This window comes from Rhipicephalus microplus, chromosome 1, assembly GCF_043290135.1.
Source record: "Rhipicephalus microplus isolate Deutch F79 chromosome 1, USDA_Rmic, whole genome shotgun sequence".
In the NCBI taxonomy this organism is placed as follows: domain Eukaryota; kingdom Metazoa; phylum Arthropoda; class Arachnida; order Ixodida; family Ixodidae; genus Rhipicephalus; species Rhipicephalus microplus.
The window spans coordinates 30603806-30675894 of record NC_134700.1 but is presented as its reverse complement, the minus strand read 5'-3'; the positions used below and the strand labels follow the sequence as shown (position 1 = coordinate 30675894).

The 72089-nt window shown below is 46.3% G+C and overlaps 2 protein-coding genes across 5 annotated transcripts; both read left to right on the top strand.

Annotated features, from left to right (window-relative positions):
- The first annotated feature begins 16756 nt into the window (after window positions 1-16756).
- On the top strand, window positions 16757-43788 carry LOC142812975 (uncharacterized). 3 transcript variants are annotated; one of them, XM_075891667.1, is made up of 2 exons: window positions 16757-17126; window positions 43658-43788. In XM_075891667.1, exons 1-2 carry the CDS (start codon window positions 16815-16817, stop codon window positions 43694-43696), a joined length of 351 nt encoding a protein of 116 aa, XP_075747782.1. In that variant the 5' UTR covers window positions 16757-16814; the 3' UTR covers window positions 43697-43788. The 3 variants fall into 3 exon arrangements, with proteins under 3 accessions (XP_075747782.1, XP_075747773.1, XP_075747779.1); XM_075891658.1 differs by lacking the exon at window positions 43658-43788 and adding an exon at window positions 21044-21428; XM_075891664.1 differs by lacking the exon at window positions 43658-43788 and adding an exon at window positions 21074-21427.
- On the top strand, window positions 21445-27651 carry LOC142813328 (uncharacterized). Of its 2 annotated transcripts, XR_012894683.1 has the most exons (6): window positions 21445-22627; window positions 22757-22932; window positions 23385-23574; window positions 23639-23743; window positions 23799-23912; window positions 24209-27651. XR_012894683.1 is itself a non-coding variant. In XM_075891675.1 (4 exons), exons 1-4 carry the CDS (start codon window positions 22512-22514, stop codon window positions 23960-23962), a joined length of 561 nt encoding a protein of 186 aa, XP_075747790.1. In that variant the 5' UTR covers window positions 21445-22511; the 3' UTR covers window positions 23963-24118. The 2 variants fall into 2 exon arrangements, 1 of the variants encoding a protein (XP_075747790.1); XM_075891675.1 differs by lacking the exons at window positions 23385-23574; window positions 24209-27651 and having other exon boundaries at window positions 23799-24118.
- Window positions 43789-72089: the final 28301 nt, after the last annotated feature.

Below are 72089 nucleotides of genomic sequence, written 5' to 3'. Positions count from 1 at the left end.
TCATGGAGAAGGCTCACTTGAATTTCTTTGCGCTCATCGGAATGCTTCCACTGTTTGTATTGCACCTTCAGTTCTGGAGTACATCATAGTAGTGCCAGAGAAATGTCAAAATGGCACCCGTTTATCGTTTTGCTTTCATGACCAGTCAGCATTTTAGGAACTGACTGCACGCAGTTTGCAGCACTAGAGTCTCACTCTGTGTCCAACCATGGTATATCATCTGTGCTGTATTGAGCTAACTGCAATATTTTGGGAAATGAATTACTCAGCCCAAAAAATTTGACCCAATGATTTTCCCGAATAATCTGATCCGTTAAGTCAACAAAATCATTGTTTTACACTTGCTTCATTCCCAGTCAGTTTGCATTGTAAATATTGTACATCATGCTTCTAATTTCCTAGATTATTGCAGTGCCTTGCTGTCATGTATTGGAAGTGGTGCTGTACACATTGCTCAATATTCGATGAATTTCAGCTGCACTGCACTGCTCAGCACCCTGATACTGAATTCTAGCTCAAACTTCACACTTACCCGAGGCATGCTTACATGGGTGCTTTGCGTCAAGAACTGAATGCTGTGACCTCATAAGTTAGACAGGCACACTAAAGAAGTCGTACAACACATATGCGTTGCATCATGAAATTTTAATTGCCTTTTATTCGGGGGCCAGTTTGACTTTGAAAAATATAGGCATTGTATTTTATGAGCTGAAATGTATCTCCGGAGTGTCAACATGCCAAAGCAAGCTTCTCAAGTTATACTCATGCTGACTGTATGTTTGTTACGTTCATGAAGCAGTTAATTTTGTAATAGTTTGCATAAATTCTTGTGACTAAATCACGCATAAACATCAGTCTGCAAATATGATGTGCAACTATTGCATAGTTATAAATTAAGAAGCACATGCACCTGTTGCGGTAAGCAACACAGCAGACAGTATGATATTCAAGTGAATATTCATGGCTACCTATGAAGTAATAAATGAATTATTAAGGTAGTTACTGCAACCTTAGTCTTGAGGTACGTGTTACTGGAAAGTACAGACTTCGTAGTATGTTGTGTTTATCAAAAAATTCTCAGCAAGTGCTCCTGGAGAGTGAATGATAATTCGACAAGGTTTGAAGAGTAGGCCCTTGCTCAGTCATCGGTCAATATTTAACGTGGAAGTGGAAGAATCACTGAGAATAAAAAATGCACATCTGTGCGTCTACTTAAGAACTTTCTTGAATGCCCATGCATACACGGCTTTATTTCGCATTCACTTGGCAAATAGAAGCACTGAAGATGGTGGTAGAGGAGAAGAGGCTACTTATTTAGCATTTCTTGAAGAAAGTAGGGACGTGCTTGCTCTGTTAGGAGTGCTTACTCTGGATTTTATGGCATTTAGAGCGTCTCTACTGAGTGGTAATGTTTTAGGTTTATATATACACTCCCAACACCCCCCACCCCACCCCTCCAAAAAAAAAGTCGCAGAAGGCAGCGATTCAAGAAAAAAAAAGAGCCCTGTAGGATGGCTCTGGCAATTAGAAGCTTGTTTGATTGAGCCTCCTCCAAAAAGAGAAATTTTTTACAATGTAACAAGTGGATTGAGCAACAAATAGAGGCTTTGGAGGAAAGGAATGGCAGACTTCAGAACCCCTCTTAGCCATAGGTCGGCAAACTCTCTCACAAGCCGAGTCACTCAAACTCGGATTGGGCCATAAATTGCTCCCATTTGCTTTAACCAGCGTTTTGTTTTGTAGAGTTAAGTGAGATTGAATCCAAAAGAGGTAACTGCTAATCTCGACTCTCAATTGCTATTATTCTTGAACAAGGGTGCCAATAGTTGCCATTTGCACCCTGGTTCGAGGAATATTGACATGACACATCCATGCATAGCAAAACAAAGGCAAAGCCTTGAAATAAATAAGTTTCTTGCATGCTTTTCTCATAGCACTGTAGCGGCTTCTACATGACATTGTGTCCTGAGTTCTTATTTTTTGGAGGGGCTTTTGCACCAGCATTTGGTGTGAAGCATGCTGGCCATTGCGCGGTGCCTTCTTTCAGAGGAGGGTGCAGGAGCATGCATGCTTCAGCGAAACAGCTGTTGATAGCTCGTGTAGCTGCAAAGGGCTCATTAGGGGCTGTGCTTGGGGGCTTCTTTTTTAATGCTGTTTAAGTGTTCATTTGTGTCAGCTGTGGTTGCATGCTTGTGTGGAATCACCTTATTTAAGACTGACTTACCTATCTAATTTTTTTGCTTTTTGGGGGGCAGCACTCAGTGGGGGGACTGTCGCTTACAGTTCTGGCCCTCATAAATAACAAAGTGGGCAGCTTTGCTTTTTTAAAAAATTTTTCTTTGCTGTATGCATTAATACTTATCGCTACCAAATCCACGACATTCCTCATACAGCCTAAATATGCCATTTACACTCCTGCAGCTTGCACTTATTTTTTTTATATCCATGTACTGTATTTGCTCACATAATTAGTGCATTTTCTTCATTTTTGGATAATTTACTGATATAAAAGTGTGGTTTGTACAGTGGGTAAAGTTTAGAACAGGTCGACTAAATTTAAAACTGGAAGCTGGAATTGTAATGACTACGTTGTGCCATAACAAAACCATATCAGGTTGAAGAGTTCCTACCTTCATGTTACAGGCACATGTTCGCATTGCCTTGTAATGAAGAAGCCCTGAAAAGCCTTTCCAAGTAACCATCAAATGTCTTCATTAGAGAAACCTAATTCATCCCAAATCGACTGTTGCAAAAAATTTTGCAATCTGCGCAGTACTAGCAGAGCTACAGGAATTCGTCACATACGTTACGTGCTTTCTTTCACCTTTCGTTCGAGTGAGCTCACTCAAAGCCACGCAGGAGGGGATGACTGTGGGACAAGAAGCTATGTCTATTCATCAACGTGCGTCCTGAACTTGAACTCTTTTATTCCCCCCCCCCCTTTTGTTTTCTTCTAACATGGGGCTTCTTTTCAGTGTAATCACGAACAGGTGCACGGGCATGTGGCGGCCTCCGGTTGCGGTTGTACACATTGCACTTGAAGCGCAGTCAGTTGAATTTGGAGCCTTATTTGTTCAGGGGAAACAGCGTTTTTCAGGTGACTGATAATAAATTATGAATAACAGGCTGCGTGTTGCCCTATTATGTTTGTCTCACATGCTCTCAGGTGCCTCGACTACCCTCGGCAGCATTTTCTGACTATGCTCGAAAAGGGTTGCTGGGCCACTTAAATTGCTTCATGGAGAGTGTTGTGTATACTATGCTGAATTTGTGAAAGAAATGCCCATTTTAGCATGCCTAATTCCTGTATATCTGCCATCTGCTACACTTTAAAAGAACAATTTGAAAACGATTTAAGTGATTACAAAAGATGATCGAGGCCCTTAAATTGCTGGACATTATATGTTACCGTCAAGGCACTCGAAGAACAGGAGGAAAAGGTCGCTGTGGTGCAAGTGTGCCCCCAATTGGCTATACTTTATATGGTTTTGCCTGCTTCAACATCATCAAAGGGCTTCAAGAACAAGAAGAATAATTCTCTGTGGCACGAGTGTGCGATAAAATGCTCAACTATTTCTGGTTATCCCACTTCTCTTAAACTTTATTGTTATAGTATGTGTGCCAAAGTGAATTCTCATATTGAAGTGTGTGTGCAAATTGAATATTTTTCTGAAATTTCTCGAATACTTCTAGAATTTTTTTCAAATACTTCATGTGAAATTCTAGAAAAATTTGGAGAGGCTTCCAAAGTTTATTCTTATGAGATGAAAGTCTTCCTTTTGGCAAAATTGATAAGTGTTGGTAGGGTAGCGTTTCGTAGTTGCCTTATAAAGAATAAGGCAATGCACAATTGAATTTATATATGCACGAATGTGTTTATATGCACGATTTCACGCAGCCAAAGAGTTGATCAAATTTCAGGTCAAAAACCACTCTAAATAAGCCCTTGTCTCTGCCACACCTATCATCTCCTTGTTAGAATCAGCCTTTTCTAGAGTCAGTACATTTGCGACCGTAGCAGAGCCAGAAAGGCAGCTTTCACGCAATACGAGTGTGATGAGGTGAAACATATTAAAAATTTGGAGGGTCCCTTTCAGTCAGACATTGACCCAATTTTTTGTCTCTGGTAAGTTAAAATAGTTCAAATAGCAAAATTTGCCGTACGAATTGAACCGAATAGTAAATATTATTCAAAAGACATTCAAAAATATGAATATTTGGGTACCCCTACTTATTGTTTACTTCACATTTTTAATCCATTTTTTTGTTCTCAGTAGAAAAGACATGTGCCCTTTTAAGTGCTGTGCTAAGGCCACAGATCACAACTCGTGCACGCGCCTAGAGCTCCACGCATATTCTTCTGTGAGACCTTCTATTTACCTGTTTGAATTCAAAATTGTGGAACCTCTTCGATCAATTTTTACTAGTGAAACTTTATTTTTTGAAGTAGTTATGCTAGTAAGATTTAAGTGTCAAAGCAACAATTTGAGAGTGAGTGTAACGATGTTAACTCCCACACACAAGAAAAAAGGATCACAGAGACATTTTCCCCCTGCAGGTTCATTTGAGAGGCAGAAGAAGGAGCAGTGGGCTTGGCTGCGGTCGTAATGCAAGGAGGCCACAAAGCTCCTGTGGAGTGTCCTTCAGCTTCAGAACAAGAGCCTCATAGTAGCCCCGCGTTGGAGTATTTGTGCATGAAGAGGACAAACAAGTGCCCCTGAACGGGGCCCTGACAGCGAGAAATTTGGAGGTTGTGGCTAGTGATTATTGCTTGAAGAGGTACTGACGCAAATTTTTGTCTTGCAATATTAACATTGTTGACAGCCTATTAGTCACAGTGTGGTGGATTGCTTGCTGCAGCATGAGACAGATGGGTAATTGCTGTCTGCTTATTACAGACTAGTTTTAGTTTGGCACAGGTCTAAGAACACGAGCCACGGAATGCAACAAATGCCAACTAGTGTGCTAAATGGTACACAAAAAACGGGGCTTCCAGGTGTAAGTAGCACTTGCACAGCAGGTCTATCAATAGTGAAAGTGGGCGGTGACAACCGACACAGTAATCAAGGCGCTGGGACAAACAGCTCCCGCTTGGCGCTTCTGGCTTAAGAGATGGCTCACCATGGCGTATTGTTCTTCTTCCTCCTTACACACAGAATACTGACGCACTTACGTGCTGCCGCAGCATAACGCAGGCAGCACGGAAAATACACATCACAGTTCCGCTTAGGATTGTGTCTACATTGCGATCTATGGTGGTAAAGGTGGTAAAGAGGGGCATCGCTTTCTCCTGCCCTAAATCCGCTCTAGAAAAATCGTGCAGGCATGTGTTGGGTTCGGTTTTTGCTAAGCAAGTTGCAAGACTAGAGGAAGCAGGATTGCCCCCTAACATAATTGTGGCTGTTTGCGATAAGTTATTTGGTGGTTTAAAAGGACGTGCAGCTAGGAAAACCAATCGGGAAAAAATAAAGTTCGCAGCAATTCCCTATATGCATAAACTGGCACATGGGTTAAAAATTGTTGGTTCCTGCTACGGAGTTGATGTGGTTTTTAGGGCACCCACTAAATTGGGAAAGATATGTGCATTGGTGGCAAATCAGCTAGACAAGAAGGACAAGCCAGATGTAAAGAAATGTGCCGTAAACCATGGAAATAAGTATGTTCCTTGTGCTGTGGGGGTGGTGTACCGCATTCCTTTATCTTGTGGTCTTCATTATGTGCGACAGACGGGCCGCTGTGTTAATAAAAGGTTGCGGGAGCACTATCTCTCTTTGCATAACGGCACGCCTTCCCATTTGGCTTTGCATTGTGCCACGTGTGGGTGCACACCTGATCTGTCTAACACTGTTATTATTTTTAAGCACCACAATCAATTCACCCGTGAGGTGTCTGAAGCCTATCATATTAACAAGTCACGTGATGATTGCGTAAGCCAGACCTCGATTACATTGCACAAAAAAGAGTTCACTTTTATTGATGAGCGTATCATTTAATCTCGTTGTACCTCACTTGTCATGCGCGGCTTTTACTTTTTAAATTCTTGTTGCTCGGATTAAACTTTCAGTTGTGAGTGCAGCGCTGTGTGTGGTTCTCTTCTTTGTCTCCGTCTTTTTGTGCGCCGCTTTTCTTTTTTTCCATGGTAAGCTGCACACCACACCAAGAGAACGTTCGGCGAATTGGTGGCACCAGACAACTCTTCCGTTTCGAGGCCAAGGCCCAGATGTGCGCTGCTTCGTGTTCGTCGTCTGTCGAACCTTCCGTCCCCGTGAGAATGTTGGCTTGTGCCCTGCTTGCTGTTCCTTGCTCGTGAGGACCGCGGCTTCGGCATTTCCTCGCAAGGTGACCGCGTCCTCCACAGCGATAACAGCGAGCGTTAGACCAGGTGCAACCGCTCTCATTGTGCTTTGCACTACCGCACCTTGAGCATTCTTGACGTGTAGCCCTCCATCTCTCGTCTTGCGGTGTTTTCTGCTGATACGCTTGTACTTTTAACACTGGTGTCAATCCAGATCCGTTCATGTTTTTCACGCCACTATCTGCAGCTTCAGCAGAAAGGACCATCGCTTCAGCGTCTTCTAATGTTAATTCCCGCTTCGCAAGTAGCTGCTTCTGTAGTGCACTTGACCGGACACCACACAATGCGATCTCGTAGCATGCGATTTAATGCACTGCCAAAATCGCAATTATCAGCTATTCGGCGAATGTCGACCAGGAATTCATTAATGGGCTTACCCTCCACTTGACACCGACTGAAAAACTTGTAACTTTCTGTGATTTCGTGTCGCTTGGTGTCGTAGTGCTCACTCAACAGTGCCACGACTTCTTCATAAGTCAGCGCATTCGGCTTGCGTGGAGCCACCTTCCCTGCCAGCACTTGTATCGTGTGCGTGCTTAAGGCAGCAACCAGCAATGCTCTTTTCTTAGTCGAGTCTTCAATGGCATTCGCTTCAAAGTATGCTTCGACTTTGATAAGGTATGGCGTTCACTTATCTTTGCTCTCTTCGAAATCCGGAAGCTGGTCGTGAGCCATGATCGCCTTGGTTGCTCAATTTTTGTAGTGTCAGGTTCAGGGTCGTCTTTCACTGCATGGGTGGTGAACATCCTCGTCGCCACTGTAGCATAGCCATGGTGTGCGCATAGCAGTGCCGGACCAGCAATGTATCAACTTAGTCAGCAGAATGAAAACAACGTTTATTCAAAAGTGTATAACGTATTTATAGGCAGCGTAGCGTTAGCCAGATAACGATTCGCACGTGGTAGTAGCAAAAGTCCGATGTGGTGCAGGCGGCCAGCTGAGGCGTCAACAGGTGCGCGCGCACACACACACAGAAACCGCGAAGACACAACACGCATGTTCAAAGGAATCGATGTCGCAGGCTATATTAGCCACGAAATTTTGTGTCAGTACTCTTTATGGTATTTCGCTTTATGTTTTAACTTACAGTTAAACAAATAAGTAAAGTATTTAGTAAGTGCTACATGTATTTGCCCATTACTGTGCAAATGGATTTGCAGAGTTTGTGAATCAGCCAGCAGATACGCATGAACCTAGCAGGCTGAGAAAGATAAACACACTTCCTTGCAAAATGTTTAATCATATAAATGAATTCGAGGATGCAAAAATATTTGTCTTGTTTTTCTCAATTGTCCCCACACTACACTACATACAACACTTCCACCCGTTTAGTCAACTGCAGTTTCTAAGCACCATTAAATTGCCCCTTGTGGCATATCATATTTTGTACACTTTCTAAACTGGTATAGCCTTATTACCATGCTTGGGCAAACATTACTTATGACCTTTACTACTTGCCCAAAGTAACCGGGGTTGTTCTGCAGAAGGACTTGTTTTTGGGCTAGTTTATGCTTGCTTAAAATTATATGGTGTGTGGTTTTGTGTGACCGTTCTCTCTTTTTTGCACTATATTATGATTTTCAGGAGGAACCGGAGAACTCATCGGACCCCTATCACCTATATTACCCACAAACCCTATAACTCCTGTATGACCCATATACCCCATATGCCCCTTAAGCCCTGTATCCTCCATATGGCCCGTAATCCCTCTATCCCCCATATGGCCCGTAATCCCTATTTCACCTGTATCCAATAACATCGTATGATACGGGTCCTATCTGTATAGGAATTTTCAGTAGGAAAGCACTCGACAAAGAGCGCCACGACCACGACCAGCAAGCCAAGACTTTCGCCGTAGGCTCGCTCGTCTGGCTCCGACTGCCCTTCCACTCCCGATGTTTGTCCTCTAAATTTGCCCTTAAATTTTACGGTCCCTATCGCGTCGCTGAACGTCGATCTCCTGTTACATGAGTGATTGAACCGGTCCCGCCATGTACGGACAGGCGCCACCTCGATTGTAAGACTGTCCACGTTAGTCGCCTCAAGCACTATCACTACCCACTCCTACTCTAATCAGCCTGACGTGCCAGTATGGCTCGTCTTTGTCACCGGGGTATTGTAGAGATGAAGATCATGTGACACGGTGGGCCATGACTTTAGTGGTTCACGAGGGGAGCCGAGCACGAGCTGCTGGTTCTAGCGCTGTGATTTCTGGGTCGGTTGCTGCCACCCACTTTTCGTATAGGTAGACCTGTTGTGCACGTACTACTTACGCCAATAAACCCTGTTTTATATGTATTGTTGATTATTTCGACCATTATAGAAGCCAATTTAAAACTAGAGCAGCCCGCAGGGGTGTCTGCCTAAGTGGGCGTTTGGTGTGTAGCGACACCACGGACTCGAGCTAACGTAGGGGGGGGGGGTCTACTACTTTCCACGCCTAGCCGTGCATGGCTTTGCCCTGTCCGGGGAAAAGGGGATCCTGGAGGTTGAGCCGACGCCGGGTGATTGGACTTTTAAGGCGCCCCGGCAGAGGCAACACACTCCTTTGGCCCCGGCTGCACGTAGACGGTACCCCTCGGCTGAACCAACCAGGTGAGATCAGCAGTCGCCTTTTCTTATTTCTTTCCTTACGACTTTGTCTTTATCTGTCACTTTTAGTCTGTCCTGTCGACTTCTCTCTTCTGCTTACTTCCGCTTCTTCCTGGCGGCAAGGGTTAACCTTGTGTGTTCTCCCCACCTTGGGATGCCTCACATCATGTTATAGTGGCGGTGTACAGTTGGCGTATGAAAGAATTTTTTTCTTCTCTTGCAGCTTTCCCTCGTTGGTCTCGGTGGTGGGTGGCTGTCACCGCCACTGGACACACTCCATAATTTATGGCTAAAAACTTCCAACTTCCTATTGATCGCTCCTTGAAGAGAGCGCGCACTGAAACAAGCTTTCAGCTATTCCAACTAAACAAAAACAACTTTTCACACTACCACGTTATTCACAATGACACACCAGCAAAACTTGTCAGAAAATTTTCACCGTTCCTAGTATCAAGGTGCCTAATAGAGACACCTGGAACAGGGAACAAAACTACAAAAAAAGCCAGTGGTGACCTTCTCATTGAAGTTCGAGACAAGGAACAATATGATAAACTATCTGGTTTAAAGAGTTTTGGTGATGTCCCCGTCGCTGTTTCAGCACATCGTTCGATGAACACGGTCTGACGAGTCGTATCAGAGGATGACCTAGTTGACTTGACAGATGCCGAACTTTTCGACGGCTGGAAAGAAGAGAATGTAATAATGTACAGAGAATCAAGATGAAGCGAAATGGCAAAGAGACTCCGACAAAACATATATTCGTTACATTCGGCTCCAGCATCCTTCCCGAAACACTCACAACTGGATGCACAAAGCTTCGTGTTCGGCCATACATACCTAACCCGCGACTATGCTTTCAATGTCACAGATATGGCCACGGCTCGCAAAGCTGTCATGGCCGACAAACTTGTGCACAATGTGGAGTTTCGGGTCAAACCTTGGTCACCTGCACAGAACCGGCACACTGTGTCAACTTTGATGGAAATCATGCCTCATACTCACGGTCATGTCTATTCTGGAGGAAATAAAAAGAGATCATCACACTGAAGGTGAAGGAAAACATCTCATTTAAAGAAGGCAAAAGAAAGGTATCGCCATTCTATTGCCCGAAATCATATGCTGATGCTGCGCCCCCGTGGGTTCCGTTGCACCAGCCTTCGCCACTGCTTCGGCCTGCAGAGCGAGCATTCGGCTGTGGCGCCTGCCCCCAAGGCGGCAGTAGTTCCGTTTACTCCACCTACATACGAACAGAGATCAGAGACCCCCGCGTCTTCCGGTCTCATGGCCTCCCCTCATCAGGCGAGGCCTAAACTTCGAACAACTGGCTCGCACGTGCAGGCATCCAGTGCCTCCGAGGAGGCAATGAATACGTCGGTACCCTTGGTGCATAGGGAGTGGCATGGCTTCTTGGAGCGCCTCAGGAAAAAAACAGATACCGGGACCTGGTGACGGCCCTGTCAATTTAATTCAAACTTTCCGCCTGAACAGCCACTCGCTCTTCGTACACACACCACTACTTTACTTTCATCACGAACACTCAAATTATACTACGGAACGTCAGGGGTCTTCTAAGGAACCTTGATGATGTCCAATAACTGTTATACAAACACTCACCAAAAGGGCCGTGTGTACAAGAAACACACCTAAAACCAAGACACACCAGCTTTCTACGCAACCACAATATTTTTTTAAAGGACCGTGATGTTGCCGTGACACCATCCGGAGGTGTAGCCATTATAGTCAATCAACAGATCGCATGCACACACAACTCCGAACGTCGCTTGTGGCAGTGGCTGCCACAAGCGACGTTCGGTCTCCAAGTGGCTCCTTGGAGACTTGAATGCACATAGCAAGCTATGCAGCGACACTCTTTGAGAGGCACGAGGTCGACAGATTGAACAGTTACTCCTCTCGCCAAGCGCCTGTCTCTTGAATCTAAAAGAACCAACCTATTATATACTCGCTAACAAAACCGATTCCTCCATAGACCTAAGCATTGTATCTCCGTCCCTTGTGCCTCTACTCCAGTGGAAATTTATCAGTAGTCCCTACGGAATTGACCACTTTCCCGTATTTCTGAGAACAATCACAGCAACTGAGTGTTCACCACAGGTTCCCAAATGACTAACAAACAGAGCCGACTGATAACAGTTTTATACCATCGCTCGTTCAGGTTAGAATGATATATGTACTTGAATATCGATGCTGCTGTCAACTACTTCACAGCGTTTTCGATTGATGCTGCCACAAAATACATCCCACAAACGAATGAACACCCTGGAAAACGACGTGCGCAGTGGTGGAACTATGAGTGCTGAAACCCGCGCAAACAGCAAAACAAAGCATTGAGCTTTCTTCGGAACTCACAAACCGCCGAAAATCTTCACAGCTTTAGAAAAATAAAGTCGCAAGGCAGGAGAACGTGTCAGTGGGCCAGAAAAAAGCTGGTAGAAGTTTTTATCAGAAATCAATTCATATACACAAGAGGCTAAAGTCTGGAGCATGGTTGGTAGGGTAGGAGGAAGACAAGTGCAATCCCTCCCAGTTGTAAACACACAGAGTGACACCTTGGAAGACCAAGCTAACTTCCTTGGTGCACACTTCGAACAGGTTTCAAGCTCGTCACACTATAATGATGCTTTTAAAAATACAGAACAAGAATATAAAAGAGAAACCCGAACACAAATGTACTGAATGCGAGGCATCTAACCTAGATTTCACCTTAGCTGAGCTTCAAATGTTACTAAACTCCTGCAGTAATTCCGCCTTGGAATTTGACCGAGTGATGTATGAAATTTGAAAAAAATCTACCAATCAAAACACAAAAAACCCTACTTTGCTTGTACAATGCTATCTGGTTCTCTGGCGCTATCCCTGCTTCCTGGAAAGAGGTTATTGTTAGTCCAATTTTGAAACAGGGCAAAAACCCCTCTTCAGTTTTGAGTTATAGGCCTATCATATTTAAAAGCTGTTTAAGCAAACTTCTCAAAAAAAGTGACAAACTCCTGACTTGTTCATTTCTTTGAAACGAACACTTTCCTCGACCCATATTAGTGCGGGTTTCGAGGGGGTAGATCCTCCACCGACCCCCCTGTTCGTATTGAGGCACAGGTCAGAGACGCTTTTGTCCACAAACAATATTTTCTCTCTGTGTTCTCTGATATTGAAAAGGACTATGATACAGCAGGGCACTTTGGAATATTAAGAAACATGTCCTATCTTGGCGTGCATGGCAGATTTTTAAGTATAAATGAAAGTTACTTGTCAATTCGCACATACTAGGTTCGAGTGGGCAGCGTTCTCTGTCAATCGTTTGTCCGAGAAACAGGTGTGCCACAAGGTGGTGTAGTTATTTGCACACTTTTTATTATCAAAATGAATTCCTTGCGCTTGTTCATTCCTCGCAATATGTTTTATTGCATATGTGTCGATGACGTTCAGCTTGGTTTGAAGTCGTGTAATCTGGACGTGTGTGAGTGGCAGGTTCAGCTTGGTTTGAACAAAGTCTCTAATTGGGCAGAAGAAAACGGGTTCCGACAGAATGCACTGAAAAGCACGTGTGTCTTGTTCTCCAGGAAGGGAGGCATTTATTACGAACCTGATATTCAACTGCATGGGCAGCGTCTTTCTGTTAATACCGAACACAAATTCTTAGGCCTAATCTTGGACACTAAGCTAACCTGCCTACCACACATCAGATATTTAAAAACACATGTGCATAAAAGCTATGAACGTTCTGAAGGTGTTGTCACCCACTACGTGGGGACGTGATAAAAAGTGTTTAATGAATTTGTGTAAAAGCTTCATACTTACTCGCCTAGATTATGCGACAATAGTATACCATTCTGCGACACCTACTGCCCTTAAAATGCTTGACCCTGTTCATCATCTAGGCATCCGTCTCTTTACGGGTGCTTTTCGTATTAGCCCCATGGAAAGCCTGTACGTGGAATCGAACGAGTGGTCGCTCTATCTACAGAGATATTTCATGTCTTTTAAATCTCATCTTAATGTAAGTGCAGAGAAGAATCACTCATCACATTCCACAATTATTGACATGTCAATCCTTGCTTTGTTTGAGAAACGGCCTTCTATGAGACAGCCCTACTCATTACGTGTGAGGGGCCTAGCGAAGGAAACTGGTGTGCCACTCAAACACCACTTGATGGCTCCCGCAATAAGCCTGCCACCATGGCAGTGGCAGGCGATAGATTGCGACGTGTCTTTTTTAGAGGTTACGAAGCATGCACCGATTGCACATATCCAGACATACTTCTTTGAACTAGAACACAAATACACATGTCCTGAGCTCTTTACGGATGCTTCAAAGTCTAACAATTCTCTCTCGTATGCAGCCGTCGGCCCATTCTTTTAGAAATCCGGCGTTCTGCACTATGATTCAAGCATTTTTACCGGCGAAGTTTATGCGATACTTGCGGCTGTTAAACACATTAAACAAATATAGCTACAGTAGGCAATCATATATACAGATTCCCTATGCGTATTAAAAGATCTGAAAACTTATAAAAAGCACAAAAACCCTATCCTTGTCTCGCTTTATTCACTCCGATGCCCAGTGCACTCATCTAAGCAGCATGTTGTAGTCTTCTGGGTGCCAGGACACCGTGAAATACAACGCAACATTCTGGTGAACCAGCTAGCTAGATGCGCCAACAAAACCACTATCTACACTCCGATACCAATTTTTGCACTCGACTTGAAACCTTTTCTAAAACGAAAATTCAGGGGTTTTTGGCACAGCACATGGAACACATACACGAGTAATAAATTGCATGTCAGCAAGCCACACCTTGGTCACTGGCTGCCAGTATTAAAATCACGCTTCACAGAAGTAATCCTTACACGGTTAAGAACAGGACATACACACACAACACGTTCATTTATTTTACCTGGGCGCGATTCACCTTTGTGTGACAGATGTGGAGAAGCACTCACCGTACTTCATATTCTAGTCCAGTGTAAAGAACTACATACGCTAAGAAGACAACACTTGCTGTTACCCTACTGACAACAGATATCACTTCATCCTGCAATGTTCGTTGGTAGGGAACCACTTCTTTGCACATAAATCATTGTTGACTTTTTTAAGAGAAGTTTGTACTTTTCATATCATATACCCGGGCATTCTGTTGCACGACCTCTCCAGAGATGTCTCCGCTGCGGTGGCTACACAAAACAACGCACTTGCCACACGGCCCTTGGACGCCAGAGTGTGAACGAATGAGGCACCATCGTTTTTATTATCAAAAACTTTTCTCATCTATTACCACCATACACTATTCACGACCTGGTCATGATTTCATTACTTCTATGTTTTTACCCGCCTTAGCGCGAGGAATTTTATGGCCGCTCTTCAGCCACTTATCACAATCATGGTCCATATCTCTAGTAAGATGAACTGGCGCTCTTTGGCCATGAAATGGCCCTTGTGCCATGAAACATAAAACATCATCATCAAAACGAGAACAAAGTCCGCCAATTTTCAGCACTGCTTATCGGTCGCCTCCCACGGTCCCGTCAATATGATCACGTGGCTGCACAAAATAGTGACGGTTGCTTTAGTTGACATTTCACGTGCTCGGCGCGAACGTCTGTAGGCAGTTCTTCACCATCGCCATCATCGATGCCACTGTCATTTGCATCCACGAGGGACGTGGAAAAGACTGACGAACAAATAACAGGTAACTGGTAATATGGGCCATCGCAGGGAACTGTTGGATACGACTGCTTCCGGCTCGACGCACCGAGCTGGTTAGCAGTGGCACGCGCGCAGTTTTGTACCGCTCCGTTGAAAAACAAAACACCTCTCCGTGCATTGTCAGTGTTGTAGAAGTTGTTTTTCTTGTTTTTCTAACCGTGATTGTGACAATGACAAGCTACGAAAGCCATAAACGGTAGAGAAACGTTTTGTCGCACTAAGATGATCTGCAATGCACTTATGCTGCTTGTGGGTACGCTGTCAGTTTGGTTAGCAGATCAGTCGATACAGAAAACAGTTTTCATTGTATGATACGTTACTGCAAATAAAAATCGCTATTTGAAAGATCTCAGGGCATGGGGATGACTGTAATGGTGCCCTAAAACTTCATTTCGGGATCACTGCTTTAGCCAACGTCGTCGGTCGATCGGCATGAAGCGCAACACTTATTGAGCGAATTGAGATATCTTTTTTATCTCGCCTTCTGCGCGCTATAAGATGCATTTCTTAGTCGAAGCCAGATGCTTATATAAAAGCTGATCTTGATTAAGCTGCGCGGCTTGGCGGCACGCAAACAATACAGCCAGACATAGACTGACTGCGCTGAATAATCTAAACCCTGCACTTGTTTACCGCTCTTCTTCCTATGATTGCCGTCCTGGCGCACAGTTTGACGAAGATAAACACAAATGCACACGTCCAGCGCTACGTGTAAACTTACTCCTGAGTAAAGCTTTTGCCTTTTTTGTCATACATATGAGTGCGATGGCCGGCGCTCATCTTGTATGGCAGGTACATTTCACCCGCGCGTTCCCATAATATTTCCGCGAGGCGTATTGCGGACAGTGTTGCGCATGCCGATACCACCGGCACGCGGCCTTATCGTGGTCCAGGATGCATCGCGACTCATCTGCGAAGATCATGGCCCGCACGTCGACCATTCGTTGATAACGAGATAGCCCCAGATGCTACGGCGACTGTATCTCGGATGGTGAATGCGCCTTGCGTTCCAGTGGGACATTTCTGTTAGCCGACGGCCGTCGAACGCGCCTTGCGTTCAAGTGGGACATTTTCTGTTGTGTCTGTTTTCTTTTAGTGCCGGTGTGTCTGTTTTCTTTTAGTGGGCGCAAGTCCGCCAAATAAACGGATCTCCTTCTATTTCTACTAACCTCCCGGTCTCCTGTCTTCGGGCTACCCTCACTCTTACGTGACATTCTGTTGGAGGTGCGGGGTAGCGTCCCAAGCAGCCTCAGAGAAGAAATTTTACAAGCGTTACATGACGAACCCACTGTAGGCCACCTCGGTTTTACACGCACACTCCACAGAATTCAAGAACGATACTACTGACCCCGCCTCTCCTCAGATGTTGCGCGGTACGTCAAGAGTTGCCGCGAATGTCAGCGCCGGAAGAGACCTCCAACAAAACCAGCTGGATTTCTCAAGCCAATTGAACCCCCGTCGAGGCCAATCCAACAGATTGGTATAGACCTGCTTGGACCTTTCCCCACGTCAACATCCGGTAACAAGTGGATCATAGTGGCCACTGATTACCTTACCCGATACGCTGAAGCTAAGGCCCTCCCGAACGGCACAGCCGTAGAAGTTGCCAAATTTTTTGTCGAATCAATTATCCTCCGTCATGGCGCACCTGAGGTACTAATAACAGACAGGGGAACAGCGTTTACGGCTGATCTTACTCAGGCAATCTTACATTACAGTCATACAGATCACCGAAGAACAACTGCGTAACATCCGCAGACAAATGGTCTCACGGAACGCTTGAACAAGACCATTGCCGATATGCTCGCTATGTACGTGGACACAGAACACAAGACCTGGGACTTAATGAGTGGGCGTGGGAACAGCGCAGAAATGCGGCACCGTAACCTTTCTCGCTTGTTCACACAGGTTGCTTCACTTTTTCACTTCTGCTCGTGGCTATCACAAACTGCCGGGCATGAGCCACGAACAGTGCTTCTGCCTGATAGCGACCAGTTTTCGGCCAGTCCAGGATTTGGCCGGAAACACCCCTGCAACATCTTCCCGAGCCAGGCGGCCACTTCATCGGTCGTGACGTCATCGCAAGCCCAGGATAAAAACGAATGGCACGAACCTAGCCTCTCCAGTGGGCGTGGGAACAGCGCAGAAATGCGGCACCGTAACCTTGCTCGCTTGTTCACACAGGTTGCTTCACTTCTTCACTTCTGCTCGTGGCTATCCCCGACTGCTGGGCATGAGCCACGGACAGTGCTTCTGCCTGATAGCGACCAGTTTTCGGCCAGTCCAGGATTTGGCCGGAAACACCCCTGCAACATCTTCCCGAGCCAGGCGGCCACTTCATCGGTCGTGACGTCATCGCAAGCCCAGGATAAAAACGGATGGCACGAACCTGGCCTCTCCAGTGGGCGTGGGAACAGCGCAGAAATGCGGCACCGTAACCTTGCTCGCTTGTTCGCACAGGTTAGTAACAATACTCCTTTATATGCAAAGAAGTCCAACAATGTGTGCTTGATGCTAATCCCACGCCCGGGAGTCTTGGTGTCACTGTTAAGTGAATGTGTAGACGTTATATCTAGGCTTGTTTTGCTATCTGGCGACGTTGAAGAAAACCCAGGGCCCAATAAAAATGTTCCTGAGTCTGACGTATCGAACAGGGCTCATGAGCCAAAATTTAGTAACATGTTTGCTCTTCTGCAGAGCGTGAACTCTCGAACCGAAAAAATGGAACAGGACCAAGTTAAGTTAATATCTAGCGTGAATGAAATTAAAAACAACCAGGAAGCAATCGAGCGCAAAGTTAACGACATCGACCGTAGGCTCGCCGCTGTCGAAGCAAAAGCGTGTGACAACGCCGAGGTCGGGGATGAACTTTTGCAGCTAAAGCAGCTAACCGACCATCTGAGCAGAGAAAACGCTAGGTTACACGATGAACATTCTCAGCTTGAGGATAGAATGAGACGCAGTAACCTCTTGTTTTACGGTTTGACAGACTGTCCGCAGGAGAAATGGAACCAAACTGAAGAAAAACTGGTTAAAAAGATCAGTACCGTTTTTAAGTCACCAGTGCCGAGCGAAGCTCTTGAGCGAGTACACGGGCTATGAACGTACAGGCCCAACCAAAATAGACCAGTTATTGCTAAGTTTGCATCTTTTAAGGTAAAGCAGGAATTACTATCGCTCAGCGGAAAATTAAAAAAGAATGGCATCACTGTAAGTGAGGATTATTCCCTTCAAACGCGGCAGGCGCGAAAGAAGCTTGTAGAATTCGCCAAACAACGGGACGTTTCTTTCAAGCTTCGGTACAATAACTTGCACATAGGTGATAAACGTTACAGTTACAATTTTTCTGACGACAGTGTGTACGAACTTGGTGGCGCCTCTGGGGAATTCGTTAATCGGCAGCTTTCAGGCGAACCCTCAGTATCCAGGGCACCGTTATCAGCTGCAAACTCGCCGCAGTAGCGACACGCGAGGGGTGGGGGGCGGTGCCCAAAAAATTCGCTTTCTTTTCTTTTCACGAACATCAGGAGTGTCTTATCGAAACGCGATGAACTAAATGCGGCAGTCGACTCATGTGACGCTGATGTTGTATTGTTAACTGAAACGTGGCTTACTTCAAAAATTAACAGCAGTGAATTGTTTGATTCCACAAAGCGTTTCAATGTGTATCGTCGTGATAGAGGTGATAGATGCGGTGGTGGTGTACTTGTTGCTGTAGCGGATCATATTTCTTCGTCTTTTGTGCCTGTTGTAACCAATTTAGAGATCATATTTGTTGAAATTTGCACATGTTATAAAAATATTATCTTGGGTATCTGCTACCGTCCTGCGATCCGAGCTTTGTCAACTACCCAAATATATTTTGGTCCAGTGATGTACCTCAGTTAAGTCCGTTCTCTACTGACAGTTATAATTTTTTGAGCTTTTGTTCTGATTTCATCTTTACGCAAATTGTCACCCAACCAACTCGCATTACACCTACTACTTCGAGCGTTTTAGATCTCGTGTTAACCAACGTGCCTGACCTGTTCATGTCTCCACTTTGTTTGCCTCAATTAAGTGATCATTCTTTGCTCCATTCCACTATGGATGTTTGCGTTCCTCACCATGAAAATTATACTAAGCACATTAGAGATTACGCTGCTGCCGATTTTGATGCCATCAATAGAGAACTTTGTTTATTTCTGGACAGCTATCTTGATGAATTCGAAGCTCGTTCTGTCAATTCGAACTGGATTTTGTTCAAAGAAAAAGTAGCATACCTGACTGAAGCGTTTGTTCCCCTGAGGCTAGTCACCACCAATAAGCATGCTCCCTGGTATAGCCAATCTTTGAAAAGGTTGGCTAATAAGAAAAAAAAAGGCTGTTTCGGTCCGCTAAAGTTTCTAACTCGCAGGCCAGATGGGATTCTTACTACGTTGCTAATGGGGAATATAGGAGGGCCACAAAAGCAGCAAAGGAAACCTATTTTAATAACACACTCCCCAATATGTTAGTCAACAACCCGAGACAATTTTGGAGGGTGGTGAATAAAAAAGATACTCATGAAATAACACTTACAACTTCGGACGGGGTAACCCATAAAGATGATTGCGCTGTTATTCTCTGCGACACCTTCGCGGCGGCAGTGTCAGGTCTCCTCAACAAAGGTTCAAACCCTGTTTGTCAAGCTAGTGGTTATCTCCCAATGGAAGCAATTCGTTTTGACACAGCGGGTGTACAAAAAATAATAGAAAATCTTAAAGTCTCGTCTTCCGCCGGAATTGACAACATTACTTCCAAGTTTTTAATCAACCCTAAAGTCTACAGCACCATAATCTTAACAAAACTATTTGAGCAATCTCTGGAAGTGGGCTGCCTTTTGGATGATTGGAGTGTGGGAAGAATTATTCCATTCTTTAAGTCAGGTGATAAACTTTGCCCGGAAAATTACAGACCAGTATCAATCACTTCGATACCATGCAAAATAATGGAACACGTATTTATTCGCACCTTGTAAAATTTTTAGAGAGCAATTCTTTCTTTACTGATTCGCAGCATAGATTTCGTAAAAACTTTTCCTGTGAAACGCAACTAATATGTTTTATACATGATTTGCATTCTATTCTCGACAACGGCACACCTATTGACTGTATCTTTTTAGATTTCTCAAAAGCGTTGGACAAAGTACCTCATGATTTACTCATTTTAAAATTACGGAGCCTCAATATAGATGATAACGTCCTCGCATGGGTGATTGCTTTTTTCAGTGACCGTTCCCAATTTGTAACTGTTAATAACTTTGATTCGCCCAGGGTCCCGGTTGGCTCTGGGGTCCCACAGGGCTCCATGTTGGGACCATTGCTCTTTCTGTTCTATATAAATGATTTGCTTCTAAACATTACTTCTTCAGTGAGTCTTTTCGCAGATGACTGCGTAATTCATCGGGCAATTAAGGGACATTCAGACGTTCTAGATTTGCAGGCTAATATGGATCGGGTTCAGGAATGGTGTGAGACTTGGGGCATGGCGTTAAACGTTAACAAATGCAAGTACATGCATGTTAACCGACACAGCACTAGTATCAGGTCGTATCATATTAATAAGGTTCTTCTCGAATTAGTAAATTCTTATAAGTATCTAGGTATTCACATAACTTCTACATTGTCTTGGAAGACACACATTGAATATATTGCAGGTAAAGCTAATAGCACGTTGTGAACCTTCGAAGAAATTTTAATCAGGCACCCGTTTCCTTGAAACTCTTACTCTACAAAGTATTGGTACGTAGCAGATTAGAATATGCAGCATCTGTTGGGGACCCTGGTCATGACTCGCTTATCTATGAATTAGAACGAGTGCAGAATCGGGCAGCGCGCTTCATCCTTTCAAATTACCATCGCACCTCGAGCGTCACATCAAATAAAACTACACTAGCATTACCCCTACTGTCTCTTCGCAGGAAAGTGTCTCGGCTGTGTATATTCCGTAAAATTTACTTCACCAATCCGTTACTCAGAAGCAGATTATTGGCCCAACCAACTTACGTTTCCACTCGCATTGATCGTCGCCATAAAGTAGGACTTCCTTTAGCGCACACCAAGTGTTTTCATAATTCATTTGTGCCAAAAACATCCGTATGCTGGAATCATCTTCCTTGTGATATTGTTGGTATAAAAGATGCTGCTTTATTTAAAATTGCCGTCACTAATTTTATTTGTACGTAGCCTCAGTTCAACCCTGTAGCAAGCGACGATTACAATTTTTCTGTCGTTGTATTTTGCTTTGTATGCTGTACATGTATGTATGTACCCACTCCCCTCTGTAATGCCCTCGGGCCTTGAGGGTAACTGAATAAATAAATTAATTAATAAATAAATAAATAAATTCTGCCTTAGGTGGTAATCGCCTACAACACCGCGGTGCAGGAGACCACTGAAATGACACCATTTAATCTCGTCCATGGGAGGGATGCCGTTACTACCCTGGAAGCCATGCTGCCTAATGTCACCGACGAAAACAACCTAGACGTGGCCGCCTACCTTCAGCGCGCAGAAGAAGCTCGGCAGCTTGCTCGTCTGCGCATAGAGAAACAAGAAGACAAGAGCGGACACTCCGCGAAACCTGGCCTCAGGAAGTGCGTCATGACTACGTAACGAACTAGTGCTCTCACCAAACGTCAGAGGGCGCAAGCGCAAAAAAAAACAGTTATAATCAATGCAACAGAATTGTTTTTACAAAATAATAATTATACGCCCAAATTTGGTATGTTCTTTATACATAAAAACACTTTATTCAACACACCTTACGCGATTATTTTTCTTCAGCCGTACTGTCATAAACACCATCTACCCAGCGACAAGCCCATGCATGACTGACAGCGAGAAGCTTTCGTCGCTTTCGTCAACGTCGGCTGCGTCGGCGTTTTCGTGCGTGAGATAACAGGTGAGGCACGTTTTCAAGTGAAGCTTGTTGAATGACATGTTGTTGGTCTTGTTGGGTCATTTTTTCAGAAAACGGTTACACTTGCGCGAATAAGACACCATGCAACAAACATAGAAAGATGCACACACACACGTTGCGCTTCGAGTGTGCGAGTTTGTTTCTTACGTGACGTCTCATTCACGCAGTTGTAACCTTTTTCTGAAGCTTGTAAGGACTGGGAGGTTCGCTAAAAAGAAAGTTTGTGGCTCTATGCGGCGGCTAGACGCGAACATTGTGCAACGTATGCAGTATAGCAAAGGCGGCACGGCGTCAAGCCGAGGCGACGCGTGCTGCGTCTGCCACGGACGCGAGCGTCTGTGCGCTGAGCGTAGCTGGGACGCTAGGTCATAGGCTCGGTGCAAAATATTGAGAAGCATTCTCTGGACCTCGCATGCTTCACGACGCGTTTCCCGAAGGCTCGGAACACGAATAATTCTTGGTGTGCCGGAGGCAAATTTGGACTAGCCAAGTGGCCATCATCTTCGTTTTTTCGCTAGCCTTGTGCCACTAGTGCAAGCTGCTCACAAACTTTTTTGACGTTTCCATTATGATTTTACCGCATAAATTTCAACTACGATTTTTCTTCCTAAGATACTGCTGATACTGCGTACGTACGAAGGTGTTCTTAAGTTCCCAGGCCGCGATACCATTGCATTACAAGGAATAGCGGCCTGGAAACTTCTGAAGATCTTTGTACGTGGTCTTGACGTATATCTTTGCAAGTCAGAGTTTTATGGGTCAGAGATGTATCACTGGTTTTGTATTGTGCATCGATTAGCTAATCATTCAAAGGGGTTGGTACACTTATGACGTGCACATATCTTTTTCGTAATTTGACTGCGAAGCATCCACTTACTAACATTTTCAGACCGCGCTGACGCCATGCCGTCCGGCGGTCCAAGCTACGGCAGCTACTGCTGTGTATCGTGGTGCTTCAACAATGGCAGAACCCATAAGAAGCCTGGGACGAGTTTCTTCCGCATACCACGGTACGGCAGGTGTGTTAAAGCTTTTGTATGGTTTGCATGTCTTTAGGCTTATTGTTCGTACTTGCTCAGTGAGGGTAACAATAAAAAATCACTATTCAAGCACTTCCCCTTTCAGCTGATAGTTCATTGCCAATGCAGGATGAAAGCATGGATGCAGTATGCTGGACGCGATGATTTCCTTAGTAAGCCGGCCAGCCTATTGTACGCAACGTACAGGGTTTGTAGCGACCATTTTACTGCTCTAAGTTTCATGGACCCTGGGCACACAAGGCTTACAAGAATGGCTGTTCCCAGTGTGAAACCAGCTGCACCATGTAAGTGATTGACTGAAACTCAAATATGTGCATTAGCAGCCACTTGTATTGAATCAGTGGCGACAGTTAACCATGAAGATCTTTGTAGCCGATGGAGAAGCCTCACTATAGAAGTAACACTTGGAAAGTCTTAAATTTTGTGAATTGTGGGCTATTACCTTCCTAACAGCAGCTTTACATTTCTGTCGTTTTTTGATGCTCTTGACCTACGCAACTTGTTTTAAAAGACTTTAAAGGGCTATTTCACGTTATCTTCAAGCCTGAGTGCACATGTACGTATACCTTTTATGAGTGAAAGCTGCCACTGTTGATAATTCCAAAAATCACCAATTACTTGTTTTCTAGTTGGTACCTTCTCTTCCGCGTTCGACCAATTTATGCGTTTGAAAGAGCTGTTTAAGTTTCCCCATGCTACAAGCTTTGTAACTTGTACCAACTGCACATATATGCAGGTTCTCTGAGCGTCGCTTCAAGTAGTGACTGTGACATGGCTGCAGAACCTGCACTGCAAGGTGCAGATGAGCTTCAGTTTGTGTTATTTTAAGCCTCTTACTGATACATTGTCGTAATTTAATTTCTTCAGGACCTGCGGTAGAGGCTTTAAAAAGCGGCTCCACACATTGAGGTGCCCCGATGAACAGGGTGCGTTCAGTGTCGCGATTTCTTTTTTTTTTACCGAAATTGACTGTTGACCAAACCTCTGCAGGTGGCAGCTCCCTTGTAGCTGACGAAAGAATTTCCCCTAACTTCGTCTTGCCGGAGAAAACCTTAACCAGTCATTCAGCTGTCACAAAAGGAACTTGTGTGACCGGTAAGTTGTATGTTCGCTTCAACACCAGAGTGGATTGATATAGAGACTTCCGCAGGCCGCTCGCAAGATTGTTCCGACAGCACTGTCCGAGGCACTGAACAAGCTTCACAAAACCCTCCAGAAGACGTCTCCGCCAACAGCTCCACGCCTGAGTGCCCTAGAGAAAATGGTGACTATGCTTTTATTGCAGCTGTTTTTAATGTGCTATTTTATGTTTAGGACATTCTGAGGAAACTATCCTCAAAAGGACACTACGTGTGCACTTACAAAATGTAAGGGTGGGCTCTCAGTGATTTTTATTTTTTTTGTGCATTGTCAACATTGTGAATGGTTTGTTTTTAGGTAGTGGAATCGAAAACTTTGCACCACACAAAGTTGTGCACCTTGGGTCTGAAAGAGCGAGGAAAGTGCTCGTATGGGATTAGTTGTTCTTCGCTTTTACATCCATTTTTTTGTTTATTGCAGTGCGTTCCTGTGTGCCAGCGACAATGTCTCCATCAATGAAGTACAAGCAAACCAATAAACATCTGCAAGCCAAAGTAGCAGCACAGCGGAAAACTATCAAAAGACTGCGGAGACAGCCTCACCAAGCACCGTTATCGACTTCAAAGGCCCTTGAAGTTATCCGACCGCACGTCACCGAGGAGGTTTTTAAACTTCTTTCTGCACATGTTCGCTTGAGGCCCAAACGCAAGGGCAAGCGGTTTCCCGTGTGGTTCAAGAAATTTCCTCTTCACTTAAACTTCCGAGGTCCGCGAGCATACCGATTTCTGGCTCCATATTTTTCTTTGCCCTCCCGGCGTTCATTAAGGAGGTGGCTAGCTAATGTAAAGATGACTCCAGGCATAATTCTAGGAATTCTTTCTTTAATTGCAACAAATACTCAAGCTTGGAATGAACGGGACCGAGTGTGCGCTTTAGTTTTCGACGAAATAGCACTCAAAAAGAATTTGTACTATGATGCTGCAAGAGACGTTGTCCAGGGTTTTACAGATGATGGCACTCATCGCACTTCAACCATCGCTGATCGAGCACTGGTTTTTCTTCTTGTTGGCGTTTCGAGAAAGTGGGTTCAACCGGTTGCTTTTACTATAGGGCACACATCAACACCATCATCTGTTATGCATAACTTGCTGGTGTCACTCATTTTGGAGCTTAGGAGCATTAATATTGCAGTGAAAGCAGTCATTTGTGACCAGGGCAGTTCAAATGTAAGTCTCGCTAACCAACTAAGAGTGACTGTAGCAAAGCTTTTTTTTGAAGTTAATGGTGAGCGGGTACATTACATTTTTGATGTTCCGCATTTAATTAAAACAACACGCAATAATGTCCAAGCACACAAGGTATACATTGGGGATGACTTCGTTAACTGGTCGCACATTGTAAGCCTTTACCAATCCTCACATGAGTTACGGTTGCGATTGGCTCCAAAGTTGACTGAACGGCACGTTCATCAGAAACCTTTTTCTAATATGAAGGTCAGCAGAGCAACTCAGGTCCTCAGTGCATCAGTTTCGATTGCTATCACGTCATTGGTGTATGCGAAGGTGCTGCCTGCCTCGGCCATCACTACAGCTCAATTTTTTCATCGTATGGACAGGATTTTCGATGCCTGGAACAGCTCGAGTAAAAAACGAACTTCGCAAAAGCTGCGGCATGCAATCATGAAAAATGATTCAGAGCTGATTGACTTCCTCCGAGGCCAGCTTCCCTGGATTGCATCATGGCAGTTTGTTGGCAGACGTCAACCACAAACCATCGTAGGTTGGCAAATTACAATTCAGGCAATTTGTTAACTATGGGACGACCTCTCCAAAAATTACAATTTTGAATACCTGTTAACACGCAGGCTTCAACAGGATCCTCTGGAGAACAGATTTGGCCACATTAGGCAAAAACAGGGTTGCAACACCAACCCCAATGTAGCACAATTTATTTGTGGCCTGAAGCACATCTGCATTAGAAAACTCTTCAAGCTGTCAGAATACGGAAATGTCGAGGATGATGAATGAAACCTCCTCCAGGAGCAGCTCTCGCCATTCTCCCTCACCAGTGCGTCTCTTGTGGATAATGAGGAGTGTGCACAGCCACAGCCTGACGACTTTCCTGCTCTAGACGATCTCTCTGAACTTGCGACAAACCTTCACTCCCATATTATCGATGACTCCGCTGCATATTATGTAGCTGGTTTTCTCGACAAACACTTCCTTCGGAATGCATGTGACGGTTGCAGTTGCCCACAGTTACTGAAAGACGACAGTGAGACGCTTAAGGGTACCCACCAGTATTTCACAATGCTCAAAGCATACCACGTCCCCAGCAAACTTTTTGGGAATCTCACTGTGCCATCAGAAGCAGCTTTTGCATACGTACAACAACTTGAATCTCACTTTCTTGCCATAATTGAGGCCACTGCACATCACCTGAAAGTGTGCGATGTTTCGTATCACCATCTGTCAAGTGTTGGCGATTTTCATTTCTGCTCTGCTGGGTGTCGCGCGAAGTTTCTGAAAATGTTTTGCCGGGTTCGTTTATGTTGACATGTGCGTTTTGTGAACCGAAACTTAGATAGGGTTAGGTTCCAGTCTTCAATCTCAGGCATACAGCTTGACAAGTTCAAAGGTTAGCAATTAGCGGCAGGTTTACACTAAAGTATTCGAGTTGAGCCGAATCCTGCAATAGCTTTGTTATGTTATTACTTCGTTACAGCAGACTTCATTATGGTCTTATATGCTTATATTCAGCTCAACTGGACTAGCCACTCTTTCATTGCATACATTGTTTAGGTTACCCGCTATGAGGAGTAGGGACACTGTGTATTCGCTCGAAGTGATTTGCATAACCTTAAAAAGAATGTTGGGTATCCTGTCTTTATTTTTGTAGCAAATGCGGGCCAACTGTACACTTTACTGTGGCTCGCTTGGTCACTGTGTATGCTTTATCTCTCCAGCTCAAGTAATATATCGATAACAAAACCGCTTGTTGAAATGTCTTCTAGCGGGTAAGGAACACAGTATGAAGTGGCCACGGTTCACGTTATCACGCTTTTCGTATTTTAGCTTCTCATCAACCTCCTCATCTCTCCCATCAAAATTTTCAAAAGAATACTCAAACTTGTAGCGTTTGATGGGGCTGCGGACGCTGCCATTTTATTTTTATATAGCTTGTGAGTGATAACGTACGATGTAGAGCCTTTGTAAAAAATAATGAGCCAAAGTGGTTTCCTTCTGCTATTTATTAGCCCTGTAATACCGCTCTCGTAGCACCAATTAAAGTCCACAATTCTTGATAAGTGATGACTACAACATATTTTAGCTCGCAAGCGTCACAGCAACACCCAGACGCAAATCGCTTGGGATCTTAAGTTTTTGATGAAGGCAACGCATAAGAAGAGCCGCAAGACCTGCCAGTGTTGTAGCATAAAGCTTGTCTTTCACGTAGTGAGCAAGCTGCAAAGCCCTACCTTTCTGAGGACAAGCAGGCATCCAGTCTGCTTTTTTTCATTTTGGACTAGCTGTTCTTAAGCACAGCCAGCACACTGCACCTTTGCCTTTCTGCTATATTGTGTCGTGTGGTTTCTGTGTGCTCTTTTTTTATATGCATTATTTCGGGTAACCCCAGGCGTGAATCGCGACTTCATTGCTGTGTATATGTCACTTCTTCCTTCTTCATCAGCATTGTGCGCTGTGTTTTTGCCATAGATCCTTACTTACCCACTGGCCCGGTGTGTCATACTTCATCAGCTTCTCGGCTTCTGCCAACTCTAGCGATGTGTGCGTTGTCTGTGTTCTCTCTGTATTTGTTATAATTTCTTTGTAAGGCGAGATGCATTTGTTGTCTACCTTTGTAATATTGTGCTTTTTATATTCTCAGACTCTACCTTGCCTTTGAATAAAACATTACGGATACTCTGTCTCTTTGACTGATATATACATTCATCACTCGTTCCAAAAGAAAAACACAAGCGCGATGAATAAAACCGTAGTGAATTATCATTACCTGCATCTCTCTTTATTATAACCTAATCCAAATAAAAATTGCGTCACGACCGATTCGCACGAACCACTGAACAAAACAAAACAGGGAATCGCTAAATCAAAACGACCTACAAAAACTATCCATTTGGGCGATGAATAGTGGTCTGAAATCATGAACTTTCGTCATAGCCAAACGTCGGTTATGCAAAGTAATTCAAAATTTGCGCCAGTGAAACCGAAACAGGAAGCGCACGCCACTTGCTCTCACCAACCACTAGGTGTGCTAGGGTCGATTGGGCCGCTGGGGTCTACGGGAGTGTCCACTCTTAACCTTTATTTCTCTATGGTCTGCGCATAAAAGACCAACAGCGAAACGACGCAAGACGCTACAACCTGCGGACGCGATTTAACATACAGGCCAGGAGACAAAGTCTGGGATTGGACGCCCGTTCGCCGCCGAGGATTAAGCGAAAAACTCATGCGCCGTTATTTCGGCCCATACAAAGTCATCCGTCAAGTGCGTGAAGTGGACTATGAAGTGGTCCCTGATGGGGCTAGCTCATCCCAACGATGCCGCGCACGACAAGAAGTGGTACACGTCGCCCGTTTGAAGCCCTATCATGCGCGCTAAAGGAGGCTCCCTGTTTGCATCTCTTGTTTTGTTTATGTGTGCGTGATTCGTGCTTATTTGCCATTTACTTCCGCAGAGGCTGCCCTTTTGTTTTGGTTTTATTTTAAACAAAGCATCGGGTCGATGCTTACGTTGAGGAGGGGAGCAATGCCGCGAGGTGTATTGCGGATAGTGTTGCGCATGCCGATACCGCGACTCATCTGCGAATATCATGGCCCGCACGTCGACCATTCGTTGATAACAAGATAGCACCAGACGCTACGGCGACTGTATCTCAGATGGTGAACGCGCCTTGCGTTCAGTGGGACATTTATGTTACCCGACGGCCGTCGAACGCGCCTTGCGTTCCAGTGGAACATTTCTGTTACCCGACGGCCGTCGAACGCGCCTCGCGTTCCAGTGGGACATTTTCTGTTACCCGACGGCAGTCGAGCACGCTGTTCGCCTCCCGCTAAGCCGGTGTGTCTGTTGTTACTTTAGTGGGCGCAAGTACGCCAAATAAACGGATCTCCTTCTATTTCTACTAACCTCCCGGTCTCCTGTCTTCGGGCTACCCTCGCTCTTACGTGACAATATCTTTGCTAGGTGCGCCTGCGCGCCAATTTATTTCCTGATGTAATATTCACAGCAAATTTGTACTTAAGCTTTTTTAGTGCGGTTTATGCATGTATTTGTGATAAAATTCTTTTCGTACACTCTGGATTTAACGTTCCGTGCATACTCAAAGGCAACCTGTCGCCGTGGCTCTCTTCACAGCCGCGGCCCACCTCATTTTTCTTTGTTCGTTTTGTGCCAATCGATTCATGCGTTTGCCTTTCACGCTCGAGTTGGAGCAGCCAACGGCTTGACAACGGACCATGGTTTATCAGGACGAAGTTAAACGGGCAACCTTTCACACGAATCCCAAATAATCGGACGCTTGCGGCGAGCGGTTCATCATCGTGTACACTTCTCAAACCGGAAGCCGGTAGCAGAGGGTGCATCCCACAATCCGTCGCTCTTTTACTGGTCACCTATTGCGGCGATTCGCGGCGTGGGGAATCATTTTGAGTTTGTTCTTCTTCTCAACCGGGAATCTGAAATCGATTCTGCACCGAGCAGAGACGAGGCAGCTGGATACGCACGCTTGAGCCCCGCTGGCTTCTAAAGGCCCAACAATATGCAGCGCTTTGTCGGCGTTTCCCTAAGGTTTCGTACGCTGGCGTCCCTCCGCGTTCACGCAACCTGTGACGGTGGCCGAAACGTTCACTTATGAACGATTCAGACAATCCAGCGTTGGCGTCGACACATGAAGCTGTTCGATGGATAGAGAACTAATCAGCGCATGACTGGCAATGACTTCACCTGCGTAATAGCATCGTCGCTGTGGCCGAAATGGCTGCCACCCAGCTTGGATCCAGTGAGCCCTTGACGTGCTTTGTGTGACCCGCAGGTTCTGAAATTATGCTCGCATTTGGCTTAGCTTGTTCCACAGAAGCATTGCAAGCACTTGGTGTTTCTACAAACGGTTTCAGAGCGACACCAGTAGGATTAGCAGGCAATGTGCATTGACCAAATACGGGGTCTGAAACATGTACAACATCCAAGCTCAGAGGTCAAAATTTTGCAAGTTAGTTGTTTTTCTTAATCTGAATAGTTCTCGCTACAAGGAAAAGGAAGAAAATTAGCCTTTAGACAGCACTGTACTTTTTTCCCTCACTATAAAAAATGGCAACATATCCATGGAGTGAATGATGGATAGTGGGGCGAAGCATCCGTCCGACCATTCGTTCTTGCTTCCGTCCATGCATGCGTGCGTCTGTGTGGCCTTCCGTGCGTCCGTTCGCCCATTCGTTCGTGCGTCTGTTCGTGCGTCCGCACGTTCATCAGTGCGTCCGTCCCTGCTTTCGTCCATGCATCCGCTCCTGCGTCCGTTCATGCGTCCATCCGTCCGTGCAGTGATCTGTGCGTCCGTCCATGCATCTGTCTGTGTGTCCGTTCGTCCACCTATTCAACACTCCAGGTACCACCAGCTCACATATTTTCATCATATATTCCTCATATAGAAGCACGGCCATCCAGTGGACATTCCGAGGACTGAACGAGAGGAGGCACACGCACACTTTCTTAGGGCTTGCGTTCCGTGTCTACTTCCCACCTTTAACCACCTCGAGTTCATGGTATATACTAGTTCACTGTATTCATGGCACTGCGGTTCAACGCTCGCTATACCTTTCTAAAACCTAGGAGGTTACGTCCATCGAGTATAACGTAGCAACCCTTTCTTGTTTTCTGTGTGTTGTTGAACAATAAAAAATTCGCAGCGTGCGCGTTAACAAAAAGCCGAATTCCCTTTTCTATCATTCCCTCTTAGCAGCCATTGGTATGTGCATTGAGCCCTATCGTCATTGTTCAACAACGCACAGAAAAAATCTCTCACCGGCACCACCTTCGAGATCAAAATGTTATACTTGTTACACGCTACTACTACGGCTACGAGGGACGAACGGTTGCTGCTATAAGGAGCTTCGCCACTGAAAAGCAAATTAAATACAAAAGCTTCATTTAAAAATATTTCTTGTTCGTCTACTGACGGACACCACGCTGTTGCGCGAGGTGCCCTGTTCATTCTCTTCTATCTAGAGTGTATCGATGCTCGCTCCACGCGCATCGAGGCACCCTACTTCAATCGCAAGGTATGAAGCTGAGGTAGCCTTAGCGCTTTCCATCTGGTAGGCCATTTTCCCTGGCAGCATTTATATTACGACGCCGAGAGACGCGACGCCAGAGAACACCGGGAAACACTGCACAAAGTGTGGCCTTAAGACATATAAACGCTGATTGCATGCTACTTGTTCACCAGATAATAACTTCCAATAAGCACAATCGAGCTCATGACTCCATGATAAATCTCTAAAATCGGCATAAGATAAATAGTGGGAATCGCTGATATGTTAAGCATGAATGAGGATGGTTATGTTACTCTAAAATCAGCACAATGTTACGAGGCGGAAATAGATGATGCCGTGCACGAATTACGTGACATGATTATCATGTTTGGATGCATCGTTTGCCTTCGCCATCTATTTACGTTACGTGATACGAAATTTAGTACATGATGCGCTAGCGAAATGACCGCGAGCACACTATGAGCATGGTATGTTGTCATTTTTTTAACTGACACGCTTGTCAGCACTATCATGTTTGCACTAGTCATATGCTTTCGCCATCCATTGATGCCACGTTGATTGATTGATTGATTTGTGGGGTTTAACGTCCCAAAACCACCATTTGATTATGAGAGACGCCGTAGTGGAGGGCACTGGAAATTTTGACCACTTGGGGTTCTTTAACGTGGACCCAAATCTGAGTACACGGGCCTACAACATTTCCGCCTTCATCAGAAATGCAGCATTGATGTCACGTGACACCAAATTTAGTATATGCGGAGCTAGCAAAACGGCCGTAAGCGAATCTCGAAGTGCCCAATATACTTCAATGTAGCGTTGACACCCGCGCACGCTTCGCACAGCGACGCTACGTTAGCAAAACGCGAGCACTCTATAGTCTGACGCCAGGTGCGACCGGCGCGAAGAGCTCCATCGGTGCGGTCCCACAACCGCCGCGAAATGTGACATGCTGCATTTCGCGCGAATGAGTTACCCAGATAACACTGCGGGTCCCTGTTTTCGTGATGGAGAGCACTGGGCGCGCTGAAACACGCATGCGTCAAAGCAACGCAGCGCGGCACACGCCTGCGAGTATATTGCTAGACCGGCACCTGGCGGGGCAGCGCTCTTATGACGCGACGAGCACGCGCACCATGTCCCGTCGAAATGTATTGGAGCCTTGACTTATGTGGCATACAAGTTTTGCAACATGCGATGTGAACGAAGCCACCACAAGATCTATGTAGTCATCTTCTCACGTGACACGCATCTCAAGACTTTCATGTTTACACTTGTCACATACCTTCGTCATGCATCGACGCCACGTCATACATAATTTAGCATATGTGAAGCTAGCGAAATGGCCGCAAGCGCATCATGAATCTGGCATGTCGTTATGTTTGACATGGCACGCATCTCATTATTATCGTGCACCAGTTACATACCTTCGTAATCCGTTCACGTACTATACTACCGAATTCGGTATATGTGACGCTAGCGAAACGGCCGCGAGCGCATCATAAGCGTGGCATGTAGTCTTGTTGTTAAATGACACGCACGTCATTATTTTCAAGTTAGGGTCGGTCGCTTCTGTTTGCCATGCAATCATGCCATACCATACCAGTTTTGCAACACGCCATGTGAACGAAGCCACCGCAAAAGCTACATGATCACGAAATCTAAATCATGACGTTTATGGCATACATGTCATGATTCTCATGTTATGACAAGTCAAAACGCAGGACACACATTGACGCGCTGCACAAACCAAGCAAAACAAAACACATGAAGCTGTTGACAGGCAGCGAGGTGTGGCCGCCAGACGGTACCACATGTATAGACCATGGTGACAACGCTAAAATTTTCAACATCATCGTTGCCTAGTCATCGTCGCTGTGCACCTGAGGCGCGACGTAGGAGCTCTCTGAACACATCAAAATGCTGTCGATATCTCATGTCTGGGAATGCGCTAAGGAACATTTGGGCGCTCTTTGCGCGCCAAGTAGAATAAATTCTATGTAAAAGACGCCATTATAACTTCACCGGGAAAACTCGCAAATACCAAGCAATCAAATAAACGCCACAGCCTGAGCTTGCAATTAGCTGTTACTGATTATTGTGCTGTTTATAGCACCATCACTGAAAGCCGTCTGAACCTTTAGGTTCATTTCCACATGGCTGTCACACAATTTCGGGCAAAATTTAATGCAGTTTCGCTGCTGCAGTCGCTCCGTCATTCTTTTGTAACAACAAAGAGGCGGAAACAACTTTATTTGTCACATCTTAAGGGAAAGAAGCTGCGAGTACGTGTGGAGGATCCCCTACCAGCTCTCCCTACCTCAGAATAACTTCCTGAAGGTCGGGGTCGTAGCTGCGCATGGAAGCCTCCCAATGCTCCGGACCACACAGCTGTTACAAAGGCCCGGGGCTTTGTAGTGATTGGAGCACTGCCAAATAATGTGGTTAAGGTCCACTTTCCTCATATTATAGAACTTGTCATGCGAATTAGGGTAAATTCTAAAATTGATGACCAAACAAAACAACTGTGGCGTTCCAGCGTCGGACGCTATCAGGAGGACGGGAAAAAGTTCGCTCATGCCGACAAGCGTATAAATTATCCTAAAGCAACCGCACTTGCTTCAAATACATGATTAGAAAAAATAATAATAATATGGTTGAGTACTTATAACACACCTTGTACGTGTAAAATGGTTCGTATGGGCCTAACAATGAGAGGAACGCAGACCAACCAAACTCTTTAGTTTTGTATGAAACAACGGTTTGGGACTACTACACTGTTTCGTAAGACAACTAAATTTTTTGGTAGGTTCCACCTACAGCGGTAATCGGTGATATGCGAAGCACGAATGAGGAAGGCTGATACGTGACCTTAAAGTTAGCACAATATTATCAGGCGGAGGACGTAAATTGTGCCGTACTAGACTTCTATGTCATGATTGTCAAGTTTGGACGTGTCATTTACCTTCATCGTCTATTCACGTCACGTAATACGAAATTCGGTATATATGAAACTAGTGAAACGACCACGAGCACGCTATGAGCGTAGCATGAAGTCATGTTTTACGTGGCGCGCATGTTATCATTACCATGTTTGGATGTGTTATTTACCTTCGACGTCAATTCACGTCACATCATACCAAATGTGCTATATGCGTAGCTAAGGTTAATGGTCACGAGCGCGCTATGAGCGTAGCATGTAGTCATGCTTTACATACATACATGCCAAGATTATGATGTTTAGATATGTCATTTACCTTCGTCATTCATTCACGTGACGTAGTGCCGAATTTGGTATATGTGAAGCTTACGAAATGGCGGTGAGCGCATCCTGAGCGTGGTATGTTGTCATGCTCTTAGAGGACAAGGTGGTTAAGATTATCCTGTTTGCACCAGTCATATACCTTCGTCAAACAGTGGCATCACGTAACACCTAACTTAGTACATGTAAAGGTAGCCAAACGACCACGAGTGCACTATGAGCATAGCATTTAGTCATGTTTTACGGGACACGAATATCATGAAAATTATAGGGAAAAAAACAAAAACGCCGACCAAGGTTTTTTTTTCCGCTATGTTTGTCCCCGGCCAGACGGGATTCCGTCGGACTCTTGACTCATGATAATTATGTTTGGATGTATGATTTACCTTAGTCATTCATTCACGTTAATACCAAATTTGGTATATGTAAAGCTAGCGAAACGGTGGCGAGCGCATCTTGAGCGTGGCTTGTGGTCATGTTGTTACATGGCACGCATCTTCTGATTATCAAGTTTGCACCAGTCACCTACATTCGCCCTTCATTCACGTCCCGTAATACCAAATTCGGTATAAGTAAAGCAGAGAAACGGTGGCGAGCGCATCATGACCGTGGCATGTCATGTTGTTACATAATACGCATCTCATGATTATCATGTTTGCACCATTCACATACCTTCAGTATCCATTCACGTCCCGTAATACCAAGTTCGGTATATGTGAAGCTAGCAAGAAAGCGGCGAGCGCATCATTAGTGTGGCATGTAGCCATGTTGTTACATGACATGCGTGTCATGATTACCATGTTTGCACCACTCACATACCCTCGTAATCTATTCACATCCCGTAATACCAAATTTGGTATATTTAAAGCTATCGACACGGCCGCAAGCGTAACATGAGGGTTGCGTGTAGTCATCTTTTTACATGGCAAGTATTTTATGATTATCACGTTTGGACGTGTCATTTGCCATCATCGTCCGTTCGCGTCACGTAATACCGTGAAGCTAGTGAAGCGGCCGCGAGCACATCTTGAGCGTGGCATGTAGTCATGTCGTCACTTGACACCCATTTCATGATTGTCCCCTATTCCAAAAATCAGTGCCACTAGGTACCAGCGTCCAGCGCCATGCCTGATATGGGCCCAGTATGGCGCTGGTACCAGCGCCTCCCAGTGCAGGTACTGGGACGCTGGAGTGGCAGCGTCACAGTACTCTGCGCAAAATGGCTTTACGGGGTTAAAACAGGAGTGCCCATTCGTCATAAATAAATATATATATAAGAAAAATAGAACGCAATCACATTGAAAATAAAAAAATAGAAATCGAAAAAAAAACGTCTCCTGACGGTATTTGAACTCGCCAGCTCCTGATTTCAAACCGAGTGTGCTAGCACCTACGCCACGCCAATTTTTTTTCTTTATTCCCTTCTTGACAACAGGTCAAGCTAGTTTGACAATCACTATCACACGTGTTTCATGCGTGATAACACATCGAACAAAGATATTACATCTTCAACACAGTCGGTAGTCTTATACACATCTCGCACTTTTATAACAGCTTCCACGAAACACTCATTAACACATAGAACTCTCACATCACAGTGTCTGTACGATAGCATACTACGCCAAACCGAATGAAGACCAAGTAAAATATAACATCCAAATTTTGCACAGAACTATCACAAAGGAAAAAAAACGAATTCCATATGAAGTAAGAGGTAAATCTTTTTTTAAAGTCCCCTATAAAATGTCCCAAAAGAAAATAGCGTTCTTACAATCAATAAACATATGTTCATTGGTCTCAGGTTTGTTACACAGAAAACAGCTGCTTCCCCATGGTACAAACATCCCTCTCTCTTCAAGCCACGTCTTTACTGGCAAGGTTCTCGTACGAAGTTTAAAAAAGAAGGTTTTCACATTTGGTGGTATACACATGTTTTTCACTCGCTTTAGTACGTCATGACCATATAATTTTTCATACTTTGAATGGTACAGGGGCACAGGAAAAAAAATTGCCCGCAGCTTCCCTCGGGGGAACACTGAGGAGGATGCGGAGCATATAATTGGTTAACGGGGTGTTAAAGTGCGACTTACTTGGGTCGATGGCTAAATTGGTTAACGTGGTTGTGAAATGGGGTGTTAAATTGCGACTTACTTGGGTCGATGGCTAAATTGGTTAACGTGGTTGTAGGAGGGGGTGTTAAATGAGTACACACGTACACACGTATGCGAAAGGGCGGCGCTGGTCGAAGGGACGTCGATCATTGTGTTTGTGGATTCGTTGGAATTCATTTCACCGCGACCTTGGACGTCGACGCGCCGTACAAACCAACCGACGAGCGGCAACTGAGCGAGCGAGCGAGCGCCGACCTTGAGTATATATACAGCTCGACGGCGCATGCACTGTCAGCTGTTGATTGTTCTCGAAGCGCGACGCCACATGCGCGTCCACTGGAGAATCAGGAGAATTGTAGATGTCGAACGCGGTGTGTAGAGGAGGAAGGGTGCACAGATGGTGGAGGAGTGAAGCACGCGCGGTGTGTAGAGGAGGAAGGGATGCACAGATGGTGGAAGAGTGGGCGACGGCGCGACGGCGCATGCGCGCGCGTCAGCTGTCGAATGTTCGAGAAGCGGTGCGGACGGCGCGGACGGCGCACTACAAGGCGCGAGTATAAGATGCTCCGCATCTAAAACATTCTGTATTAAGTCTTTCATAAGGCGCTTTCTTTTCACACTAGTTAGGTAATCTATCGAAAACCTTGCCCTTAAGAAACAATATGAAAGCACAACTTCGCGCAAGAACGGTGACAAGGTATGCCGTTCTCTCCTGTCTGAAGATACAAACAAGTCAGGCATGTGATTTAAGAGCGTTGTTTGAAATAAAAAACATAAAAAAGAGTCTCTCTGGTCTCTTATTAGCAGGAAACCTGATATTACTTGGTTAAGAAACAGATGGCACAAAGACAGCCCTCCTTGCTTAACACGCCGAAACAAGTTTGTTCCAGATGTTCGCTCCCATGTAGAGCTCCAGGTGAACGTGGCGAATATCCTGTGGACTTTGTGAATGCTTTTACGCGTACAACTAAGTACTTGCAAAAGGTACATAATTTTAGCAGCCACAAACACGTTGCATACAGCTGACCGAGAAAAACTTGATAAGCCACGGCCGCCCCATCCTTCGACGGTCGCGCACAGTTCTTCAGCCTTACCAAGCCAAAATGCTTCACTGTCTTGATACCTGTCCAATGGTACCCCTAGGTAACGACTAGGTGTCTTGAGCCACTGAATATTTCCAAAAGAATTGGGCGTGAGGTCCCAATTATCATGCCATAAACCAATGCTTTTCTCTTTGTTTATTAAACTTCCACTCGTGTCACAAAATCTTTGAGTGATTCCAAATAACGAAGTGACATTCTCTCTATCAACAGCAACAAAGGCAATATCGTCGGCGTATGCCAAAACACGCACTTCACATGACTGCAACCTGAAACCATTAATCCCTGCATGGTGAATCACTTTCTGACACAGTGGCTCCAAAAATAGAGCGAAAAGCAAAGTACCTAAAGGACACCCCTGGCGCACGGAGGAAAGTACTTGTATGCGCTGTGAGAGTTCTCCACTTACAATTAAATTTGTGGTTGAACTTTTGCATGCCAATCTAATACCTTTACATATGATCGCGCCAAGACCAACGTACTCAGCTAGCGTGAAGAGTATATTGTGTGGAACCATGTCGAAAGCCTTGGCTAGATCAATTTGCAACATAGCTACTTTTTGAAGCGCAGCGTCACAATACTCCAAAATGCTCCTGGCAACATGAATATTCGTAAATATGCTCGTATGCTTGATACCGCAAGTCTGATGTGACCCGACCAACTTGTATATAACTGCTTGTAACCTCCTAACTAGAACTTTCATAAACACCTTATAATCTACGTTTGTTAGCCTGATTGGCTTGTGTCCTGTCACTTTGCGTAAAACTTGTTACTCTTTCCATTTAGGAATCAGCGCAGTGTGCATCTGATTAAACGATGGAGGCAGAGTTCCACGATTTAAAGACTCTGAAAAAACCTCATGCAATGCGGCAGCCATATCCTCCTTTAACGCCTTTTAAAAGGCCCCTACGTCACGCCAAAGAATGCATGTGAGGTTGTAAAATGACTATTTATCCAAAGAACGCGCTGTTCAACTTTATGTTCACAAGTCGCACAGTCAAGGCTAACACGATATTCTTTTTCAAATAACAATTGCGTCTTGATTTGAGAGTGACGAATGGCTCACGCGCACCGAATGACATACGGATATTAGCAAGAGCGCAAAGTTCTTTCAAGCATCCACATCTTAACTTTGAAAAATCTGAAATTGGCTGGAGGAGCAGCCACAGATTGTCAGCTGTTGCTGCCGATAGTTTTTTCTTTTGATAGTTGGTTCTCGCACTTGCTACTTGTCAACATGTACAGGTGATTTAAATGTCTTGTTCTAAATATCCGCGCACACGAGTGAATATTGAGTTTTTTTTTTTCGCGCAAGCGACGATGTAGCAGTACACATCCGGCGTGCCAGATTACATAATTGCAGTTTTATCGATACCTGCAACTGAAAAACCGCCGAAGAAATGAGTAATGCAATCCACCGAAGAAGTACGCCAGTATATTATTTAACTAACGCGTACCAAATTACCAACTCAAAATTACGTGTTCTTACATACGAGTCAGAGAGGTACCGGCTCCTGCGCTCAGATGGAAGCATTCGGTGAAAGCCTACGTTGCTTAAAGCAACGTTACTAGAATAAGGTTCTAGTAACGTTGGCTTAAAGCGTGACACATCGATCGTCGCCGCTCCTTCTGCGGGCATCGCACACGCAGATAAATGGTCAATTTAGGCTCAGGGATGTTTAAACAGTAATTTACAGTCATTCTTACACTTTAGAATTGTGCCTACTCAAAGTAAAAAGCGCCGGCTGCATGTGCTTTGACGCGGTCGGCAAGATAGGCCTCACTGGGACGGGGCACTGAGTAAGGCTGCTCTCGAAGCAGCTGAGTTGCGATGCTTGAAGTTTCTGCATTTGAGCTTTGCAACATTTCTGACTGTTACTTAAACTGTACCTGAAGTAAGTGGAAGGCAAATAAATGCCAGAAATGTATTTATAGAGTGGCGATGCCGAGCAACAGCCCTTTTTCTGGCCTTCGCTGGCAGTATACAGCGGACGTGCCAGCTGTACAGATATATGTAGGTATATCAATACCAATAATTAAAAAAAACATCTATAGAAATACCAATGCAATCCGCTGAAAACGTATGTCAGGGAGTCAGTTCCCGAAGGTGTATTAAATTACCAACTGAAAATTGCGTGTTGTTACATATCGGTAAGAGAAGTACCGGCTGAGTGCGGCTGGCAGCTTTCGGTGACAGCCTGCGTAGCTGAAAGCGCGAAGTTCGATCGTCAGCGCTCCTTGCGCAAACACCGACACAAGAAAAAATTGTTGATTTGGATTCATGGATGTCCAAACTATAGTTTACAGTTATTCTCACACTTTAAAGTTGTGTGTACACGAAGCAAGAAGCGCCGGTAACATATATACCAACGCGGCCGACACGACAGGTTCAATGCTCGCTGGGCCGGGATCTTGGAAGACCGCTCTCGATGTGGTGAGTTGGAATGGTTGAAAATTCAGCATTTGAACTTCGGAACATTTCTAACTCTTAGCTGAAGTAAGTAGAAGGATAAGCATGGCCAGACATACATTTATGCGGTGTGGCGGAATCGAACGCCAGCTTTTTTTTTTCTCGCCTCCGCTGGGAAATCTTCCGAAGCAATCGAGAGAGCTCATTTACATTTCGTCAACTTCGTGGCAAAAAACAATTTCCTGTTTCTGTTAGGAGTGGCGTACAGCTCCAGGCTTACAAACACTGCAATGTAGAATTTTGACAGCGATACACGGATGATGCCAGTATGGTCAGTATGCGCGGGAGCATATGCGAAAAAGGTGCATTATTATTGCTTTGATACATACGTGCGCCGCAAGAATTACGTATTCTCGGTATCTGCTAGGGTAGCATCTCTCCGTGTCGTCGAATCAAGCATTTTATATTCAACGACACCGAAACATACCACATATCACGGCACATGCTACAATACGTGCACGCTGCGCTGGTAGAAACAGTGCGTGCTCCAGTAGTCACCAGCGCTTGCCAGTGAAAATTCCAGCGCTTTCAGTGCTTCGCAATGCGCACCACCATCACAGCGGTTCATTCAGCGCCCCTATCAGTGCGACACAGCTTTTTCCCAGCGCGCCCAGCGAAGTGTCAGTGATTACAATCGTGTACCAGTGTCTCCAGCGTGTACCAGTGCCAAAAAACGTAATGTCATCACGCTGTTTTTGCAAAAGGGTCATGCTTGCACCAGTCACATACCTTCGTCATCCATTCATGTCCCGTACAAACATTGGTATACTTGAAGCCTAGTGAAATAACCCCGATTGCATCATGAGCATTGGATGTAATCGGTTTGTTACATGACACGCATGTCATAATTCACATATTAGGGTCGCCCCGCCGGTCTAGTGGCTAAGGTACTCAGCTGCTGACCCGCAGGTCGCGGGGTTGAATCCTGGCTGCGGCGACTGCATTTTCGATGTAGGCGGAAATTGTAGGCCCGTGAGCTCAGATTTGGGTGCACGTTAAAGAACCCCAGGTGGTCGAAATTTCCGGAGCCCTTCACTACGGTGTTTCTCATAATCATATGGTGGTTTTGGAATGTTAAACCCCACATATCAATCAATTCATGTTAGGGTCTGTCGCTTGGGTTCACCATGCAGACAATTGATACCATGCCTCTTTCGCAACATGCCCTGTGAACGAAAGCGCCACAAGAGCAGCAAGACCAGAAAAAGGAAATCATGACATTCATGACATACATATAATGATTTTCATGTTTTAAATATTCCATCATTCTCGTAATACAGCAATTTTATGCCATACAAAATTCGTTATTGATACTAATATCGACACGACCAGCAGAGATAAAAGTCGTAAGCGGATAGATAGATAGATAGATAGATAGATAGATAGATAGATAAATAGATAGATAGATAGATAGATAGATAGATAGATAGATAGATAGATAGATAGATAGATAGATAGATAGATAGATAGATATATAGATAGATAGATAGATAGATAGATAGATAGATAGATAGATAGATAGATAGATAGATAGATAGATAGATAGATAGATAGATAGATAGATAGATAGATAGATAGATAGATAGATAGATAGATAGATAGATAGATAGATAGATAGATAGATAGATAGATAGATAGATAGATAGATAGATAGATAGATAGATAGATAGATAGATAGATAGATACGTTCGACGTTGCCAAAGTTCACTAACAAATGCTTCGCATTTAAGACATGTTTCTTTCGGTAACGTGAGTGTTGCTTTCCAGCAAATGGTGTGCAAACTGAGGCTGAAAAGTGTTTCACTTGGATATAATAACCACAATAATGACGTAGTCAGTGGGTATTTGATGGAGGTGATTGTATGTATCTGCTTTGTGTCTCTCAGATTTCACAACGAGAATCTATTTTCAGTGACACGCAAAAAGCTGCACACAGTTGTATGCGATGCAAGTTTCCCTGTTCCTATGTTTAGGACAATAGACGGGGGAGACCAAGGGCAAGACGTAATAAAATGGGTTAAAATAATGCAAGTGGCTCCTGCCACAAAGAGTTTCTTTTTTAGAGTACACACAGGAACATTGCATGTAACGATATTTCGAGGGGAACATGTTTTTTTTCACCCTAAGGGTAAGCCTTTTTCCCATGCCAGAAACTACAAACCTTTTTTTATATTGCTGAGAGGAGGGGCGGTGTTTGAGATGTACTGCAGAGGATGATCAAATAAGATTTCCTGTTGTATCGGTGGTGACCATTGCGCACAAACCTGTGCAGCCTCCATCTCGTCACTGGATAGCCCGGAGTGACACTGTAACTTGCTGCAAAGCGCTTAAGATAAGGGACAGTGCCACCAAAGTTTCACCGGAGGCTTATGTGACCTCTGGTGGCTATAGGTAGTATTCACGTGACGTCAGTTTGGTGGGCACAGCAGCGAAAAATGCACCAGTGGCCCTTGCAACCGCGTGGCCACCATTTTGAAGCCGCCATATTGGCGCCAGTGGTACACCAGCACCTGAGTACTGCGGGCCCGTTTCTCTTGTGTTATCTTTTCTTTAGATTTAGAATGTACGAGATCGACAATTTGTGAAGCTGCCGCAGCCACAGGCAATACGGTCTCCACTCGCTTGATCATGTACGCGAAGAAATTGGACGCCGATGCTGTACAGCCATACAAGAATTAAGTGGCTCTCTGCAATGTGCGTTACCCACTCATTCTGACCAGCGAGGAGTCGGCGTTCGACACCGGACTTGTTTCTTTTAGCAGTAGTTTATCACGAAGGTGACAAAAAACTCTTCGGGGCATATGCAACAAGTTTTGTGACGCACGAACGAATCAAAGCCAGGAAATCTGTGGGTGTTTGACTAGTGGGTTTGCGCAAGAACCTTCGCTAAATAGCCGCGGTAACTGGATCGCTGTGGGCGCAAAAGTAAGATAATCTGAAGTTACATTTGGTCTGTAAGCGTGAAACTAAAGTTCACCCATTATTTGATACCAGTTCGATGTTTTATGAATCTGCTTGAAGCGGTGGGCTTAACAGCACTTACGAACTTGCATGTGAAAACACCATTGCATGCGGTAGATTAGACTGTAGTGAAGTGCACACGAAACAGCTTTGATCAATCAAATGAAAAGTATCTGGAGCAATAAATTATTCACTTAACTAAGGTTACAGGCCACCTGTGCTTTGACGCAAGCAAGCCAGGTCACTTCAGCCAAAAAAACAAAAGCGTGTAGGTCTTAATTCAGCTTGCAGTGTACCGCGCATGCATTAATATGAATATTCCAACGTTGAGTACTCCGCTGTGTTATGCTTTTCTACGAGCCCCACCGCGGTGGTCTAGTGGCTAAGGTACTCGGCTGCAGACCCCCAGATCGCGGGTTCATATCCCGGCTGCGGTGGCTGCATTTCCAATGGAGGCGAAATTGTCGTAGGCCTGTGTACTCAGATTTGGGTGCACGTTAAAAAACACCCAGGTGGTCAAAATTTCCGGAGCCCTCCACAAAGGCGTCTCTCCTAATCATATAGATTTTAGGACGTTAAACCCCACAAATCAAAGCTTTTCGACGACGTCTTTGCCAGAGCAAGAAATTTGACCAAGTTTATTGTGTTATGGTGATTTCTTTGTTTTCGTGTTTTGTTCGCATTTTATTTACTCAAAGCTGTGAGAATCTAAACTCAACTGAGTTTCCATTTGCAGGGTAACCAATCTAAAGCACTCACTCCAGAGCCTTGTTGAAATTAGCCTGATGAAGATGACTGAATCACTCGACTCGATGCTTCTCCCTAACCGGCAGCGCACGGCCTCGTGACCACGAATAACATTCGGCAAGAAATAAAACTCAACCGGTTTTCCATTTCTACTTTCCTCACCCTTCTATTTTGTGCAATGGCTGCACACAAATGCGGCCAAATCAAACGTGATAACGAATGGTGGGCGCAAAAAAAGGTGCCACTTTGGTATCACGCAGACGCACACACGCGTGTACATGAACCTAGTCATGGCGGCCTGAAGTAGTGCATTCACCGTGATTCCTGCGTGCTGTGAGGATAGCCGAAGCGTAAGCTGCGGGAGCACAGGGTTGCTCGGAGGTGAATACTACCTATGAAACCCAAGCTGCCAAGTTTTGTTTTGTGACTGCTTTTTTAAGCGCCTTGGTGTTGGTACGGCGTTAATAAATGGTTATATTTTAGTGTTGGTATCTGTTCTTCGTCGACCCAGCATCACACATCTGCTGACCTAGAAAACGAACTAACCACACCGCCAGGCCGACTCAAAGGCACTCACCACTCTTCGCCATAAAATTCAACAACTTCAACAGGGACTACAGTCCCAGCAACAGCAGCAATATTGCAACGCCTACGCCAACGAGGCCTTGCCCGCTGGTTCCGCTGAGGGTGCCAGAGCTCCTACAGAATCTATCCCGAACGCTGCTTCCCGGCGTATTGATGTCACGCTTCTGTTGTGGAAGGTGGACTCACCTAATGTCTAGTTTGCTCGGGTCGAGGCCCAGTTCCCTTTGGCGCACATCAAGCATAACCGGACTCATTTTGATTACGTCATCACCCACGTAGACGCACGTTACGCCAATGAGGTCCTTGCCAACCCACCAATGGCCAACCTGTATGAACACCAGAAGACTGCACTTATCCACCGCTTGTCACTCTCGGAAGGACAAAAGATAAGACAACTGCAGTCCATAGAGCACGCTGAGTGCGAACATTCGCAGCTCCTGCACCACGTGCGTGCGTTCGCGGGCAACATAGCCCAAGATTTGTTCCTGCAATCGCTTTGGCTCCAATGATTCCCACCCCAGCCATTCTGCAGGCTCAAGTAAGGGTGCCCCTCGACGAACTTGTGTCATTTCTTACGCGTCGTCGAGGCCTTCTTGAAGCAGCTGTTGCTCATCATCCATGCTGTCATCGTACCACTGTACACCAAAAGCTTGCGCGCGATATTGACAACATATCACGGCTCACCTTCATTCAACGACACTTGGGTGAGCTTAGTCTTCTTATGCAGCAGTGCCACCATTTGCGAAGCCGCGGCCGTAACACCACCTGGTCACTTAACCCGGAAATCAATGGTCCCTGCTAATACCACCGATGCTTCGGTGACAAAGCCCGATACTGTCGATCGCCCTGTTCCTGCGACGTTCGACTCTTCAATTGAAAATAAACTTCAAACTTCAAACATGCGGAAAAGGAAACGGCGGCTCGTAGGAACAGCCAAAAGCTGCCAACCCGAAGGGCATCGCATTTTTTTTACCGGACAAATCTTGAAACTGCATTACCTGGTCGACAGTGATTCCGACATTTCCTTCTACCCACAATGCCACCTTCAAGACCCTCGCCTAACAACATCTTTCCATCTCAGCGCTGCAGACCATTCCACAATTATTGCGCACGACTCACTGCACTTGCGCGTGAATCTCAAGAACCTACGCCACGACATTCACTAGAGCTTTGTGATCGCTGACGTCGCCGACTCAATCATTGTATCAGACTTTCTAGCTCACTAAAACCTCCTTCTACACTGCCCTTTACAAGATCCTTAGTCGAGCGCCATACACTGTTCCCGCTACACAAGTTTTTCACGATGGCGGTCCTCCGCAATAAGTTGCACGTCTATGTGCCCGAACTGCTCACTACTCTGCCTCTTTCATCCCAAGCACTGCCGAAAACTTTCACAACCTTCCTGCTAACATTGCTCCGAGTACCTCTTTTCTTCTATCAACTTGTAAATAACCAATATGAAAGTGTTTATTGTATACATTGTGTGAAACTTTTGTGAACCCACCCCTTCTTTAATGTCTCCTTCGGGAGACTTTTAAGGTAATTAGGCTGAACTGAACTGGACGCGACAACGGGTTATTCCACCGCAAGCCAACAAACAACGACCCAACAGCCAATAATTAGGATACGCAGTGTCGACAATCACTAGTCGTAACATGCCATCCTCGCCGAGTTTACCGGCTTGACGCATCCCACTGGCCTGCCACGCAAACTGCAGCACAATGCATTACACTACATATGGACCACTTCAGGCCCCTATATTTTCTGGCATCTATGCCATTAAGCACTATGGTCTCCTGAAGACCCTACCTATTCGTCGACCGAATACGACGCACCATTGCTGCCTTACACATGTCACCTACAGCCCACCACAGCGAGCCTACGCCTTTTGTGTTAAGGAGCTACATCCTGCACGAATACTTGTCTCCGTTACGATACCGTCCGATGGCCTTTCCAGCCACCTTACAGCAGAACCTACTCACACTCTAAGGCAAAAGAAAGTTAAAAGTGTGTGTGGTTCGTCCTTTTGGGGACTAAAGGGGCTGCCACAACCATTAATTCTTTTAAGGACTACCGGCATCGGGTCTAACATTTAGTTAGTCTCCACAGACAAGCTCAAGAGACTATCATTTAGTCCTCACATTTACACTTAGTGAGTAACCGTTAGTCAAATAATTCACCTCAAAGGACAAACATTTAGTCCTAACATTTGCACATTATAGTGCAACAGTTAATCCCCACATTTACACCTTACCGAGTACCGTTAGTCTTTGCGGTGGCACCTCGCCGGATGAATGGTTGATCCTCTCAAATACTCCAATCGGATAAACTTTTTATCCATAGTTCGAACATTCTTTTTTGTGTACTTTGCGCCAAATCAAATACCTTTTTCGCCTGTTTTTCTGCACAGTGAGCCACGAATAGCGCAAAAAAAAAAGCACGCAAAAGTAGTTAGCCACTTATGTGTACCTGCTTTCGCAGTCATGGCAACGACGACAGACAAAAGTGAGACTTTGAAATATTTTATTTTTCTACATACACATCAAGTGTCTCCTTTCTTTCAAGTGAATTTATGGCGAAGCGTACAAATCCAGTCTCGTTGTCAAATCTTGCTCATTCCTTGTGGAGCTCTTCCCATTGAAGTGATAGATGACAGGCATTGCAGACGCCAGCGCACGCTGCCTTCTGCCTGTTGTGTTCCCACTGCTGTGCGTACAATTAGAGAGTAAAAATAGTTAGACATAGATACACGTGACAGAATGTAATGCACGCGTGTGACAAGTATGTGCAAGTTAATATAAAAATCATGCGTGTAAAATGTGACACACAAATAATTTTACCTTCACTTCTCGCACAGTACTTCTGAAGCTGCTCTGACGAAAGAGATGGTTGACAGGCATCACAGACGCCAGCGCACATAGCCTTTAACCCGGTGTGTGCCCACCGTTGCACAATACGTATGTAAAATAGTGAGTCACACGTGACAAAGGATGAATACGAAAGCATATGAGAAATACGTGCAAGGTGAAATTTAAACATACGTGAGATATGACGGGTTAATATTTCACCGTGATGTCCCACATTGTCAAAGACTCATTTCGATCCCCGCAGCGCAATAGCTTAGGAGCGGCGGCTGCAGCCACAACTCCGCGAACCACCGTGCCGCCAACAAGTCGGCGAGCCCTAAGCCAGCGGCGTCGTTCAGCTAGAGCAAGCGAACGCGAGACCAAACACGGCGCTGCACGCGGAGTGTCTGCCACCAGCGAACTTCGAACAGGAGAGAGAGCGTACCCTTGGCCGCCGCCACGAACAGCGCCGAGCTAGTTTGGAGCTAGCGCCGAAGAAATCAACGTTAATGCGGCCTTTTTTCACAAACTCCATCGAGTGCAGCGCGCAAACGCGAGTGTGCCACTGCGGTCAACGGACGGCGCCGAGCTGCTTGCGACCGACTGACGGGAAAGCCAATGTTAATGGTGACCAATTTTCACTGAATTTTGACGCTAGCGAAAGCCTCACCAGCCCGTGGTGCTGCAATTACAGCGCACGACATACTACAACCAAGCTCGTTACGAGAACCCGAAACCTGTTTTTGAGGACTCCCAACACAGGGACGAGATCTCAGCCCAACCTCGTCAGCCCGGAGCTCATCGCGGCGGCGAAGGCAGGCTAGCACTCGATGAGCGAGCTTACGGGGGGCTGACGGCAATGGCGGCCGATTTGCGCAGACGAACTGCAGACGCCCAAGCTGACCTTCGCGGTGCATTTCGTGCGGGCGATATGCAACACGACCAAGCCCGTTGCCGGCAAGCGCGATCCGTATCGCATACGCGACAAGTAGAGTAGAATAAAGAATGATAATCTACTTGCGAAAAAATCCAACGCTGAGTTCTGCCCTGAGTCGGAGTGAAGTATACATTCGATAGGCCTGCTGTCATCTCGGCTGCCATGTTGGCCTTCCCAACTGTTGCTGTCGTGAGTTGGTCATGACTATAATGAAGCCAGAGATATACAGCGCGGCGTGGTGACGTGTCGAGACTTTCTCCAGACTTCATGGGTGCAACGAAACGTAAAAGCAGCAGCCCACCCTCATCGAAGCGTACACACAAACACCACTTCGTAATTCCTAGATCGTCGAATCCATGCGGTCGTGGTTGAGCACTCGGAGCGCGACGCAACGCGAACCATCGCCAGCAAAAACGGAGAAAGACTCAACCAGGATAGGAGGAGGACGGCTAGTGACCTTGGCAACGATTTTCACACTGTCTGCGATTCCCGGGTGGTTCATTCCTTTGAAGCGTGTTTGGAGACTAAGTGATTTCCACACGGCACGCTTTTCCCTCTGTGGCTGCTTTTTAACGGCCTATCCGTTCATCGCGCACACCTATTGGCCTCCGTTACTCCTTTTCCAGGTAATTTTGCCTTAGAGTGCAGTCATTCATCGTGACGACAAGAACTTCATTTTATGCCTGAACGGGACCAACATACGCGTCTCGACTGACCGACTCAAGCAAGCATACATCGCTGCGAACTAACCAGGCAGCGCCACTCTTTCCACCGGCATCGTTCCACAGGTGCCAACGTGCCAACCTGCTCCTTTCACGACACGCTGCGACTGTTTCTTCTGCCTCCGTGAGTTTTCCTCTGAAGACTCTGCCCTCGACAGAAAGGGGGGGGAGGCGTGACTCGGTGACCCCGCGTAGCAACCTGTGCAGCTTGCGTCTTGTCACTGGATAGCCTGGTGTAATACAGCCACTTGCTGCAACACTCTTCCGATAAGGAACAGCGCATTCGCAGCTTCACCACAGGCTTACGCCGCCCCCCTGGTCGTATCTCTATTGAAAATCCTGGGTTGGTGGATGCTGGAATCTGTGGTGAATAAGGTGGCAAGAATAGTGGATATGATGGTGTCGTGGTTAGGTTCGTCACATAGCAAGGCGTGTGACGCGAGGAAGATGGGGACAGTGAGGAAAACAAAAGGGAGTTATAATGGATGAACAAAAAAACTATTGGACCTACAGTACTATAAGTGGTACACGCACGCAGTTCACACACAAAAGAAAAGAGTAAATATTGTCACAGTCTGTGCCATAGCCCGGTGCCTTGAAGTGGTATCCGTTGCGTGCTCGGATGCTGTCGTCGTTTGGGTGCCAGGTCAGCATACCAATGTAGAGGACATCACCAGCTCTAAGCGTAGCTGCACACTGTCAGTGACGTCGGCTCGGTGGACGTGGTCAGAAGCTCCGGTATTTCGAGGGCGCTCGCCGTACCGGAGATGTCCACAGGACCACTCACCGAGAACTCGTGCTTGGCCGAACCGACACGACGTGCCCCGAGGACGTCAATGGCTCGAGGACTAGAACCCGGCCTTTCGAACCTCGCGCGTAGTTGCGGGTTCGCCCTAGGCTCCCTTGCGTCGTTTTGCCGGCGTCCGAACGGCTTCGTTCTCCGCGAGCATCTCCTCTTCTTTTTTTAATGAGCGCGCTGCAATGCCCCTTCATTCTTCTCATCTTCCAGGTAATGTGGCGCTGTCGTCTGCTATGTTCGCATTTTTAAAGCTAATACATCACATCACCCCCCACTTAAGAAAGTTCTTCCGGTAGAAGAACTTCAGGGCACTGGGGACACGTTGGTTCGCAGTCGGAAACACACACGTAAGCACGACTGCACATTATAGCAGTTCCGAGCCCCGCACACTCAACACATTCGGTCACAAAAGTACACACAAGAAGAAAAAAGAAACAAGTCACAGAACTAAAGCGTCATAATACTTGTATCGCGCTGTAAGGTTCACATCACAAGTTATTATCACCACTGAGCATCAATTCTTCATACAGACGTTGCTCACGGAGTTGGCAAACAGCTCATGTAATCTGCGCCTATGTTGTCTCTGCCTTTGATATACTTGACTGAAAAGTCGTACTCTATAAGAATGAGGCTCCACCGTAACACGCGGCTGCTCACATGCTTGGCCGACTTGATGTACACTAACAGTTTGTGGTCACTCTGTAGAATGACTGTGCGTCCAAATAGGTAGATGTGAAATTTCCGGACCGCCCACGTAAGAGCCAGGGCTTCTCACTCCACTGTAGAGTAAGCAGTTTCGCGTGGTTGCAGTTCACGGCTTGCGTACGACACTGGGTGTAGTATTGGTTTCGTTGGAGTGGAACGCATGGTAGCTCGTCGCTTTCGGTGTTATCCGCCCGGCAAACAGCTGATGCGTCATGCGGTGGTGCAGGCGGCCATTCCTCGTACTTCTTCAGTAGGTTTATATGGAATAGCGTGCTTCCGGTACCGAGGTCAATTAAATAGTCGACATCATTTCTCTTCTCAAGGACATTAAATGGTTCCTTCCACGTCAGAACAAATTTGTTGGTGTCCGATGGAAGCAGAAGTAGAACTTCGTCTCCAGGGGATAATTGACGTGGTCTGGTCTTTCGGTCACAATGCTTCTTCTGTATCATTTTCGCTTTCTGAAGCTCCTCTTTGGCTAATCGGCAGGTGTCTTTAAGACAATTCCGCAGTTCGACTACGTACCGATACGATGTTTTTACATCATCATCAAGATCATCAGCGGCCCATAATTCTTTCAATATCGCCAGAGGACCTCTGGCGTAACGGCCGTAGAGCAAGTCGAACGGGGAGAAGCCTAAGCTTGACTGGGGAACTTCGCGATAAGCGAAAAGTAAGGGCGCCAGGTACCGGTCCCATTTCTTCGGACACTCCTGACACATTCTTCTTATCATTTCTTTCAGGGTGCCGTTGAATCTCTCTACAAGGCTATGGGATGATATGGGGTTGTTGGCAATTGTTTGAAGGAGAGAAGTCGGCTTAGCTGCTTCATTAGGCGTGATGAGAAGGACGTGCCTCTGTCGCTGATTATCTCCCGTGGGACACCTACACGAGAAAACATCTCCAGAAGTGCCTCAGCGACTTTCTCCGTCTCGATGCTCGACAGTGCTACAGCATCGGAATAACGCGTTGCCATGTCCACCATTGTCAGTACGTACTTGTTTCCGCCCTTTGACATCGGTGATAATGGACCCACAATATCAATGGCTACTCTCTTGAAAGGGGTGTAAATTATAGGAGCGTTGCCGAGAGGTACACGACCCACCAAGTTCTTGGGAATAGTTCTTTGACATATGTCACACGATTTAACAAATTATGTGATGTCTGACTGAACCCCTGGCCAGTAGAACTGTTCGAGCATCCGTCTGTAGTTCGTTTAATTCCCTGATGGCCCGAAAGGATGCCTTTGTGGGACATTTTCATAACAAATTGTCGGAGGCACCTTGGTACCACAAGCTGATTCATCTGCCTCTTAGAGTGAGGGGTGTACTTGCGATAGAGGATTCCGTCCTTCGTGAAGAACAATATTTTAGCAAAACTTGTCTTGATCTCTTTGTTAACTGCTTCGAAGCATTTCCGCAGGCTGCTGTCTTCCTGCTGTTTGGTTTTAAAGTCCAGTGGGCTAATGTCTAAGGGGTTAATAACTGGAGCCGGAAGTACATGTGGATTTCCAGCCTGTCGGTTTACTACAGCAATTTTTGTCTTGAAACGTGTTTTTCTTGCAGCCGACATCAAAGTCTTTACATACAAGGGTCCGTATGTAGATCCGGATCTTTCTGCGCCAGAATACTCTTCTGCAGTGTTCCGGGTGTAAATACGGCTCTTCCAATCGCTATCAGGATTGTGAGCATCTCGAACGCCTTCCACATTTCCTAAGATAACATCATATAAAGGAGTATCCATACAAAGGGCTCGAGTCTTGCCAGTGAAGAAAGGTGAAAAAATTTCCACGTGTGCTTCACGCAGCTTCATCAACCGTCCATCCAAGAGGTAAATCGAGGAAAGCTTTCCAGGCAGCTTGCTATCCGCCACAAGAGACCTTTTGACAATGAATGAATCGCATCCTGTATCTCGCAGTACTGTTGCGGGATATCCTTCGAGTACACCTTCGCCCGTGGGCATCAATTTTTCCTTCAGCTTGCCTGGGTGCGTTTCTGCGCACTCCGGACTATCAGGAACACAAAGCGAAGCCTGCGACTCTAAATTAATTATCTTGACTCCATCTCTTTGTTGAAAAGAGCATGAGGCCTTCTCAACGCTGTTGGCCCTTTTGGAGCAGTCACCTGTTTTATGCCCAGTGCCGCGGCATTTTCCACAAAAGGGTGGCTTTGTACCTGGACCCTTTGTGTTGGTCCAGCAATCAGCAGCTCTGTGACCCTTTTTGTTGCAAAGGGAACACGGCGGTCTCTCTTTGTCATCTTGCCGCTCAGACGTTCGAGTTTGACCTGGAGGCTTGCTCAGGATATCGCCTTTACATTTGCCAAGGTTAATCAACCCCTGGGCCTCCAAGTAGTGGTCTGTAGCTTCCGCAAGTTTTTCAAGGCTTTCACAGTTTCTTTCTTTAAGAAAGAAACACAGCGAGTTTTTCATGGCATTGTGCGAGAAACTGCTCCGAGACAATTTTGTCTCGCAGAGCATCGTAGGTCCGGTCTCTCTTGGCCATTCCTTGCCAATGGTCAAAATAACCTAATAGAGGCCAGGCAAACTGCGTGCCCGTTTCAGAATTATCTGGTTTGGCTGATCGAAATTTTGTCCGATAGCCTTCTTCTGTGAACTTAAAGCGTTGTAGTAGCGTTTTCTTCAACGTTACGCAGTCCGTGGCATGTTCTGGTGCCATCCTACCAACTACACTCAAGGCCTCTCCGGTCAAGCAAAGGCTTAATGATAGGGCCCATTTGTCTTGCGGCCAGTCTTGACTAGCAGCGACGCCCTCAGATCGCTGTATATATGCGTCCAGCTCATCGCGTTCCCCGTTAAAGGCTGGGATGAGCTTATGTGGACTTTGGTAGCTCTGCGTGGTGCCTACGGGCGCGCCCTCGGTAAGCTGCCCAGTAGTTGTGCTACCTGCTGTCGCGTTTAACTGATGCAACTTTCACTTGAGCTCAAGAACTTCCTTCTCTGCTTGTAATCTAGCGACTGCCTCTGCCTCGGCTTCTTTCGCGGCATTTCGTTCAGCAAGGCGAGCGTCACGTGCCTCTTTTTCGCGTGCGCGTTCTTGGTCCATCCATTCTTTTAGTGCTGAGCCGCTTAACCCCAATTCCTTTGCGATCGCCGTCAGCTTATCTGCTTCCATCATCGACCGTCACACACACATATGCGATGTGATACTCTCTTTAGATGTAACAAAAGTAGTCCTGTCTCGCGGACGCCAGTTATGTCGTGGTTAGGTTCGTCACATAGCAAGGCGTGTGACGCGAGGAAGATGGAGACAGTGAGGAAGACAAAAGGGCGTTATATTGGACGAACAAAAAGAAACTATTGCACATACAGTACTATAAGTCGTACACGCACGCAGTTAACACAAAAGAAAAGAGTAAATAGTCTCACAGTCTGTGCCGTAGCCCGGTGCCATGAAGTGGTATCCGTTGCGTGCTCAGATGCTGTCGTTGCTCGGGTGCCAGGACAGCATAGCACTGTAGAGGGCATCCCCAGGTCTAGGCGCAGCCGCACACTGTCAGTGACGTCGGCTCGGTGAACGTGGTCAGCAGCTCCGGTCTTTCGAGGGCGCTCACCATACCGGAGATGTCCAAAGGACCACTCACCGAGAACTCGTGCTGGGCCACGCCGACACGCCGTGCCCCGAGGATGTCAATGGCTCGAGGACTGGAACCCGGCCTTTCAAACCTCGCGCGTAGTTGCGGGTTCGCCCTAGGCTCCCTTGCGTCGTCTTGCCGGCGTTCAAACGGCTTGATTCTCCGCGAGCGTCTCCTCTTTTTTTAATGGGCGCACTGCAATGCCCCTTCATTCTTCTCATCTTCGAGGTGATGTGGCGCTGTCGTCTACTATGCTCGCAATTTTTAAGCTACTACATCGCAGATGGAAACTGTACTGGAGATAATGGCTTATAACGACGAGAGTGGAAAAATGATGGCAGGTGATGGTGGTGGTGGTGAGACAATGTTGGTGACGGTGGAAAATGCCGGCTGATGACAGCTAGAGTAGAAAAAAAAGTGGCAGATGATGGTAATTGTGGCGAGTCAATTATGGCGATGGTGAAAAGACCGGCTGATAGTGGTGAAGCAAAATATGTTTGGCGGGAGGCTTGGTGAGCAAGTAGGATGACGGTGGCGAGATGGAAGCTTGGTGGATGATAGTTGCATGATAAAAAAGCACATGCCAATATGTTAAATCACTTATTTGTAGTGTTTCAATATAGAATGCACAAGAACATATGTTTACGGTCAAAAGAAACCAATGCTACTCATTAGACTTTCTATCACATTTAGTTTTTATTCCTGTTGTGTCAACCACACTTCATTTTTTGTGAAGCGTAGAGTATGCGGCCGCGAATATGTTTACATTTTGTGCACGTACTTGATCAGTTTGACATCCGCGATCTGTTTCTTTTTGTGATGTTTAGAGGACTCGAGGTTTCACTGTGAACAGTGATAATAAATGTTCAACATCAGCACGCAGTTGTCGAGAAATAAATGAGCTCCTGTTTGCAGTTGCCCTTTTCATTGCTAGAGCAGAACACAGCGGTCACTTGATGTCGCTACGCTATAAACGCAACTCCAGCAGTTCTCGCACACTCCATTGATTGAGCCGTACATTTAAAATAACAAAACAGATGCGAAAATGCATAAACTTTCACTTTCAACATGTGTCGAGATGAGCCCCAGAGAATTTGACTTTCATCCTTCTGTTCTATTACCATGATTTTCATCGAAGGTTATGCCTACCGACCGAGCCCATACAAGTGTTATTGGCCCTTCTTAGTTTCAGAATACACAATTTTGACGAGCATAAATGACAGTACAGCACAGCTGTGGCATCAATTACCTAAATGAGGCCTTTTTATGGTGTACAGTGTCTTCGCAAGAAACGACAAACACAGATGCCTTACCAGCAAAATTTTCTTGGGCGGAGCATAGTAAATCATCAGAGGCCAAGCTGCCGATACTTGGAAAGTTATGGTGGCCAAGGGAAGCATTGCGAAATCAGTGTGACTAGACTACCATTGACCAAGGAAAAGATGGCCATGCCTGGAAAATCATTGAAAACACTCTTTTGCGTGATTGACATTGTGTTAGAATGCCATGCAATAGCCAAGCATGTTCTTGACATCCATTTTGACCAATGCAACTGCTGGCACATTTATTTAGGTTTTTTCGCTGTGGCTTTTCTGTGCCACAGCGAAAGCTATACACGCAGCCTGCTAGAGCCTTTTTTAAACACTCATTGGACAACTACTGCAAGCACACTTGCTTGATACCCACTACGGCATTAAAAATAAAATTTTTTGTGGTAAAACGCCCGCATTCACTCTGCTGTTTTTCGTCATTTTTCTGGGAAGTTTGGTATCCGCTAAACACAATCAAGAAATTTTGTGCCAATTATTCATGCAGTGGCTGACGACGACGAGTAATTAAGTCTAAAGTGGGTATGCGCCACAGTTAAAGGGTGAACAAGACCAAGCTCTTGTAATGAGTTGGAGTATCAGACGACCTATCGGACGACCCTTTCGCTACTCGCATTATGCGATGAATGATTGTTCTTTCGCTGTTTTAAAATGCTTTTTAAGCCGTAATAACGTGATTGCTTTCCCGACATCAAGCCTACCTAAAGCAAGTGTGCCAATAAGCCTCACAAATATTTCGTGTATGTAGAAAGTGGACATCTCCTTCAACTAAAACGTTTGTTTCTTTAAGCTGCGCACTTCCACGGAGCCAGTGCAATCGTAGCGGAATGAAAACTCAGTATATGTGCCATGGACAGTGAATTGTAGACTCTCCAACCAACCTGAAACGATAGAGCATTGGTTTATTCAAAGTGATGATGCATTTTATTTTTGGGACATTCTAAATAAACAATAAAAAAATAACTTCCATCCAGGTCAAGGCATTATGTTGCTCCCATTCGAAAAGCTTACTAATAATACTCCATATGACCTGTTTATGTTGTTGCAGCTTCAATCACTATGGAAAAGCCACATGATTGATAGACACGCCGAGCCACCACGGCCGACGAGATCCGTCTTCCGAGAAGCGGCTGCTGAAGTGCGCAGTGTTGTTGAGACTTTTAGCCCCGTTCCCGAGTGGCTTCCTCTTTATGACGCTTGTGTTTATTTGCCTGACTTCTGATGAAGTATGTTGGCGTAGTTCCCAATTGCTGGTGATGGTTTTATGCATTAAAGAAGGAAACCAGCGTGGCTCTGTTGGCATTGTTGTGCTTAAAGGCGTCAAACTATGCTATCAATCTTCGACCCATCTTGTTGTCAGTGATCACCTGTCAAAACCAGTTTCAATTTATTCCTCTGTAAAGCAGGGCGGCCCCTTATCCTCACTTCTGTTTGCTCTTTATCTAGAGACGCTATGCTTAAGTTTAATACGATCAAGTAGTGTTCGCGGCTTCCATATATTAGAAGCAAAAATGAAAGTATTATCTTATGCAGACGACGTGGCAGCCTTCTGCACAGAGAAACCAATCAAAAATCCGTTATCAGAGAAAAACAAACTTTGCGTACTCTCAGGAGCTCGTTTCAACGCCTAAAATAGTTTAGGATAATGGTTTGGCTTGAGGGGTAGTACACCGAACCACTGCGCAGGAATTCATTGGACGAAAACTCCTCCAACATACCTCGGTGTACAACTGCATGCATATAGATTCAGTGCGCATTGCTGAAAGGAGTGTGTCTGTCCCTAAGCTTGAACGACAGGCCCAGACATTTGTCCCCTATTGACTTTCAATCTTCGGAAGAGCTGAAGCTTGCAATACTTTTTAGCAACAAATCTTTACTATGTGTTGCGAGTTATCTATTGCGCAAGTCTTTAAATACAACGCTTTCATCAAATTTTCGCTTGTTTCATATGGTGTTCGGCTCTTGAGCTCATGCGTCGTGACAACGTTTTTCGGCCAGGCAGTTCTATTGGGTTAGAATTAAAACCTCTATATTGTTACGAGGTTGGTTGCTTCTGAGCGAGATGTATTTGCAGAGTAAAAACTACAGGCAAGAGACACAATGGCTGATTGGCCCAGTCGCGCGCCTGTCAGTCGCACCTCTTCCTTTTCTTCCTCTCCGTAGCAGGACCCCCGGGCGTTGGAGCGCCGTCTCGGCGAGAGTCCGGAGAAGTGCGACAGAAGTAGGGTTTCAAGCGCGAAACATGGACAATGTCAACTAGTGACGAACTTGGTGACGTATTGGAGTGCAATGGCGCTATCTCGTAGGTTACGTCGCTAACTTGACGTAAGACTAGGTAGGGTCCGGCGTATCGGGACAAAAGTTTTTCGGAGAGACCTACACGGCGACACGGTGACCAGAGGAGCACGTGGTCACCTGGGGCAAACGTTATATTTCGATGCCGGTGGTCGTAGCGGGCTTTTTGCATATCCTGTGACCTGGTGAGGCGAGACTGGGCAACTTGACGAGCCATGTGAGCCCGATCAATGGCTTCGCGCGCGTACTCGGAAGGAGATGGCACGAGAGGCAAGGTGGTTTCAAATGGCAATATGGGGTCGCGACCATATAAAAGATAAAAAGGCGAGAATCCCGCAGTGTCATGTCGAGAGGAGTTATATGCGAAGGTCACATAGGCCAACGTTGTATCCCAGTCTCGATGATCATCGGAGACGTACATCGAAAGCATCTCTGTGAGCGTGCGGTTGAGACGTTCAGTTAGGCCATTAGTTTGTGGGTGGTAGGCGGTAGATAGCTTATGGGCTGTAGCACACGATCGAAGGAGGTCATCGACAACTTTGGACAGGAAAGAGCGGCCGCGGTCCGTAAGCAGCTGTCGGGGTGCACCATGGTGTAAGATGACGTCATGAAGAAGAAAATCCGCGACGTCAGTGGCGCAACTGGTTGGCATGGCCTTTGTTATCGCGTAACGGGTCGCATAATCTGTGGCGACGGCAATCCATTTATTTCCTAGTGTCGTCGTCGGAAAAGGGCCAAGAAGGTCGAGTCCCACGCGATGAAATGGTTCAGAGGGGACTTCAATTGGGTGAAGATATCCAGCTGGCAGCAAAGAAGGTCTTTTCCGGCGCTGGCAGAGGTCGCAAGTGGCGACATATCGACGTACGCTGCGGTACAATCCAGGCCAGAAAAATCGACGTCGCACGCGGTCGTATGTGCGGGAAACGCCGAGGTGTCCCGCTGTTGGTGCGTCGTGAAGTTGTTGAAGTATGGCAGGCCGTAGATGACGAGGGATGACAAGCAGAAGCTCAGGGCCTTCAGTGGTGACGTTGCGGCGGTAGAGGATGCCGTCATGCAGCACGAACATACGGGATTCAGCGTCATGGCTGTCAGACTGGATGGCGTCGATGATAGTGCGCAATGACTCATCCCGTCGTTGTTCGATGCGCATATCGCTGACGTCTGTAAACGCCATTACTCTGCTCTCCAGGTCAGGCGCAACGGGATCAGGAGGATCTACCGGATATCGAGAAAGACAGTCTGCGTCCTTGTGCAAACGGCCAGACTTGTAGCTGACGCTAAACGAAAATTCCTGAAGCCTCAGAGCCCAGCGAGCCAGACGTCCAGTCGGGTCCTTCAGAGAAGTCAGCCAACAGAGGGCGTGGTGGTCCGTAACGACAGTGAAAATGCGACCATATAAATATGGCCGAAACTTGGCGACGGCCCAAACTAAAGCTAGACACTCTCTCTCGGTGATGGAATAATTCATCTCCTGGGGAGAAAGCAGGCGACTGGCGTAAGCTATCACGCACTGTCTACCGTGGTGCCGCTGAGCGAGAACTGCGCCGATACCGTGGCCACTGGCGTCGGTGCGAACCTCTGTGGCAGCAGAAGGATTAAAGTGGGCAAGTATGGGGGGCGTAGTTAGGTAGCCGATGAGAGCGGCGAACGCTTGAGCCTGCTCAGGGCCCCATGAGAATGTGGTATCCTTCTTCAGCAAATCTGTCAGTGGCCGGGCAACGTCAGCGAAGTTTTTCACAAAACGGCGAAAGTAGGAACATAAGCCGACGAAGCTACGGACGTCGGATGTAGAACGGGGCACTGGAAAGCTACGGACGACGCGGATCTTTTCGGGATCTGGTTGGACACCATCGGCGTTTACAATATGGCCCAGAATGGCAATCTGACGGTGACCAAATTGACACTTCTTGGAATTGAGTTGTAGCCCAGCTGTTCTGAAGACTGCGAGAATTGCAGCGAGACGGGTCAGGTGGCTATCGAAAGTAGATGAAAAGACTATCACATCGTCTAGGTAACAAAGACAAGTAGACCACTTGTAACCACGCAGGAGAGAGTCCATCATTCGTTCGAATGTGGCAGGGGCGTTACATAGTCCAAAAGGCATGACCTTAAACTGGTATAAACCATCTGGTGTAATGAAGGCCGTCTTCTCGCGGTCCATTTCATCGACAGAAATCTGCCAGTAGCCGGACCGGAGATCTATAGACGAGAAGTATGTAGCCCCGTGTAGGCAGTCCAACGCGTCATCGATGCGTGGTAGCGGGTACACGTCTTTTCGTGTGATCTTGTTTAGGTGGCGATAGTCAACGCAGAAGCGCCAGGTACCATCTTTTTTCTTCACAAGGACGACAGGGGAGGCCCAAGGACTACTTGATGGTTCTATGACACCTTTGTTGAGCATTTTGTCCACTTCTGCTTGGATAACTCTACGCTCAGTGGGGGAGACACGATAGGGGCGTCGGCGAATAGGACTGGCGTCACCAGTATTTATACGGTGCTGAACAGTGGATGTTTGCCCTAGAGGTCTGTCGTCGAAAGAAAAAATGTCGGTATATGACGCGAGAAGGCGATGGATGTCATTGGCTTGCGCAGGGTTGAGGTCGGGTGCAATCATCTTCGAGAAACGATCTGGCCGAGAACAGGTGCTGTTCGCTACTGGAGACTGAAGTAAATCAATCTCGGTGGTGAGCGCTGCTATTTCGAATTCGTCAGCATTAGATACGCTGGCCAAGAACATGCCACGAGGAAGCACTTGAGGGCACAAGCTGAAATTGAGAAGTGGAAGCGAGGTACAATTGTCAGTAACAGTCACAAGCGTATGGGGAATGGCAATGTTGCGGCTCAAGAGGACGTCGGCGAGAGGAAGGAGGACATATTGACCATCGGGAACTTGGGGCTGTGCGGTCAAAACGACGAAGGTGGCTGCCTGAGCTGACAGCCGCACATCCTGAAGAGAGCACAGGCGCGGCGGGGCAGTGGGGGGGTCAGCGACTATCTGAGGCAACTCTAGCTGAAGAACGCCTGTAGCACAATCGATCAGAGCAGAATGATTCGACAAGAAGTCCAGGCCTAGGATAATGTCATAAGGGCAGTGGTCAATCACGGCTAAAATGACAGAAGTAGTGTGGTCCTTTATACGTAAGCGGGCAGTGCACAGACCGAGAACCATCGGCGTGCCGCCATCGGCCACACGGAGCATTTGTGCAGCCGCTGGTGTCAGAACTTTCTTTAAACGTGTGCGTAGGCTTGAACTCATGACCGAAATGCTTGCGCCGGTGTCGACAAGTGCTTGTACAGGTTCGCCGTCTACTTTAACGTCTATTACACTTCGTCTGGTGGGAACGGAAAGAGGATTTGCTGCGGAAGTCGTCAATGCAGCACCACCTCCGGGGGCTGCATTTCTCAGTTTTCCGAGACAACGCGGCCGGAAGCCACGGGGGACGAGAAGCGCCGTGGCTGCGGCGAACGGGACGATGGGCGACGTGTTTGCGGCGATCGAGACTGGTGCCCACGTGGTGAAGGCGAGCGGCTGTACCAAGTGTTCCGAGAATGGTCAATGGCATTGGGCTCTTCGGCAGGTGGAAAGGTGCGGGCGGTATCGTCGAAACGGGTCATATTGGTCGTTGCGCGATGTGCCGAGGACCATGTGTTGCGGCAGTAACGGGCAATATGTCCAACGCGGTGGCAGTTGAAACATATAGGGCGGTCATCTGCAGTTCGCCACTCAGCCGGGTTGCGAGTACGTGGAGAAGACCGTCGGTCGGAGAAGGGCATCACGAAAGGGCGTTCGCTGACTCTAGGCGCGGTGACATGGCACACGGAATGCACTCCGATGTTTTCAAGCTCCCGGCGCACGATGGCTTGAACAAGAGGAACAGTAACAGGAGTGGCATCGGTACTGCGCGAATAGAACGCCGAGGGCGCCATAGCTTCCAGTTCACGACGAACAATGCGTGTAAGGTCTCCCGGCGGCGATGCACGTTGTGGTGTTGACTGGTCCTCGCAAGTAGATGTTGCAGCGGTGTTTGGGAGTCGAGCGAATGTTTGTAGAATGCGGCGACTTTTCACTTGCTCGAACTGACGACACTCTTTGATGATCGCGTCTACGGTGGAACAGCCCTTGCACATCAGGAGATTGAACGCGTCGTCGGCAATCCCTTTCAGAACATGTCCCACCTTGTCACCTTCTGTCATGTCGCTTTCGGCCTTTCGGCAGAGGGCCAGCACGTCTTGAATGTAAGCGAGGTATGACTCCGTAGGGGATTGGGCACGGCAGGCCAATTCCTTTTTGGCGGCGATCTTCCGACTGGCGGTTTTGCCAAACACCTCCCGCATCTTTGCTTTGCATTGGTCCCAGCTTGTGAGTTCTTCTTCATTGTTCTCATACCACACCTTGGCCGTGCCTCTCAAATAGAACAGCACATTAGCCAACTGAAGTGTGGGATCCCATCTGTTCGGCACACTCACTCGTTCAAACATGGCCAGCCAATCGTCAACGTCGACGCCATCGGTTCCGCAGAATGTACCGGGATCCTTGAGAGGCGTGAAAACGTACGGTTGCGACGCCATGTTCGTCGGAGACGCTGACGTTGACGCGGAGGGCTGAGCATTGGCCATGGCTGGAAGGGCGATGCGACGTCCGCTGCGGAGCTCCGTTGCCTGATGGTTACCCAGCACCTCTCACCAATATGTTACGAGGTTGGTTGCTTCTGAGCGAGATGTATTTGCAGAGTAAAAACTACAGGCAAGAGACACAATGGCTGATTGGCCCAGTCGCGCGCCTGTCAGTCGCACCTCTTCCTTTTCTTCCTCTCCGTAGCAATATCTATTGCAAACAGTCTCCCGCTTTTTGTTTTTTCGTGACAATTCCCATCTCGTAGTTCGTTCATTCTCGAAGGTTATTCCAATTGACTGCTTCCTTGACAATTCATTTCTTCAAACTTTTCCGAACGGTCATGTTTGTGGGGATTTATGCAGGATGTTTATTTTACAGTTAGGTTCCTTAAAGCTCGCTTTTCTATAGAATACTTGTGCACAGAGTCTCGCAAAGTATTATACAAAGATTTACTACGTATGCTTTTTCCACCTCCTTTGTACCGTTATTGTACTCCGATATGCCAGGCCACGATGTCTTCAAACGAGTGCGCAAAACTTATGTGCCTCCAAATTAAAAAACATTCTTCTGTAAACTACACTCTGAGATGCTGCCCGTTGAAACATGGTTATAAAAGGAGGGTATTGTTGTTTCCTGTTTTGACTGCCGCCTTTGTGATGTGCGAGAGACCATGGAAGACTGCTTCCTTGCAAAGATGTTATGTTGTTCTGGGATGTCCTTCAATGGAAGGCGCGTATGCAATATCGCAACGCAGAACCAACCATTTCTTCGAGCTGGCATTTCATTACAATGGCTGTCCACCTGAAAGACATTTACGATGAAATGGACTTCAAACCGAACTGCTACCCCATCTTGGTGAGGTGCTTGGCCTTATCGCCTGTCATGTATAACACAATTTGAAGAACTCTCGCTGCTCTATTGAACTTCATGAATTGTCGACTGTTTCCTTAGTAACGCTAAAGCGCTTATTCTCGCTCTGTGATTGTACCTATGTTCAATACTATAGGTGAAATTTTATGTTTCTATAACGTACATTGTAAGAAATACCATGAAAGAACAAAAGACTGGCGAGGCAAAGTGGTGCAATATTGGGCTAGTTCCCAGCGGAGCAGAGTTCAGGCCCCACTGTGTCATTGGCGCTAGGTTTTCTTGGGGCAAAGCTCCTTAAGGCGTGGGTCTTTCCATCCCTTGTATGCATGTAGCAGTACGTAGCCACTGGTGGCGCATACCCTGGGGCACATACCCGCGCTAGAGCAGGTATGTGCCACAGGGTATGCTAGGTGGGAAATGTTGGTAGTTGGTTGTTCTCTAGATGTACGCACGGACGGACAGACAGAGTAGCATACGGACGAACGGATAGATAGACGCTCGGACGTACGGACCGACGGAAGCACGAACACACAGACAGATGGATGAGTGGACTCACGGACGGACGCATGGACAGACACGCGGATGATTGTGTGGACGGACGGAAGCAAGAACGAATGAACGGACGGAAGCACGGACGGGCTGATGGCCGCCTCGCCCCACTCATCATTCACACCGTGGATATGCTGTGATTTTAAACGCGAAGCATTTGTTACAATCTTCGGCGACTTTGAGCTTATCTATCTATCTATCTATCTATCTATCTATCTATCTATCTATCTATCTATCTATCTATCAGGCTGCCTACGACATTTAGCTCTCCTGACCGTTTCGACAATGGTATCAATGCCAAACTTGCTAAATATTTTACATAACATGGCTGTATGGAGAACACACTTGACTAGCCATAGCATAAAATTGTAACATGTACGTCATGAATGTCATGATTTACATTTCATGGACCTGCAGCTCTTGTGGTTGTTTCGTTCACAAGGCATGTTGCAAAACTGGAATGGTATGGCATGGTTGCATGGCGACCTCAAGCGACATGCCCTAACATAAAAATCATGACATGCGCGTCATGTAACAACATGACTACATGCTGTGCTCCTGATGCACTCGCGGCGTTCCGCAAGCGTCACATATACCAATTTTCGTATTTCAGTGCATGAACGGATGACCAATGTATGTGACTGGTGCAAACATGATAATCAGAAGATGCGTGTCATGTAACAACATGACTACATGCCACACTCATGATGCACTGGCAGCCGTTTCGCTAGCTTCACTTATACCAAATTTGGTATTACGGGACGTGAATGGATGACGAAGGTATGATACTGGTGCAAACATGATAAGCATGATATGCGTGTCGTGTAACAACATCACTACATGCTACGCTCATGACGCGCTCAGGGCCATTTCGCTAGCTTCAAAAGTACCAAACTCAGAATTACGCGACGCGAGTGGACGACATAGGGAAATAACACACCCCAACATGATAATCACGACATGCGTGTCATGTAACAACATGACTACCTGCCACACTGATGATACGCTCACTGCCGTTACGCTAGCTTCAAGTGTGCCAAGTTTGGTATTACGTGACACCAATAGATTATCCTGTCTACGCGCTACATGCCCGGCCCATGTCCATTTCCTCTTCTTTATTTCAACTATGATATCCTTAACCTTCGTTTGTCCCCTAATCCACTCTGCTCTCTTCTTGTCTCTTAAAGTTACACCTACCACTTTGCGTTCCATTGCCCGCTGCGTCGTCCTCAATTTAAGCTGAACCCTCTTTGTAAGTCTCCAGGTTTCTGATCCGTAGCTAAGTACCGGCAAGATACAGCTGTTACATACCTTCCTCTTGAGGGATAGTGGCAATCTACCTGTCATATTTTGAGAGTGCTTGCCAAATGTACTCCACCCCATTCTTATTCTTCTAGTTACTTCAATCTCGTGGTTAGGCTCTCCGGTTATTACCTGCCCTAAGTAGACATACTCTTTTACAACTTCAAGTGCACTATTACCTATCTCGAAACGCTGCTCCTTTCCGGGGTTGTTGTACATTGCTTTCGTTTTCTGCAGATTAATTTTAAGACCCACCTTTCTGCTCGCCTTGTCTAACTCCGTAATCATGGGCTGCAATTCGTCCACTGAGTTACTCAGCAATTGAATGTCATCGGCGAAGCGCAGGTTACTAGGTATTCTCCATTAACTCCATTATCCCTAACTGTTCCCATTCTAGGCTTCTGAAAACCTCCTGTAAGCACGCGGTAAATAGCATTGGGGAGATTCTGTCCCCCTGCCTTACACCCTTCTTGATTGGTATTCTGTTGCTTTCTTTATGAAGCACTATGGTAGCAGTTGATCCCTTGTAATTTCTTCCAGAATGTTTATGTGTATACTTTATCTACGCCCTGAATCCGCAGTGTCTGCACGACGGCTGATATTTCTACTGAATCAAACGCCTTCTCGTAGTCTATGAAGGCTATGTAGAGTGGTTGGTTATACTCTGAGCATTTCTCTATTACCTGATTGATAGTATGAATGTGATCAATTGTTGAGTAGCCTGTTCGAAATCCTGCTTGTTCCTTTGGTTGATTGAATTCTAATGTTTTCTTTTCTGTGTTAGCAATTACCTTTGTAAATAGCTTGTATACTACAGAGAGCAAGCTGATCGGCCTGTAATTCTTATCATCTCCTTTCTTATGTACTAAGATGATGTTAGCGTTCTTCCAAGACTCTGGTACCCTTCCCGTCAGGAGAAACCTCGTAAACAGGGTGGCTAGTTTTTCTAACCCAATCTGTCCTCCATCTTTCAGCAGATCTGATGTTACCTGATATTCACCAGCAGCTTTACCTCTTTGCATGCTCTCCAAAGCTTTTCTGACTTCTTCTATCATTACTGGTGGGGTGTCATCTGGGTTACTGCTAGTTCTTATAGTATTAAGGTCGTGGTTGTCTCGGCTACTGTACAGATCTCTGCAAACCTCTTCGCTATTTTAACTATCCTATCCATATTGGTAGTTATTTTGCCTTCTTTGTCCCTTAGTGCATACATCCGACTTTCGCCTATCCCAAGTTTTCTCTTCACTGCTTTGACGCTTCCTCCGTTTTTCAGAGTGTGTTCAATTCTCTTCATGTTATACCTTCCTACATCGCATACTTTACGCCTATTAATCAACTTTCAAAGCTTTGCCAGTTCTATTTCGTCTATTGTACTTGACACTTTCATGCTTTGACGCTTCTTAATTAGGTTCTTCGGTTCCTGGGAAAGCTTGCCAGTGTCCCGTCTAACTACCCTGCCTCCAACTTCCACTGCACACTCCGTAATGATACTCGTTAGATTATCATTCATTGTATCTACGCTAAGGTTGGTTTCCTCACTAAGAGCCGAGTACCTGATCTGCAGCGACACTCTGAATTCCTGTACTTTCCCTCTCAGTGATAGCTCATTGATTGGCTTCTTCCATATCAGTTTCTGTCGTTCCTTCTTCAAGTCTAGGCAAATTCGAGACCGTATCATTCTATGGTCACTGCATCGTATCTTGCCAACCACTCCCACATCCTGCACGATTCCTGGGTGTGGAGTCATTATAAAGTCTATTTCGTTCTTATTTTCGCCATTCGGGCTCCTCCATGTCCACTTGCGGTTTTCTCGCTTTCGGTAGAAAGTATTCAAAATCCGCCAATTATTGCGTTCTGCGAATTCTACTAGTAGCTCTCTACTGGCATTTCTAGTGCCGATGCCATAATCTCCTACAGCCTGGTCTCCAGCCTGCTTCTTCCCTACCCTTGCATTAAAGTCGTCCATCACTATAGTATACTGTGTTTTTACCTTACTCATTGCTGATTCCACGTCTTCATAGAAGCTTTCAACTGAAGCGTCATCATGGCTGGATGTAGGCACGTAAGCCGGTACTACCTTCATCTTGTATCTTTTATTCAGTTTAATTACAATACCTACAACCCTTTCATTAATGCCATAGTATACCTCTATGTTGCCAGCTATGTTTCTGTGAATCAGGAACCCTACTCCCAGTTCTCTTCTGTCTGCCAAGCCCCGATAGCAAAGGACGTGCCCATTCTGTAGCACAGTATAGGCCTCCTCTGTCCTCCTAACCTCACTGAGCCCTATCACATCCCATTTAACACCCTCTAGCTCCTCGAATAGTACAGCCACACTTCCCTCAGTAGATAAGGTTCTAGCGTTAAACGTTGCCAAGTTCAGGTTCCAAAGGCGGCCTGTAGTCCAGAGATTCTTAGCACCCTCTGCTGCGTTGCAGATCTGACAGCCGCCATGGTCGGTTGCTTCACAGCTGCTGGGAACTGAGGACGGTGAGTTATTTGACGTATGCATGTGGGAGGTAGTGGCCAGATACTGCACCAGGGTGGCCAATCCTTCTCTGGGGAGGGAGTGCGTTCACGGCGGTGGTTACCGGTGAGGCCGCACCTCAGGCCTCCTAATGCAGTTCCATCAACACGCGGATTTTTTTTCGGTTGAAAACTGCGCGGCACCGGGATTTGAACCACGGACCTCTTGCATGCAACGCGGATGCTCTAACCACTATGCCATCGCCGCACCCGGATTATTATGTTCTAAATGTAGGTTTTAGCGGTGTATCAGTCAAGTTTGTGGTTGTTTTTATAAAAATGTTTTAATGAAATGAAATTTCTGCTGCTTACCACCTTAATTAAGGGTCCAGAGAGTACGGAGTTGAGCCTCCGATTAGCCTATGGGGTGCTGTACATGATATATTAGGCGGACGAAATTTAAATTCGTTTGTGAGGTGATGTCACCAAATTAATCTTTTAGTGATTAGGATTAATTTTGGTCTCGAAATAGTTCCAGTAATATTACTCCTGTCCTGATGAAACCTGAGTGGCGACAGGTCTACAATTAGGGCTTTGCACTGTATGAGTAGGAAGTTTCCCGGTAGGTTAATGGCAAAGTTAAAAGCGATCGTAAGAGAAAAAAAAAACAGGTGGTTGAAGACTTTGATCTGACGGGCGTACCTTCTCCCGAGCAGTGAGCCACCCTCCTCGTCTGAGCGAGGGAAGACGCGGGCGCCACACCTTTATTAGCGGTTTTCGTTATATTCTTTCTAGCTCGGTATCTTCCGGTTACCTCAAGCTATCAAAAGTATTTTTACACGGAAAAAACCAGACTGTTGTGTTCTAAAACAAGATAATAGCTATTTTTAGGTGGTGTTTGTAGCTCCTTTTGAAAATTTGTTTTAATGAAATGAGCTTTTTGCTGATTACCACCTTAATTAAGGGCCTAGAGTGTACGGAATCGGGCCTCCTGGTAGCCTATGGGGTGCGGTTTATTATTATAATAAGAAGACAAAATTTAAATGCGTTTTCGAGTTGATATTACCAAGTTAATCTCTTTAGTGATTAGGCTTAATTTTGATTGCGGAATAACTCTGGAACTAATAAACCTAGCCTGATCAGACTTCAGTAGCGTCAGGTCTACCCTAAGGACTTTCAACTTCAAAAGTAAGAATTTTCCCGGTAGAATATTAACGAAGCTACAAGCGATCGTAAAAAACACCTGGTCTGACTGTTATTGTTTTCACAAATTCACACTGTTTTCCGCTCCTGAAATTTAAAATTTTCATTCGTAATAGCAGTATTTGTAGCAGTTGAACTCCTTGTATTATCACGAACAAATAGACACCACTCTGACCCTCCTAGAACCAAAATTGCTAAAGTTATAGGCAGATATGTGCAGAGCTCACTTACACGTGCTGCTGACGCGGCCGCTCCCGTGACTCTCAGTCACATACGAACGTATGTGACTGGTGCAAACATGATAATCATAAGACGCATGTCACGTGAGAACATGACTACATGCCACAGTCAAGGCGCCAATACATTTCGGCGTGACGCGGTGCGCATGTTTGCCAGTGTTTATTTCGTCGCATCACGCCGGCTTTGCCTCACCAGGCGCCGGTCCTTCCATATACTTGCAGGCGTGCGCTACGCTGCATTTTTTGACGCATGCGCGTTTCAGCGTGTCCAGCATACCTCCGTCATGAAAGGAGGGAGACGCAGTGTTGTCTGGGTAACGCATCCGTGCAAAATGCAGCATGTCGCAGGTCGCGCCGGTTGCCGTCAGGCCGCGCCGACGAACGCTTGTCGCGCAGGGCGGGAGACTATAGTGGGCTCGCGTTTTGCTAACAAAGCGTCGTGGTGCCCAACGTGTGCGCGCGTCAACGCCACATTGAAGTACAATGGACCCTCTATGATGCGCTTGCGGCCATTTTGCTTGCTCCACATATACAAAATTTGGTGCTTCGTGACGTCAATGGATGACGAAATATATGAGTGGTACAAACATGACAAAACTGGCACGCGTATCATGTAAGGACATGACAACATACCACGCTCATAGCGTGCTCGCGGCCAGTTTGCTAGCTCCAAATATACTAAATTTGGTATTACGTGACGTGAATACATAACCACGGTAAACGACACATCCAAATATAATAACCATTACGCGGAAGTCATGTACGGCATCATTTACCTTCACCTCGTAACGTTGGGCTGATTGTAAAGTGACATATCAACATTTCTCATTCGTGCTTCGCATATAATCGATTTCCACTGTACGCTGACCCGCAGGGCGCAGGTTCGAATCCCGGCTGCGGCGGCTGCATTTCCGATGGAGGCGGAAATGTTGTAGGCCCGTGTGCTCAGATTTGGGTGCACGTTAAAGAACCCCAGGTGGTCTAAAGTTCCGGAGCCCTCCACTACGGCGTCTCTCATAATCATATAGTGGTTTTGGGACGTTAAACCCCACATATCAATCGATTTCCACTGTACGTGGAATCTGCCATTTTTTTCTAATTTTGTGCGATGTAAATACGGACATTAGCGGCGGCAGCGGCAGCGGTGGCGGAGAACTATGGTGACGCGCGATCCGAGTTGTGATCTCATAACATCTTTCGCTATAACATGTACATGACACCACCCGGTAGACCAAACGCTTATACTCTCTCAGCAATACGTGGAGTTGGGCGAAGCGTCCGTCAGTCCGTTCATGATACCATGCGGTTGACCAAACGCTCATACTTTCTCAGTTATTCATGAAGTAGGGCCAAGCGTCCATCAGTCCGTCCGCACTTCCGTCACTCCGTTCGTTCTTGGTTCGTTCTATTAATGTTTCCTTCTGTACATGCGTCTATCTGTGCGTCCGTGCGTGTGTCCATCCCTGCGTTCATCAGTGCATGCATCCGTCCGTTCTTGGATCATTCCGTGTGTTCCTGAGGGCATCTATCTATGCATGTGTCCGTCCATCAGTGCAGCCTTTCGTGCGCCCATGCGTGTGTTCATCCATCCGTACCTTCATCGGTGGGTCCATCCCTGCATTTTTCCAGGCGGCCGTCCATACGGCCACGCGTCCAATCGTGCATTCATTCATCCATCCGTCCTTCCACGTGTCTGTCCATCCGTCCGTCTGCTTGTCTGTCTAACATTCGTGCATACCATCTCGTGAACACTCCAAGTACAGTCATTTCGCATATTTTTACAATACCTTCACCACATAGAAGTAGCGCCATCCAGCAGACATTCCAAGGACTAAACGTGAGCTTGCCACCTACTACTACTACTACTACTACTACTACTACTACTACTACTACTACTACTACTACTACTACTACTACTACTACTACACATCGTGGATACACGACCCATGGCTTAAGCAGCTTCGGCCCTAAAATTGGAATACGTCCTTAAAGTAAATCATGATGGGAAGCGAAGCAGCAGCGGTGCGCACGCCATCGACCCGGTTGAAACAGGCGTCGACGCAGGTGCTGAAAGAACGGTACTGAAGTGAATCTCGGCGTAGCCTTTACTATAGAGTGAACGTTTCTCTGAAAAGCAATGACACGACATGGGAAGCGGGCTGGGTTTCCAGTGAGTTTCATCGCAGAAGAACGAGCCGAAAGAGTGTTTCCACTCGACGTGTGGTCGAGCGTTGTGGGTGGTGGAGAGGGTGAAGCGATAGAGAAGTAAGTTTCCAGCAAGTGGAAGAGCAACCCAACCTAGGTCTGTTGGGAGGAGCCAGCAGCTACTGCGGGTGAAAGACAGAAAGCCGTCAACGCGCAGCTGCGACTTAACCTATACTTGGCATCGTTCCAACAACTGTGACTGGGAAGGGTGGCACGGTGTGGCGCGTCGGCATGGAGACACAGATGAACAGTAGCACAGAGGCTAGTCAAAGAACTGGTTCGCATCTAAAAGGCCGCATAAAAAATGGCAGCATATCCACGGGATGAATGATGGAGGGTGAGGCGAAGCACCTGTTCGTCTATTCGTTCTTGCTTTCATCCTTCCATGCGTCAGTCTGTGTGACCATCCGTGCTTCCATCCAACCGGCTGTGCGTGCGTCTGTTCGTGCGTCCGCACGTCCATCCGTGCGTCCGTCCCTGCATTTGTCTACTCATCCACCCCTGCGTCCGTCCATGCGTGCATCTGTCCATGCAGCCATCCGTCCGTCCGTCCACGCATCTGTCTCTGAGTTCGTTCATTCATCTAGTCAACACTCCAAGCACCACCATCTCGCAGTTTTTCATCATATATTCCGCATATAGAAGCACCGCCATTCAGTAGACGTTCCACGGACTAAACAAGAGGTGGCTAGCGCTTCGTCTCTACTTCCCACCTTTAACCACCTTGAGTTCATGGTATATACTAGTTCACTGTATTCATGGCACTGCGGCCCAACACTCGCTGAACCTTTCTAAAACCAAGGAGGTTACACCCAGCGAGTATAACGTAGCTACCCTTTCTTGTCAGACAGTGCTCAATGTACATGCCAATGGCTGCTAATGGGCAATTAGAGACAGGAGAACTCGGCTTTTAGTTAACGCGCACGCTGCGAATTTTTTATCGTTCAACAACGCACAGGAGAAATCTTCCACCGGCTCCACCTTTCGGGTGAAAACGTAAGACTGGTTACGCCCTACGACGAGGGACGAACGGGTGCCGCTTTAAGGAGTTTTGCCCCTGAAATAAAAGTGGCACCATGAAAGAAAAATCGCGTGGAGCGGGTTCTAAGCAAGGTTTGTAAACTGAAGAGACATAGTCTGGCGCCTGCCATTGAGGAACATG

Bases quoted from the DNA above. Each gene is read 5' to 3' on its own strand.
- LOC142812975 (XM_075891658.1), top strand. From the start codon at position 16,815: ATGCGGCACCGTAACCTTGCTCGCTTGTTCACACAGGTTGCTTCACTT. The intron at 17,127-21,043 runs GTTAGTAACAAT...ATTCTGCCTTAG, and splicing joins TTGCTCGCTTGTTCGCACAG to GTGGTAATCGCCTACAACAC.
- LOC142813328 (XM_075891675.1), top strand. From the start codon at position 22,512: ATGCCGTCCGGCGGTCCAAGCTACGGCAGCTACTGCTGTGTATCGTGG. The intron at 22,933-23,638 runs GTAAGTGATTGA...AAACCTCTGCAG, and splicing joins TGTGAAACCAGCTGCACCAT to GTGGCAGCTCCCTTGTAGCT. The intron at 23,744-23,798 runs GTAAGTTGTATG...AGACTTCCGCAG, and splicing joins AAAAGGAACTTGTGTGACCG to GCCGCTCGCAAGATTGTTCC.